A 72,089-nucleotide genomic window follows, 5' to 3' on the forward strand; every position below is an offset into this window, starting at 1 on the left:
TTTTGCACTTAGGAAAAGTTGCAAATTTGTTGCTTCTAGTGCACAGACCTTTTGTGCATCGCGATCACGTACTCGTGATCGCGAAAGGGAACTGGGCTGGGGGTGGCATTTGTTCTACACGAACGCGAAGAGAGGGACGCGAACGCAGAGCACTGGAGGGCTGCTCTACGCGAACGCGACCCATTTCCCGCGAACGCGTATAGTAAATTAGAGGTGGGCTAGGATGTTGTTGTTCTTCTACGCGAACGCGTACGTAGGTCCGCAAACGCGAAGGTCAGGGGGGGCAACCCTTCGTGAAAGCATAGGTGAACTCGCGATCGCGTAAGTTCACTTCTGGCAGCTCTTCGCGATCGCGACAGTGTTCTCGCGAACGCGATGGACACTGTCACCCAGCACTTAAAAACAGTAGCTAAGTCGGGATTTAGCCCATATTTTCATATTTTCAAAACTAGAGAGCATTGAGGCGATTTTCAAGGAACAAGTTCTTCCCCAAAGCATTGGTATATGATTCTAAACCTTTTTCTTACGATTTCCCATTGCATTTCATCAATCTTTATCCAAAAATCTAGAGTTTTTATGGTAGAAATTGGGAATTTGGGTAGAGTTAGGGCTTTTTGATTATTTGGGAATTTGACCTCATTTTGGGGTCGAATTTCAAAACAAATTATATATTCAGGCTCGTGGGTGAATAAATGGGTGATAGGGTTTTGGTCCGAACCTCGTGTTTTGACCAAGCGGACTCGGGGTCAATTTTTGACTTTTTGGGAAGAATGATTAGAAAGCTATAATTAAGCATTGGAATTGGATTGTTTAGCATTTATTGATGTTATGAAGCCGGTTATGTATAGATATAATTGATTTGGAGCCGAATTCGAAAGAAAAGGCGGTGTTTGAGGCTTAAGTTGGCCGTGGAAGTTCGAGGTAAGTGTCCGGTCTAACCTTAGCTTGAGGGATTAGGAGTTGTGTCATATTTGCTATTTGCTTCTTATTGAGTATGACGTATAGGCATGGTGACGAGTATGTATACGTTGGTGTCGAGCATGACCATGAGTCTTAAATTGCAACTTATTGTATTCTTAAATGATATTACGGATGCTTTAATTGATGATTCTCGATATTGAGCAAGGATTTAGTTTGTTTTCGTGGAAATTACTAAGTTTGAATATTGGTGATAGCTGAAATGGTTAGATGTTGGATTAAGATTGGTTATAGATGTTTCTCCTTTACTGGGACGTATTTATTTATGATGTCGATTCCCTTGTCGGGATAGTGTAGTTCGTTATTGATCCCTTGCCAGGACTATTGTTATGATTATTGTTGACTATATATTTGGAACGGGTTGCGCGCCGTAATATTATTATATATGCATCGGGTTGCACGTCGCAACATTATTATATATGGATCGGGTTGCACGCTGCAACATTATTATATAAGGATCGGGTTGCACGCCGCAACAATGTTATATTGGATCGGGTTGCACGCCGCAACAAATATTATATTGGATCGGGTTGCACGCCTCAACAGTGATATAAATGGATTGGGTTGCACGCCACAATAGTGTTAAACGATAAGGGATCGGGTTGCGCGCCGCAACAGTATTATTATTGTTTTGTTGTAGATTTTGAATTGTTCTCTTATATTTCTCTTAAGTTTCTGTTGGATTTGACATTTTCCCCATAGCATGTACCCCCTTCCATTTAAATTGTTTATTCCTATTTATTTTTCGTTGTATATTATATAACTGCACAAGTTTATCTGGAGTCGAGTCGTAGCCTCGTCACTACCTCGCCGGGGTTAGGCCAGACACTTACCAGCACATGGGGTCGGTTATGCTGATGCTATACTTTGCACTCTGTGCAAATACCGGAGCAGCATTGGGACAGTAGCACTTGGGGAGCTAGCCTTCAGTCCATCCAGAGATCCCGAGGTAGTCCTGCAAGCATCCGCAGGCCCTGCGTTCTCTTCTATCCATTTATATGTTATGTTTTCCCTTGTTTCCGACACAGACTGTATTTCCTTTTTCAGACATTTGTATGTAGTACTCATAGATAGTCCGTGAATATTGTAAAACCAGATTCCGGGTAGAGGAGCATATTGGCATTGTAGTACTGATTTTGATCATTTCTAGCTGTTTAAGTCTTCCGCTTATTCTATTATCTTTAATCTTTAAATTATTGATTACCTGTTAATTCAAGTTGTTAAAAGGATTAAAATGAAAGAGTTAAAATTTCTACATTTCGTGGCTTGCCTAGCTTCTACGAGTAGCGCCATCACGACTCCCGAGGTTGGGAAAATCCGGGTCGTGACAATGTTGATGACATTAACCTTATTTGAACTCCTATAGAACTCCAAAAGGAAATTGATTATTTAAAGAAGGAATTCGAGATGAAAGATCTCGGAAAGACAAAATTATATCTTGGTTTGCAAATTGAACATTTGGCAAACGGAATTTTTGTTCATCAATCTACCTACATAGAAAAGGTATTGAAACGGTTTTACATGGATGTAGCACATCCATTAAGTACTCCGATGGTTGTTTGATCACTTGATGTGAATAAGGATCCATTCCGATCTCAAGAAAAGAATGAAGAGCTACTTGGTCCTAAAGTACCATATCTTAGTGCAATTGGTGCACTAATGTATCTTGCAAATACTACAAGGCCTGACATAACTTTTTTAGTTAATGTCTTAGCAAGGTATAGCTCTACTCCTACAAGGAGACATTGGAATGGAATCAAACACATATTGCGGTATCTAAAAGGAACTACCGATATGTGCTTATTTTATGGCAATAATTGCAGTCCTGATCTTGTTGGTTATACCGATGCTGGGTATTTATCCGATCCACACAAGGCTCGATCTCAAACAGGCTATGTGTTTATATATGGAGGCACTGCCATATCTTGGCGATCGACTAAGCAATCAATTGTGGCTACTTCAACTAATCATGCTGAGATAATTGCTATTCATGAAGCAAGTCGAGAATGTGTGTGGTTGAGGTCTATAATACATCTTATTCGAGACAAGTGTGGTTTGAAGTGTGACAAACTACCCACGATTTTGTATGAAGACAATGCAGCATGCATAGCCCAATTGAAGGGAGGATTCATAAAAGGAGATAGGACAAAACACATTTCACCAAAGTTATTTTTCACACATGATCTTCAAAAGAATGGCGATATTAATGTGCAACAAATTTGTTCAAGTGATAATATGGCTGATTGGTTCACCAAGTCTCTACCGATGTCAACCTTCAAGAAGTTAGTGTACAAGATTGGGATGCGAAGGCTCAAGGATGTGAATTGATGCTCTCATCAGGGGGAGTTAATGCGCGTTGCACTCGTTTTCCCTTACAAGGTTTTGTCCCACGGGGTTTTCCTTGCAAGGTTTTTAACGAGACAACCAAAAGGGGTATTATTAGATATGTGTACTCTTTTTCCTTCTCTAAATTTTTTTTTCCCATAGGGTTTTATTTTAGTTAAGGTTTTAACGAGGCACGTTATCTGTTGAATAGACATTCAAGGGGGAGTGTTATAAATAGAATTCTATTTAAGGTGAATGACTATATTGTAGAGAGATTCTAGGGTTTGTTACTTGGTGACTACTACTTTTCCCCTATAAATAGAGGGGTTCTATTCTATTGTAATTGATCCCATATTAATAAGAATTCTCTCTCCCTACTTTTCTATGCAATATTCTTCTTCTTCTTTTATTATTTCGAAAAATATTTTTCAAAATATTTAAGTCAATTAAACATGGAAAAATTGGAAAATATTTTACTTCATACCAAACACACCCCAAATCTCAAAATTTAAAAACTGAATAACGTGTTTGGTCCCTCAATTATTGGTAAAATTTCATTTTGGTCTTTGTGATATATGGCTAAGCACATCTATGTGTTTTTTATTCCTTTACGTAGGAATCAGTTACATTTAGACTCGTGTGATTATATATTTTAAAATATTAGATTTGTGAAGGTTCACAAATAGAGCGATCAAAATCGTACATGTTAATAATTAAGAGTTAGATGCGCTTAGACAAATGTCACAATGCTCAAAATAAGAATTTGTCAAAAGTTGAGGGACTAAAAGTACAAATTTCTCATTATAAAAAAAACCATTAAAAAAATGCAATTCTGAAAAATCTAAAACTTCTAAAAAAATCAACACACACAAATAACATTTTGCAAAAAAAAAAAAATTGTGATATCATGTATTATGTTTGGAGTAATTTTCAGCCTTACATAACCGTCCTAACAGACACTGAAGCAAAAATACTATCGCTCCGCCACAATATGCTAGCACTCCGGCCACAACCGTCACCGTTATTAGCCGGCACTTCATTTTCCGATCGCTCCTTCCGCCGTCTATTCCAGCGGAGGAAGGTGAATTCCACTTCCCGGTGCGCAGCGCTGCCGGTTGCTGCAGTTGCGCGGGAGGTGGACGATTTCACAAAGTACTCCGGCTACGTTTTCGAGCTGAATTCAGCGGATGAGGAGTCTCTCACGGAGTACAATATCGCGAAAATCGCCGCGTTTTATCAGAAGAAACCTTTGATTGTCGTTCGTAGACTTGTCCAAATCGGTTCTACTCTCGGCAAGTGGTTCGCCGTCAGGTACATGGATATTGTTAACGAACGTGCCGATGAGATGTTCAAAGTTAGTATTAATTATATCGGTACATATTTTAGAATAATGCATCTTCGTTATGTGTATTTGAATTAATTTATTTATTTTTTCCTTGTAGATTAGAGCTGCAGAATTGAGGAAGATACTAGTACAGCTTGGTCCAGTATGCCTTATTAATTCAACTTGCAAATTTTACTTCAATAATTCTCCCAATTAGTTTTGTTTTTTAAAAAACAGTATGAGTATTTTTTATATGGTAGTGGCAATATTAAGGTGTCTCCCTATTCATAAGCCTCTTTTTAAAATTTCTTTTGCAGGCATATGTTAAAATTGCGCAGGCTATCTCATCTCGTCCTGTAAGTAACGAGTTGTTCAGCTAGTCAGTTTATCTCCAATTTTTTGCATTCACTTCCACTCAACATCCAGCAATTTTCTGCTGACAGAGAGAATTTACTTCCTTGCTGGACTAAACTGGCATTAGCTCCCCTTTCCATTTACGAATATTTGTCAACAAGTTCGAATTGTATTACATTTAACAACAGAAGGACTCTGAAAATGAGAAATAGTTAGCACGATTGCAGCTAGCATACTGGATTATAGATTTCATATTGAATTTCGTTCCTTTTTGACTGGAGATCTATGTTGTTTTCTGAAACTCAACTTTTTTTTAGACATCTTTTAGATTTCTGGAAAGAAAAAAATGTAGAAAACAAAAGTGCAGTTTTTAGAACTCGCTGTCTGCGAGTAGAAGCTGCTTGAAAATAATGGGATTCCAAAAATTCATTCTTCACTCTCCAAGTTATGCAACTATTAAGGTCCAAAGATATCTTGATTAAAATTCTGGGCATGCATCCAAAACATAAACTGATTCAGTTTGCAGCAATTAATTCTTACTTGCTGTGAAATAATGGGAAATTAAGTGCAAGTAGCTCTCTGCAAGAATTAATTGTTTGAAGGTGCACACTCGTAGTGACAGCACCCCATGTTTCACTGAAGTTAGTGATGTTCATCAAACTTACATTGCTTCTAGGATTTGGTACCACCGTTGTATTTGGATGAGCTATCTCAGTTGCAAGATCGGATAACACCTTTTTCCTCTGAAGTAGCTTTTCAAATTATAGAGAAAGAGCTTGGCATGCCCTTAGATGTGGTGTTCTCTGAGATCTCACCGGAGCCTGTTGCAGCAGCGTCACTTGGACAGGTCTGTGAAGTAGTGGGTTTCTTTTTCTTATATTTTAATTAGGCGGACTCATATTCACACTTCGTATAAAGCCAAATGTGATAGCAACTATATTTAAGTTCCATTTTTTAAGGTCTATCAAGCTAGGCTACGTTCTAGTGGACAAGTTGTTGCTGTAAAGGTGCAGAGACCTGGAGTTCGAAGTTCAATCTCCTTGGACATATTGATTTTACGTTATCTCGCAGGCTTAATAAGGAGGGCGGGAAAGCTTAATACTGATCTTCAGGTATTGTAGTACAAGTAAAATTCCTTGCTGAGAGGAAAAAATGGGATGGGATGTGGAACACATAAATGGTTTAGGCTGCTGTGCGTTCTTAGTGTGCACAAGCATCTATTTTCAACCATGACAAGACATATTCTTTGCAATTACTTGTCCTGAGCAAATTTTCTGTCCAATATACAGGCAGTTATTGATGAGTGGGCCTCAAGTCTTTTTCGGGTACGCAGTTATATCTTAATCTTCCTTATATATGCGCTGTCCACATACTTGCTCTGATACTGTCACATTTAAAACTTAGTCAACTGATCAAAACTTTCAGCTTTTAAGTTCATATTTTTTGTCACGCAAGAGGAATTCCCCTCCCCCCCCCCCTCCCCTTTATTAGCCGGTTAGTAGGTTTTGTGGATTATCATGGATTAAGCTTCTAAATGATACGATTAAACAATGGAAAGAGTTACATAGATAGACTCAGGAACATTCAAAGGGTGATAGTGAACTAGTTTGGGTTTATACATTATAGATTTATTACTAAGTTTAAATTATATTTGAAAAGATTGATGGGACTTAATAGGGAGAAAAAGAAGGATCTCCACATTGATACTCCAACATATGATAGTGTCAAGAAAGATCCTCTTGAGAAGAAAGGAATCATAAATACATAATTACATAGAGGAGAAGAGTTGGAGGAGATACAAAGGACCTTCCTTTACACCAATGATTTCCTTGATCCTATACTTGCTTATCCTAATTGTGGATGAGTAGTTAACTACTCCTACCGTATAAGGGATGAGGTTTTATGGTGCATGATATATTGATGAAAGTAGCAAAGGAGTTTGTCAAAGTTAGAACTATGGAGAATACTTGAGAGTAAGTTTTTTAGGATAGGAAGTAAGATAGAATATATGCACTGCAAATTTAGCTCAAATAAGAAGAATGAAGGTGAAGTGAGATCAAATGAACATTTTTTTTTTGAAGCCATGTAAGATTGGATAATCACATTTGACAAAGGACGCAAGCAGCAGATATGGAAAATAAAATGGAACAAGATTGCTTGAGATGGTTTTGCCATGTTTTGCATAGACGTTCATATGCACAGGTCCATAAGTATGACAATACGATGATTGAAGATTGGGGATATAGAAGCAAAGGATCCATATAGGTTATAATTAAAGTAGTTATAGTTTGAGATTTAGAGTGCCCTAATCTGTCTTCAAAGGTAATCATTTAATATTGAAATAAAATGGACCCAGATAGCAAATGGATATAGAGGATTCATATAGCTGGCTCAAATCCTCATGTACACATATCTATGGACTAGAATCTGTGTTTGCCTACATGTACACACACACACAAAAATCGAACTAACAATAATTACTTTTAATAACATAGAAGGAGGAATATTCTTAGTGCTTTATATTGAATACAGGTGATCAAATTGAATGCAGGAGATGGACTACAAACAAGAAGCACGGAATGGAGTCAAATTTCGGTAAAATAGTTAATCTACCTGAATGCATCCTGTATAAGATATCTGAAATCTGTTGTTCCTTGCATACCTTTAATCTACTTTTAATCCAGTCTCACTTAGATTGTTGTGATGAGTGAGTTTGCATTTTAAAAACCTAAGAGATTCACTGCTTTTTATGGTTAACGACAAGATAAGCAATTGGCTCCAAGGTCTTTTACAGAATTTACCGTTGGTTTTTGAAGTTTATGAATGACTAGCTTTGATCATGAGATAAATATATCAAATGTGTTAAATCTTTTTTGTTCCCTTTTATGACTAATGCTGATTTGGAGCTGTCCATTATATAATAATACCTCTCCTTTTTATTTATTATTGTGTCGTGTTGAAATTTTCTGATATTGCACCAAGCTTCGGGAATTTAAGAGGGTTAACCGGTGAGTAGTGTTTTTGAAGCTCAAATCAGGTACATGAGAATTTTTTTTATAGAATGCTTTAATGGATTATCTATTGCAATCAGCTTCTGTTGGTCGCATACATTCTCGCAAAAGCTTTGTAATTGGTTGATGTTTCTGTTGAAACACTGATCTAATAATTTGCAATTTTAAGCCTTTTCCCTTAAATTAATGTGCAGAACCTGGAAACCTTTCTTAAAACACTATCAACTAAATCTGAAAGTATTTTGTTTAAGCATTTTACTGATTATTATGAAGTATGGTTTTGACCCTTTCCCTTCTGTGAGTTAAGGAAAAAATACAAAATAATAGAAAGATAGCCTCCAATGTTTCTCTGGTTAATGAGGTGGTTAAGCAGCAGCCAGCAGGTAGGGAGAGAAGTATTTCCTCCTATCCTCTTCAATGAGCCAATGAACTGTACGAAATTGCATAAATTTTAAATATATATGTGTATATATATATATATAGAGAGAGAGAGAGGAACTTACGAAACTCCGGTAGACAAATCCTGCTTACTAATTTTCCTTTGTTTGGCTTTCTGATGCATGGAGACCAAGAGGAAATGACCTTGTTCATGCACATGCCACACTAAACTACTTTGAGATGTCATATGAAAACATCAAAAGTACATACGGGGACGGAAATATCATAAAAATGAGGGAGAGAAAACTCGCCTAAAATAGTTGAAAGCATGAAAATAATGAAAAAGCACATCAGACGAATGTGATCTCAATCTGATTTCACCTGAAGTCCTGAACAATTATTTAGGATCAGGTCCATCATGAATGTCTCCTTATTGGATATGGGCATATGGCAATTTGGTATTTCTTATAAAGATACCAGAGGCGGATCCAAAATTTTAAGCTTATGGGTTCCTATAACAATCTCAAGTTAATCTACATAATAATTGGACCAACTAACTGGGTTCCAAGCTAAATATTCTTATACTTTTAATGATTTTTTAGAATAAATACAGGGTTTATGCAAAAGTTACTGGGTTCACGGGAACCCGTACCGTTTGCTCTACATCCGCCCCTCAAAGATACTAGCCAACTTTTATTAGATGTTCACTCTCGCGAAGAAAAGTTCCATGCACCATGTGAAAAATAGTTGATTATCATAGTTTGTGCATCCTATAATCTGGGAGAACTAAAAGACTAACCCATTCGGTGACTTTTGCGGTCGCCCTCACTAAACCAACTTGAATATGAACTATGATTCAGATCATGTCTTACCGAAATAGGATTTCCTTTTCGTGCCATATACCCTTAGACTTTACTTTTTTCCCTTTTTTCTTTTCGGTCCAAATATTTGTTCTCGAAGGTCTTCGTTTTCGTGTAGAAGCAAACTCTCCAAATTCATGACCATCCTTTCCTTCAGTAATCTTACAACGAATAGGAATTTTTCCACTGTAAATTTGTATGGAGCAATCAACGAATTCCGGCGAAATAGAAGATCTACCTGACCAAATTTTCCTCTTAAAAAGAAGATCTCTCTTCTTCTTCATTCTCAAGAGGAATGCATCAACAAAACTTCCCTTCCATATAGATTGTCATGGCATGACTAATTTCTTCGCTTCGATTCCACCTGTAAAGCTAGCTCCTACTCCTACTCCTTCTCCTTTAGGATAGGATCCTCCTTGGTCCTTTTTGCATAACACTCTCGTAAGGAGACCTTTACGAACCGCAGCATGGGGGATGTCCTCTCTCTGGCTAGGCTCTATTGTTCTGAGGATGCCCTTTCTTTACTAGAGGAGGAGGAAAACAGACACATACATAATTCTAGAGGTGAACCAGCTTAGTCGGTAGAATTTTTTTTTATCTAGCAAAACAAAGGAAATAATGCTTTTCTTAAGGCAATCCATAAGTCAGAAATAGAATGAGGAAGAGAGAGGACCCCTCGGAATGGTATGTGGGCCTTCCTCAAGCAATCCCCTATGACTCAACCTTTGTTCTTGTGCAAAAGCGTCCTCCCCTTCCTTCCTCTTTTTCGAGCTCACTAAGGCAATTTCGTACTTGCTTACTAGGTTGATTATGCATACTTCATCTAGAACCAGTGGCATTTGATTGTATGGTACTCTTTAGTTTGTAACTGCAGATTCGTGCATCTACTAAGTTAACAGGGAGAAATCTTCTTTTATTCATCCATGATCTAAACATCTCATATATTGCATGAGCAGGCAATTGTATGGTGTAATACAAGACGTTGTGGTACCAGAAATGTATTTGGCACAAACAACTCGGAAAGTGCTCACCATGCAGTGGATTGAGGTACAACTACATACCAGTAGCTATAAGCATACAGTCACGTGATAATTATGTTCAGTGAGATTTTGTGTTAGCCCGTGACAATTATGTTGGACATTATATTATCTTTCCGAAAGTAGCAGTTGGATTTCTTCCACGCAAATGTCAAAGTCAATAAAGACCTGATTAGTAAAAATGCTGAATTTAAAAAAAATGATTTTGGAGATTTTCTTACAGAAGGGCACTGATCTTGAGAACATTTTGTCTCTTCCTTATACTTGCTGCTCTGATTGAAACATCTCTTTTTGCAATTTCTATGGCTTTCTGACAGTCCCTGACATTCAGGCCCGGAAGGGAAAGGTAAAGAGGATACTTGACTGGGAGTTTCTTTAGATTAACATATTCACTAGTTGATGTGCACTACCTAGTTAGGGGGGAGAGAAGCATCAACACAACATTTAAAGAGTTACATCCAAAGGGGTCTAAGTTAGACTAAGGTTTACATCTCTATTAACTTGGATAAAATGTTTGAGAATCTCGTCGTTTCCTTTGAAGAATTTCCTTTTTTTTTTAATTGGTTTCATTATATTAAGGTATTACAGATAAACACAGTAGCTCCAATAGCACCAACATGATCTCATTTGGTTCTTTGACATATATATGTTCGCAGCAACATGAGAGTGTCAATAATCTTTTTATTTAGGTCACATGAGGTGGCATATCTTATAGCCAACAACTAGTGTCTATTTTCCCCCTCCCCCGGTGTTAAGAAACTTAGACATATTGCTCATGTTACTACACCTTTTTCTTGGCCAGGGGCAAAAGCTGGCTGGGGTCAAGGATCTTTATTTGGTTGAGGTAGGTCATGAAACTCATTTCCTCAATGTTTATCTGTTTTTCAACGTTGAACCGTACTTTAAAGTGAACTTAATGTTCACAGGTAGGGGTTTATTGCTCATTCAATCAACTTCTAGAGTATGGATTCTATCATGCAGATCCACATCCTGGAAATCTATTTCGTACATATGATGGGAAACTAGCTTACTTAGGTACTTCATTTATTTTCATTTCTCAATACGCATGCAGGATGCCATCTTTTAACTAAATATATCATGTTGGAAACCTTTTGTACAAGCTATGTTTCCAAACATATGCTGGTAACCTTTTGTACTTGCTATTTTTCCAAATATATGTCGGTAACCTTTTATACGTGCTACTTTCCTTTTTTCTTTCTTACTCTAGCGTTTGTCATTTTTTTCTTAAGGAGAATGTTGAAATGTCTACTTTGTTTAATCCGATTAGCTTTCATGAATTGGTTTTAGCTATTGTCTTATAGCTCACAAATGAAAATGCTGCTGAGAACTCAAAGTAGCTATCTACATGGAAACTCAAAGTATCATATTTGAATGTCTTATGAAAGTGTATATGAGAACAAACTTCTCTGTGTTTCTGTGGTTCTTTCTGATGTTCATAGTTATTCTATGTTTTAGTGTTAGAATCTCATATCAAAAGTGTTTGGGTTATAGTCTCCTTATATCGACTTGGACAATCCTCACCACTTGAAACTACCTTTTGAGTTTGACTCAGGCCCAAGGTTAACTTGGTATCAAAATCAGATTCATCCGTGATGTCGGGCTACCCAATCAATGTTGGCCACACCCAAGTTAATATTACTTCACACTCCAGATGTCCAGTCGTGGGGGAGAGGAAGTGTTAGAATTCCACATTGATTATGTGTATTGGTTGTAGTCTCCTTTTATGGTCTTGAACAGCCTCACCACTTGAGCTAGCTTTTGGTTTGAGTCAGACCTAAGGTCTATTTTCTTAAAGTTAGTCGATAACAATATGGATATTTTGTCCCAATTAAGTGCCTTAGCTTTAGCTACCTGTCATCAATTGCTTAACTTAAACTTGCTTTCAATCCCAGACTTCGGTATGATGGGTGAATTCAAACAAGAATTTCGTGATGGTTTCATTGAAGCATGTCTCCATTTTGTGAATCGTGATTACAGTTCATTGGCCAAGGATTTTGTCACTCTTGGGTATTATTATTATCTTCACTACTCAAAGCAAGGTCCTTTCTTAATATTAGAAAGTTGCTTAGTTCTGCTACATATATGCTTTGACAGGCTTATTCCACCCACAAGTGACAAGGCTGCAGTTACAGAAGCTTTAACAGGTTTTGTCCTTTATTTTGATATTTATTAGCTCTAAAGTTATATGTCTAGACCTAGAAAGTGATATACTTGTTGGGTTCTTCTTTACTGATATGATTTTCACCATTAGGTGTTTTTCGGGATGCTGTCGCCAAAGGAGTCCGTAATGTAAGCTTTGGGGATCTTCTCGGAGATTTGGGAATCACCATGTAAGCGCTTTTCATGATTACTTCTTTCGATTGAAATTGAACATATCTTTGCTTTCCTGTGATTACCTTTTCTTATGTGATGTAATTTGGTCTTATTTCACTTGTGCTTTAATCATTTCTTACTTTCTAAGTTTGTGAAAGATGTATATCTCATGGAGCATGCTGTGATGAGGATAGGCCCGGAGAAGGGAGCTTCTCTAAATAAACAATTTAAGAAGGAAAAGAAACATTTTTTAAAAGATGTATCCTATTAAAGGCACTAATCCTTGTTTAGTTTATTGAACAATCTTAGTGGTCGATCTTGATCTTGATCTGGATTCTGAGCTGATCTGCTAGATTACTGGATAGAATATTTGTGCTTCTAGCCAGTGGGGGATCTTTGGAGGACATGGATTCATATGCACCTAAGTTCCCCTCCCTAGACTATGTATAGCAATGTTATATCTCTTCAAAAATACTTATATATATATATGTGTGTGTGTGTGTGCTCCCAAGCTCAAAGAACCATATGGTGGTTATTGGGTGCACCTTTATAAATGAGGTCCAGGGTTCAATTCCCATGTCTTTCTTGCTGTTTTTTTCCTTCTTTTCTAGAATTAGGCCCACACATGGTATGTCTGGTGACCCTTCTTCCATTCTAAATTAGTACTTTTTTCTTCTTTCTTTCTTGGTTTGGTTTTTTCTTTCAAAATTCCAAGTCTGAGATATTGACATCCCTATTCTCTTTTTGTCACCATAAAATATATATAATTAAATCAAATATCCATATTAAAACTAGTAGCAGTGGAGGATGTTCAACCCATTGACTATATGCTACCTCTGAACTCATTAACTATATGCTACATCCTCAACTGCTGCTAGTTTTAATGTAGGCATTATACAACTTTAATACTTATGTAGGTGTGTGTGTGTGTGTGTGAAAGTTACTCAAATTTTAAAAAAGTTTAATTTTGAATGCCTAATGGGTTCAATGGTAAGAACCAAGAGGTCAAACCCGACAGATTTAAATCCTGGATCTACCTCTTCGTAATAATGCACCCATCTTCTTGAAATCCTGGATCTGCCCCTTTTCTCAGGACACTGAAGTATTACGATGGGAGTTGCATGCACTGTTGCATGCCGGACTATATGGCTTTTCGAAACGAATGAACTTGCTTGATAGAAAATCTGGAAAACCTTATCATTCATATTGAGATCATTGATGATAATTTTCAGATATGTTCTTTGTTGTCTTGATAATGCCTTAGTAGATATTGGTTTTTCTTATGAGGACACCAAATGCCAGATCTATCATTTACTCTTTGCAGTATTCTTTTGATTTTTTTTATATTTTTTAATAAGTTTTGCCAAACTCTTTGATTACAGGTACAAATTTAAGTTTCAAATACCTTCTTATTTCTCTCTTGTCATCCGAAGGTAATTTGGCGTGTAAAGTTTCACAACAAAAAGAATCATTAGGGATTAGTTTGTTTTCAATTTCCTTTGTCCCGTTTATTCTGTTGGTGGCTGATGTCATGTGCTGATGCTTCTGAGACATCTAGCCTAGCTGTATTGGAGGGCATTGCTATTGGCATCAATCCAGAATACAAAGTTCTGGGCAGCACGTATCCATGGATTGCTCGAAAAGTACTAACTGACAGCTCACCAAAACTGAAAGCTTCTTTACGAGCACTTCTTTATAAGGTATATGCAAATGTGATCTCTTATTCTCTTTCTTAGCACCAATTCCCAGCTGTCCCCTTGCACAAGCAACTTGATTGACCTCGTACCACTTCATGTTTCTGACCTCCAGTCAAATTTTTGGTGCCACAGCTGGATCACTAACAATTAATTTTCCTAGACGAGGAAAAGTCACAAATCTGTACTAGTCACGTTCATGAGTTCAAATTTTTTAATTGGAAATGAATCTCAAGTATCTTATGCTTGTGCTTTTTGCATGAAAGAGGGTTGTTTTTCTTCTCCTTTGATATGGAAGAAAGGGATGATTTTTAAATATTTAATTATCAATTTGATGAAATAATGTGCGATGAGCTAGGTGTCAATCATGTATGGATGCAGCAATGCTAGCAACACCTTTTTCTTTCCTATCCTTTTTCTTTCTCATTATCTTTTTGGGAATTACTAAGCATTGTATTCGACACAAACTTGTCTCCAACTAATTGTGAATTCTTTGAAGGGGCTTTCTTCAAAGAAATCAAAGACTAATTTATTAATATTAGGTAGAGACATATCAAGCTTCAAGCATGAGACAGTATACAGAAGTTTTACTGGTTATGGTGTTATTAACCTAATAAATTTTGTAACTGCAAGTTTTAACTGTTTATGTACTCGTGGCAAATTCTAATTCCATATACTCTTATATTAGGATGGTCAGTTCAGGATTGATCGACTGGAGTCACTCTTATCAGAGGTAAGCTTTGTGATATATATTTTGTCGCATTTATATTTGTCATCATACGTCTGACAATTAACTAGTGTAAGTTAGATGCTGCAGCTGAATTTTGTGTTCTTCTTGATATGCGAGTTACATATGAGAAAATTGGAAATCTTTAAGTATTTCATAGTTTCACCATATTAGTTAGTATTTGTTTCTGATATACAAGTGTAGATTCTGAATCTCTCTTCATAACAGTCTCTCCGTGCCAAGACAGAGAGAACACTGATCAACAAGCAAAATGGTGAGACCGATTCGAAGGTCATTATCAAGCAAATTCTTTCTTTTACACTGGATGATAAGGTATTCTATCTCAGAAAATATTACACTATTAAACAGTCCAGAAGCTGGATTGCACCTGAAAATAAAGAAAGAAATACACAGATGCACTTCTTATTAGTTCATTTGTTTATTTTCAGGGTGCCTTTGTCAGAGAACTTCTACTTGAGGAATTTGCCAAGGTATGGACCATTGTTTGAAATTACAAAAATTCAAGCAAACTTTTCATCAATGCTCAGCACCTTCGTTTGACTTAATTCAAACACGTGATAAATACTGTAGTGGCTGGAAATTCTTTTGCCTTGAATGTAGATGAATAGGAAAAGACCCTATACCAATATATAGAAATAATTGTTTGGTCAAATCTGTATGCAGTTTCAGCTTGATAACGTATCAGTCAAGTTTTCTATTTCAATGGATTCTAGTGACAGACAAACTGATTTGCATCATTAGTACTCGTAGTTGGTTGGTGTTTCTGATTCTGATATTATTGATGATTTGGGAATTCTCTTCTTTGTTCTTATTCCAAAAACAAGTCCCAGTAGGAGTACTAGAGATAACAAAGAGATAAAGGATAGGTGAAGAGAGGTTTCACTATCATACTGGTAGTTTGTGGATGGAAATCTATCTGACAATGCAAGACCCAATACTTTAAAGTAAAGCAAGATACTGCTCAATCACTGAACATGACATGGAAATTTAAAATATCCTGTACAGTCCCAAAACCAGTGCTCTTGATGATGTTAGAGTCTGCATTCCTCATTTTCACGTGGAATCAGTATGCGTGCTAATGTGAATAATCTAAGAAACTCAAATTGGCGAATTTCCACTTCATTTGGTGTGTTGAAAAGTGGTTATAGCTTAACTCCCTTTCCATGTTGGTTGGTTTCTGATATTGTGTCCAAAATTTCCAGAATGCTACTCTTTCACTGTAATTTTCATCATCCGCACTGGTTGTATTAGGAAGTCACTCTTTTCTCCAATTTACAGGGTATGGATGCACTTGGTATTGCAACTCTTGATTCAGTAGCCAATGCAGTTGCAGCTAGGCTACCGTTCTCTCCCTCCCGACCATCGTCATTGACTGATGAAGATATTACTAATCTAAGAAATCTGCAACGTCTGATACTGTTGATATCAGGACTTAGAGAGGCCGAGAACCCCAGCATGGTAAGAGATTCTTGCAAACAAAAATAGACGTGTGTTTTCTTGCAGTTGATATAGAACCACCACGATGCACAATATGGAAAAAGTATCTAAGAACAGTTTTTGTATGGATTACTATTACTTACACATGTTTATCACTGTTAATAATAGAGCGAGAATATCCATGGTTACCTCCCATAACATGCTGTATTCTCGAAGAAAAATGCTCTCAGACATACAAACATTTATTACGATCCATGAACAACTAAGATATTGGAACTTGGAAACACCTGAAAAAGCATCAGTTTAATAATGAGAGTGCAGTATCATTCTTATTTCCATAAGAATGTTCTCCCTATTTTACATGTCTTTGAAATTTCCAAAGTTCCATTATGAATATTGATGTAGTGGCCCCTCAAAGACCAATTGTGAGCCTTCCAGTGTATTGCCACACTATGACAACATAATCACACTGCTTGCTCTTAATTAGCTGCTAAAGATCAGATTTATTTCATGATGCATGCTTGAACATGCATGGAAATCCAAGAAGATGTTTCTCTCCAGCTGAATTCCGCTTCACATTTCACCATCTTGGTCTCCAAGCTCCTAGACTAGTTACTTTTTCTGTAAAAGAAATAATCTTCCCGTTACTGAACTGTTATGTTCTTATGTTATCTGTACATCCCTGTGCATTTATAAAACTTGATTTAACTAGGGATACCACAGTACCAATCATTTCAGTGCCAAGTTGATTTTTATGATTATTGCACAATTACTTCATATGTTAGTAAAACGCGGACTCATAACTCATTATCTATAGAAGGTTAAAGGAGTTAGCACATCCAAAGAGCAGATGATATCTTTGAATGGAGTGCCTGTATCCCTTCAGCAATTTGAAGCTGTGCAAGAACTTCTCCCCCTCCTTTCAGTTCTACCTGAGGTAAAGCTCAAGCGATTTATTATCTCCATGATAAAAACCAACTTTATAACTGGTCGCTTCTTTATGATGGCAGTGATAGTGTATCTCCATAATTCTAATCCAATCTTTTAGCTGTTGTTTATAGAGAAAAACTGATTCAGTAATTTTTGAAAGAAAGAAGGGCTACAGATGTCATGAGAGCTTAACTGCATAAGTAGGCCTGATCGATGATTAGAAAACTGGGCACACCCCTTTAATTACCTCTCTTACACTAGCTTAAGTTGATAGGTTTATATTACGGTGTTTATTACAAATTGATGGCTTATGTTTAAAACTTTATCCTCTCATTTTACCATATAAGCTCCACTTTTTGTCAGTCTCTTTTTTCAGTTTAACTGCCTTCGACAGCAAATGGTAAATACGTGCCAAATTGCTAATAGATGGGTTTTTGAAAACGAGCATGAAACTCACTTTTTTATAACCAAAAACAAAATGCACTTATTTGCGTGAAGACTATTTTGTAGCTTTTGCAGGTTTTACTAATGGATGCATGTATTTTGCAGCTTCCACAAGATATGCAACAACGGTTGCTTCTCTTGCCTGCTGATTTCGCTGGAAAGCTGGCTTCCCGAGTCGCTGCAAGGACGTTACAGAGGGTATTCTTGTGAAATATTTCAGCTTTCACAACTGTAAAAAAAAAAAAAAAAAAAAAAAAAACAAGACATTCAAATTTGGTCCTCGTCGAAGAGCTTTTTGAGGTTTGTGGGACAGTGGGAGTGAGCAATTATCTTATCAAGTTGGCCATTCCAGAGCGAAAAGATCTTGGTTGATTTTAACATAAAATGTGGAGAAGCTCAATTTCCTGAAGCTATGCAGTTGCAACAAACGCAGAAAGATCTAAAATTATATAGGTAGTAAAAATATAGCATGGAGGCAAAATGCAGGCACCATTTTCTAATTCTCCTATTACAATTACACGGCTGATACCTGTCAAAATTTTATTTGCACTGCTGCTTCTTTTTCTTGTACCATTCAAGTCAAGTGTACAAAATTTGCTAGACGAAATGTAAAAACAAATAAGACCTCGTGAATGAGCTTACAAGCTTGGCCATGAGAACTCAATGAAGTCCTTTTAATAGAAAATCTTCTTTTTATTCAAATTTTGCTACATAAAGGTTTTGAAGTAGCTGAAATGCGCCATTTGCCTCACTGGGAAAGGGAAGGTACTGTCTTCCACAAGAAATATAGGGTTTCCTCTGCTGGATTATTTTGTTTGATGATGTACTGAGGCTGATGCCGTTGGCTGCTCCAGAACGTGCATATTTTGGACTTCTGTAAGCCGATAATTGATGCCTAAACTATGCAAAGTGGGTGCTCTATTCAGCAATACAGGATGTCCCTGCATAACTTCTCGAAGGATTTCCCAAGCAATCGGCTCTTTTTCTCGAATTTTACTCTTAGCAACTCCTATGTTCGAAGCAAGATGTTGTCTAATTAGACCACGAATTACCAATGTCTGGAAAAGTTCTATTGCTATTTCACGAGGCAATCCACATCGATGTAATGAAAGTAAAGGACCCACGATAATGACAGAACGCCCTGAATAATTGACTCGTTTGCCAAGCGCAGTCTCACGAAATCTTCCCTCCTTCCTTCAATTACATCAGAAAATGACTTATAAACTTTATTATGACCGTCCCTCATTGGTTGTCCCTGGATTCCATTATCAAGAAGGGTATCCACGGCTTCTTGTACTAATTTCTCTTGACACATTACTAATTCTCCTGACGTAGATCTACTTATTGTTAAAAGATCGGTAAGTGAGAAAATTAGGAGTAGCTTCTTAGTAGCCAGAAATGGCTGTGGCTTGAAAGAGCGAGATGGTAGTTGTCTTCCTTTTCTTCTTTTATTTCCCACGAGTTCCAGGCAATAAACCGAAAAACTAAATGTCGATTGCCTTGCCATTGACAAAGGCAATCGATTATCTCCCTACTGAAACTGGAGCAAGAACCATATAATTGCAGCGTTGAATACATTCAATTTCCTCCATCACCTGGTAAATCTACATAAAGCATACGTGAAGCATGATATTCACAAATGTCCGCCTGGTAGTCCTTAGAATGTATCGTATGCGCTTCAATCAACAAAATAACCATACGAAATTAAACTTCGCAATTCTTTGAGATTTAAAACTGTTAAGGATATGGACACTTTAAAATTGAAACTTAAAAGCGCCGTTTTAGTAATCGATAATTCGATATGCCATTGAGAAACTAGAAATTACATAAAAGAGTAATCTAAATCATAACTTTCAATAGTCCACGCTATGGTCATGCAACTATAACGATAAATGCTTTATAGTCCATCTTGTGGTCATACAACTTAGTGATAAATGCGCACAAGATAGCAATGACCGGAGATTGAGCAATCTGAGGTCGCGGGTATCTCAAGGTTTTGGGGTGCTTCTCCTGCCACGATTGATTACAGTTAATGGGTGCAACTCCTGCTGCGACTAGGTTCAGAATAGGTATACCTCCTAGATCAAAATAGGATACCTTTTCAATTCTTTTCTCTGTTTCTGCTGTTATATTTTGTCTTGAGTTTATCCGTCTTTGGATTATTTCATATTCTTCGACACCCCTAACAAACCTTATTAACTCCAGCTACTCAGATATTCCGACTACAAATAAACACTTTGGGCAATGCAACGTGCAGCTTATTGATCCGATGGAACGTAACGTTTGCCTGCTATAAATCTAAGGGGGAAAAAACAATCTATCCAAGCAAGTTTACAAAATAAAAACGGCAAGTATTTACTAATCAAAAGAAAACATCACCTTCACCCCTTTGTGAGCAGGATGATATTCATGAGCTAAGACCATAAACAAAGAGAAACAGGAGATATAGGTCAACTTTTTTTTTTGGGATAACATATCACACCACCTTTTAATGCATAGTTATCTTTAAATCTCAATTTAGTTTGTCTTTGTTTCAGGGGTTTCTTTGGTCAAGGGCCAGGGTTGGAGGAGAATTGAGACAATCATACATCAAGTACAATTTCCTATCATCTGTAAATTATGTGCTCAGCTTTCCATTGATTCTGGCAAGAAGCCAGATGATAAAATAGCAAAGCAAAACTCTTCACATATTCATGAGGATATATATCTCCCCAGGATTTTATCAGAAATTCCTATTAACACCCACAAGATTGCACAAAGTACTCCAAGTAAAGAAAAACAAAAAAATCCATTTTTGGATTTGCCCGAACTACTTGAAGCTGCAGAGGTATTACCTGCAGCAACATTCATGTTCCTGGCATTTAATTTCATCCTACTAAAGCTAGACATACGCTCAAAGGCCCTGTTAACTAGAGCACTTTCAGCAGCTGAAGCAGGTGTGGTGGGTATAGAATCCACGAAAGCCCACAAATTAGAGGAGATCCACGATTGTGCACCATCATTCTTTTTGGCTATTGGATTTTGATTTGCGCCCACAGGATGATTTGTATTATTATCATATACCACACCTAAACATTGCCAGAACTTGCTAAAGTTAGAATAAAATCTAGCACCAATATATTAACAGCAGAAGAGCTCTTGAAGCTGGCTCAAACTCCCCCATTTCCACTTGGGCAAAAGAGTTCTTGCCATGCTGAAGATGACATGGTTATTCAATACCATCCATCTGTCCATGAGCTCCACTAAGTCAGATAACATAGAGAATGTGTTTTATACAAATCTTGAAAAAGTATGACAATATTAAGGCATTAGCCAAGCAAAACTGGCAGCATCGCTATATGGAATTCTTTGAATACCTGAAGTTGCTTGATGAACAACTGATTGGTCTCCTTCAATGGGGTTAAAGACGTTGAAACTTTCGTCATGCCTCCATAATTGATGGTTTATCTGGTTTTCATGATTCAAGTGCATCTGCCGGTTGTTCATCATGCCATTTTGGAAAGTGCTCATGTATGTAGTGGAATCTGGGTATGCAATCCCATTCACAAAGTTGTTCATATATAGTTCAGCATTTTGCCCCACCGATGTCCCCTCATTATCAAGAAGCAAGTGTGCATCATGATACAGGTCAAACTCTCCTAAGCCATCGAAGTCATCAAACTGCACAGTCCCCAGGTTTCCAGCAGGCTTGTCGAAGATTTGACCATTTGGTGTTTGATTATCAAAGTTTTGAATAGAGAGCGCTGAATCATCGAAGTTTTGAACACTCGGTTCTGGACCAAGAAGATCATCCATCTCCAGAAAGTCTTCCAGGAAATCCTCTTCCACCGCAGGTAGCACCTTTTCAGGATTCACAGGAGCAGATGAGACCTCTGCTGCCTCGTGCAACTGCAATTGTGATGTGCCTGATTGTGTCAGGTCAAAGCTTGTGTTCGCATTATACTGCTGGCAGCTTGGGCCAACAACAGCACAATGATTGTACAAATTAACTTCCATTGAGGACTGATCTAACAAGGTACTTTCAGTATCTTCCTCTTGTACAAGCTGATCCAATGCATAGTCGTTATCTACAAAGAAAGGCTCAAGAAGCACATGCTCATCATCTGCAATACGTTTCAGCAGTTCCTCAAGTGCATCATCAGCAGCAGCTGGAACTTCATTAACGTGCTTTGTGGAATTCTCCTGCTGAACAGAGACTTCGGCTACTGGACACTCATCATCAACCCAGTCCTCCTCTCTAAAATATGCACCATATTGCTCACCATTCTTGGGGCCAGGCCCGCTCTTCTTAAAGACCTTGTAAAGTGCATAGTAGTCCTGTGCATTCTTACATCTTTTCAGCTCTTCTTCATCCATGGTATATTCATGCATCACCCAATCTGTCCGTTCACCTACAGGTGCTCGGCCTTTATAAAAGACAAGTGTCTTCTTGACTCCAACTGCACGAGAGTTGCATGTAATAATACGATCCTTTCCAGTAGCTTTCCAATATCCGTGCTTTGTTGCCCTGTTTGACCGTGCTCCATTGGGATATTTTCTCTCTCTGGGACTAAAGAAGAACCACTGCCTGTCTCCAGTTTTTAACTTGGACAAATCTGCAATTCAAATTTGCAAAAACAGTCAGATAAGAGTTCAGAAGATTCAAAGATGGTCATGAAAGTACATCAACCCAAATATGAGTATCAATCAGCAACAATTAGTTTCAGACAATTGAAGAGAATAAAATATCGTATGAAATTCAAGTTAGGGAGCATGTCAAGAGAGGAAAAGCCATCAAACAAACAAAGAGAAGCATGAGGAATTTAGAATACAATAGTTATACATGGAACATGATTATTTCCATTAATGTCGAAGAATCATAAATATACTTATGTGCGTGTCAAATACTGATAATGATACATCCTTTCTTTTCTCAAAATTAAACTACTGAGAGCTTATATATGCCCTCGATCTCCATTCTTATTCGTCCCTCAGTTCACACAAACTTTGATCACAATATACACAAAAAACACATGACTCAAAATAGAACCTATCTATTAGAATACATCCTTTCTTTTCTCATGGAACATGAGGAATTTAGAATACCATAGCTATACATGGAACATGATTATTTCCATTAATGTCGAAGAATCATAAATATACTTATGTGCGTGTCAAATACTGATAATGATACATCCTTTCTTTTCTCAAAATTAAACTACTTAGAGCTTATATATGCCCTCGATCTCCATTCCTATTCGTCCCTCAGTTCACACAAACTTTGATCACAATATACACAAAAATCACAGGATTCAACATAGACCCCCCCCCCCACCCCCGGGCTAGGCCAAAACCAAAAAAAAAAAAAAAAAAAAAACCACACACACACAGTAAACCTTTAACAGAAACTCAGAGTTACGCAAAAAACCATCTTTATGACAAATCTACTTCACCCCAAATAAATATTTGTCAAGCAAACAAACACAATAGAGCCATGATGACTAATATTTCCTTGCACAATGCATAACACATAAACATTACATATAAACCTTCAACCAGTACACACCTTCATCCACAGAGAGAATTAAGAACGCAAAAAGGGTAAAATCATGCCAAACAATAAAGTCAACGACAAAAATACTCCAGAAAGAAAACAATACAAGTATACAACACGCAGTTAAATCACAATCCTCAAAAACAAAATCACAAACACAACAAAACAACACACTTCACACGCCAAAACCCTACAAAAAACAGTCACTCACATGATCAAATCAAGTCAACTCCTCAAACAACACATACAAATCTAATCTTTCAAATTATAATAACAAAAATATAATATAGTAAGAGAATTGATACATACCAGGCAAATCCTCAGGATCCCACTTGTACACGTCAGTCTCAGCAATAGCATCAAGCAAGATCCGGCGCCGACAGATCTTCCTCTTCAAGTAGTACACAACAAGCTCCTCATCTGTCGGGTGAAACCTAAACCCAGGTGGAAAAATATTACTTTCACCAAAAACCTTAATCTCTTTACAAGCTGATGATGATGACGGGGTTGATGAATCCACCAAAAGCTTCATTTTTTCTTCAAAAAATCAATAGAATTACACTGTATATATGAATATGTGGCTGTGATTGTAGAGGAAAAAGTGAAAAACGGAAACCCTAGAAAGATGAAATTGAGAAGGGTCAATTGAGGAGAATGACCCTAAGAGGTGGGAGTGTAGAGTTGATTGGTCAAATAAGAAATAGCGAAGAAAATAATACCCTCGCGGTTTTGGGGGGTGGGGGAGAGGGGCATATGGGGTGTGAGGAAGGTTCGTGCGAAATAAAGGAGAGTTTTTTTTTGGTAGGGACACCTTGTTTCCATGGTTGTTATGTTCGTTTCATAATGTATTGTATCGTATTGTATTGTATTTCAGTGTATCGTTTGATAAATATAATATTTGGATAGATTATGTCGTTTGACATTATTTCATGATATCGTGCACCAGCAATATGAAGAATAAACTTGCAATATTATAAAGAAAAATTATGATACAAGATAAAATTATTATATAAAAAAGTAAGGTAAATAATAAAATAAAATTATATAATAATAATAATAAAGGGTGAGATTGAGAGAAAAAGACAAGGTAACGACGCGATCACACCAAATCGGTCATTACATAAAGTGACACATTTCGTCGTTATGTAACAACGGATTTAACGATACGATACAATAAAATTTAAGTAACAATCAAAACAAACATCGTATTTAAAGTAACAATACTATATAATACAATGGGTAACAACCATCCAAACAAGCTAGAATTTGGTGTGACTAAGAGCCTGTTTGGACATAAGAATTTTTTCACTTTTTTCTCGAAATTTTTTTTTTTTTTTTTAAATTATTGTTTCGCCATAAATTTTTCATTTTTCACTTAAAAATAAATTGTGAAATTTTTTGAAAATTTGAAAAAATTCAAAAAACTATTTTTCAAAGTTTTCACTCACAAAACTTCAAAAACAACCCAAAATTATATTCATGTCCAAACACAACTTTAATTTTCAAATACCATTTTCACTTGAAAAAAATATTCACCTTTTTTAAAATATTACAATTCTTATGTCCAAACGCCCACTAGGTTTAGTGAGATTTGGGTGGGGTCCTTGTATTATGAATATTATTATTATGAATTAAAATAAGGTTTTGTTATTTTAGAAAATGGAAATTTGCTTTCTTTTTTAAAAATCTGTTTAGTGAAGAGAAAATTCTACAACGAATAGAAGCAAGTGAGCTGACTAATTTGGAAATTTTGGGACTAAATAGTATTTTCCTGAGGTTTGAATTATTGTGTACCTTTGATTCGTTCCAAAGTAACGTTGTCCATTTGGGGCAAATTCATGTATCCCATAAAGGATAGTGTCATGGTTTTTTGCCCAAAAAATTAGTCGCACAATTGGGAACAGTATATTGCCAAAAAAAGTGCAAAATAATATTAGTGAAAGATATTATTACTCCTATATGTTATTGTCTTTATGTCAAAAAGGTGAGATGTTTTGTACTCCTCCAATTCAGTTCAGTTGAATTTTTTCGTTTTTCGAAAGCTAATTTGATTAAATTAGATTGATGTAATATTTAAAGTAGAAATTTAAATATTCAAAAAATTATCCAAAAAATATTATAGCATATAAAAAGAAAAAAATTGTCAATATGATGAAAAAACATATGCCAAAATATAGACCAAAGTTTATATAATTTGAATCTTAAATGCGAAAAGATTCACATAAATTAGAACGGAAGGAATATTATATCTTTTTAGTAATTCAATTTTTGTCACGACCTAGAATTCCCACCGTCAAGATCGTGATGGCGCCTAACATTTCACTTGCTAGACAAGCCAACATTAGAACAATTTACTTCTTTTAGTAGCTTAAACATAACAATATTAACTAACTGAAATAACATATATGTTATAAATACAAATGCGGAAGTTAAACAGCCAATCGTCTATTACAATTCCCTGAACCTGGTGTCGCAAGTGCATGAGCTTCTAAAGTAATATACATAAAGGTTTGAAATAAGTACAAAGTTGTGTGAATGAAGTTGTACGTCTAAAAGAAAAGAGGATGGGGACTCCACGAGCTGCGGGCGCTGAACAGCCGTACCTCAAGTCTCTGCAAGTGATCGATCCGAGCTCGCTAGTAACCGCCACTGGGACCGTCTAAAAAACCTGCACAGTGTGCAGAGTGCAGTATTAGTACAACCGACCCCATGTGCTGGTAAGTGCCGAGCCAAACCTCGACAAAGTAGTGACGAGGCTAAGGTGGGTCACCTACGCTAAAACTTGTACGCAATCAATAATAATGACAGAATAATTAAAATACAGTACAGAATTAAACAACCAACAGGGAATGATAACCACAACCTCGAAAATAAACCAGTGTCGTCCAAAAATTACCAATCTCTACCAACTCAAATAAAAATACCGAAAAACAATGCAGCTCAAGAAATAGAAACATATAGGTTATTGCGGCGCGCAATCCGATCCCACCAGACAACACATAATCCTCCATTATTCCACCATAACAATATCAATAACAGTAAATAATATATATATATATTGCGGTACGCAATCCAATCCCACCATATATCAATATCAATATCATGATTTACCCTTATTTTACCACCCACCCTTATTCCACCTATTGCGGCGTGCAACCCGATCCCACCGTGTACATACATATTCACCTTTATTCCAATATATCAATCCTCCCTTATTACACCTGATGCGGCATGCAGTCCGATCCCACCATATCAGAATCAAACACTCAATGTACACAGACAAATCAATAGGCTAAATCACAAGGCCTTTACGATGAATAAATACCAAACTGAACCAAGAAAAGGAACCTTATTCAATATAGAATATACACAAATAATACTATATAGCGAGACCAAACTAGCAATTTACAATTAGAAGCTAGGAACAAGTCAAATTAAGCAAATAGCAGGGATTAGGGGAACTATGAAAAGAGCTAACATGGTTAACAAAAGAAAATATTGATTAACACGTAGCAATTAAGCATGAAAAGCATTTAGAGCATGTAACAATTAAGATAAGAGGGAAAATAATTAAGGAAAAGCGATAAATTAGGGAAAATAGATAATTCGGTGACGTATAAGCACTCGTCACCTTGCATATACACCACTCACATGGAATTCACATAACACAAAGTCTGGGGGTTCCTAATTCCCTCAAGTCAAGGTTAGACACAACACTTACCTAGCTCCAAAGGCCACACAAAGCTCAATCATAGCTTTTGCCCTTCAAACACGCCTCCGAACCAACAATATCCAGCAAATTACCACCAAACGTTTCAAAATAAACCTTAGGAATCACCCACGATCGATAAAAATTAATTTAGGCCATTATTGAAAAAGTCAACTAAAGTCAACACCCGGGCCCGCTTGGTTCAAACCCGAAATTCGGACCAAAATCTGATTATCCATTCTCCCCCGAGCTCGGATATGCAATTGGTTTTGGAATCCAACATCAATTTTAGGTCTAAATCCCCAAATTTCAAAATTCCTAGTTTCTACCCAAAAATCCCTAATTCCACCATGAAAACCTTAGATTCTAGGTTGAGATCTTGTAAAATGAAGTGAAAGATTGAAAGAAACTAGTTTAGAATCACTTACCTATGATTTGAGGATGAAAAACTCTTTGGAAAATCGCCTCTTGTGTTTTAGGTTTCGAAAATTTGAAGAATGGGAGAAAAATCCCGTATAAGTCCCTTTTCATCAGCTGTAGATGTCGCATTTGTGACCTTAGCTTCGCAAATGCGAAAGGACCATCGCAAATGTGAGGTCCTTCACATCTTTGCTGCTTTCGCAATTGAAAAATCGCATTTGCGATCATTGCCCCTCCCGGCTTTACTTCGCAAATGCGAAGAATTCTTCGGAATTGCGAAGATGTGGCCCAGCTTCTCTTCGCATTTGCGATGAGAAGCTAGCAAATGGGAACCTCTCAGAGGTCGCAATTGCGAGATTAGAGGCCAGCAACAATCTAAGTTACACCAGCAAATTTGTCCAAGTTCAAATAACTCCACAGCCTATCCGAAACTCATTCGAGCCCTCGGGGCTTTAAACCAAACATGCATATAAGTCTAAAAACATCATACGAACTTGCTCGTGCGATCAAATCACCAAAATAACACTTAAAACCACAAATTTAGCACCAAATCAAATGAAATTTTCAAGAACACTTTGAAATTCCTATTTTCACAACCGGACGTCCGAATCATGTCAAACCAATTGCGTTTCTCACCAAATTTCACAGACATATCTTAAATATTATATTGAACCGGTACCGGACTTCAGAACCAAAATACGGACCTGATACCAAAAAAATCAAACATCAACATTTTTCTTAAAAACCAATAATTTTTTAGATTTTAATTTTTAACAAAAATTCATAACTCGGGTTAGGGACCTCCGAATCCGATTCGAGCATACGCCCAAGTCCCATATTTTGATACGGATCCAACGGGACTGTTAAAGCATGAATCCGGGTTCGTTTACCAAAATAATTGACTGAAGTCAACTCAAGTGAAGTTTTTAATCAAAAATCTTATTTTTATCAACTTTCAACATAAAAGCTTTCCGGAAACACGTACGGACTGCGCATGAAAATAAAGGAGAAATAAAATGAGGTTCTAAAGGCCTCGGAACACATAATTTAGTTTTAAATTATAAGATGACCCATCAGGTCATTACATTCTCCACCTCTAAAACAACCGTTCGTCCTCGAACGGACATAGAAAGTACATAAGCTGGGAAAAAAGGTAGGGATATCTACTCCGCATATCGGACTCGGACTCCCAAGTAGCTGCCTCAACATGCTGACCTCTCCACTGCACTCGAACTGAAGGATAACTCTTCGATCTCAACTAACGAACCTGCCAGTTTAGAATAGCTATCGACTCCTCCTCGTAGGTCAAATCCTTGTCCAGTTGGACAGTGCTGAAGTCTAACATGTGGGATGGATCACCATGGTACTTTCTAAGTATGGACACATGGAATACTGGATGAACCACTGATAAACCAGGTGGGAACGCAAGTTTGTAAGCCACATCTCCCACTCGATCAAGAATCTCAAAAGGCTTGATGAATCTAGATCTCAACTTTCCATTCTTTCCAAACCTCATTACACCCTTCATGGGTGACACATGGAGCAACACTCTCTCTCCGACCATGAATGCAACATCACGGACCTTACGTTCGGCATAACTCTTCTACTTGGACTAAGCTGTGCGAAGTCTATCCTGAATGATCTTAACCTTATCCAAGGCATCTTGTATCAAATTTGTACCCAATAACCGAGCCTCCCTCAGCTCAAACCATCCAACTGGCGATAACACCGTCTACCATATAATGCCTCATAGGGAGCTATATGGATACTCAATTGATAGTTGTTGTTGTAGGCGAACTCCACAAACCGCAAGAACCGATCCCAAGAGCCTCCCAAGTCAATAACACACGCATGGAACATATCCTCTAATATCTGAATAATGTGCTCGAACTGTCCATCCGTCTGAGGATGAAATGTTGTGCTCAACTCAACCTGCGTGCCCAACTCACATTGTACTGCCCTCTAAAAATGCGAGGTGAACTGCGTACCTCGATCAAAAATGATAGACAAGGACACACCGTAAAGACAAACGATCTCATGGATATAAGTCTCTGCCAACCGCTCTGAAGAATAGGTAACTGCCACAGGAATGAAATGCACTAACTTGGTCAGTCTATCTGATCGGATCCAACCCTACACCACTATAGAGTGGCAAGAGCGGTCGATGCATCTTTTACCCGAGAAGATCGGGATCAAATTCACAGGGAGCTAATATAATGTTTGGAGTTGGATTCCTATCTAATCTAGCAATGTATAGTGTTCTTGATTGCACTTCCAATCATTCTTTTGTTTGTTTTCTATTTCTAATTTTATACTAATGATGCACGAAATTAATCTAAGTAGATATTTTTGTAGGGTTTTCTGAATGGGTAAAAAGGCACTAGGGAAGTGGCATACTCCTAGGTGAGTATCTAACGGGATCTCAACCTTAGGGCAATAATGTTATTGTTGGGATCGTGATATAGCCAATGCACGAAGCTACTCACTCTATACCTCTCGGTAGTTTGAGTGACTTTGCCCTAATTGGCTTTTTCAAGCCCAATTGGGTGTTCAATTTGTGCAAGCAAAGTTGGCTCAAGTCGGGTATTACTATCTCTAGGTTTAACCATTTAATTGGGGCAATCAATCTCTTGAATGCACCCCAATTCCTTGTTGGCCTGAATTTCCTAGACTCAAGCTCTCTTTCTCAAGAAGAGCTAAGTCAAAAAGGCACAAATTAGTATTTGCAACCATTAATTCAACATAGAAAACATAAATAAAGCCAAATATCAATCACCCATAAACATCTAAGCCCTAAAACAAGAGACCCATTAAATACTCATACTAGGGTTGAGCCACAACCCTAGCTAATGGGTTTAGCTACTCATAACTGAAGAAGAAATCATAGATTGAGATAAAGAATAACCCGTAAAATATAATTACAAGATACGAAACTAAGATTAATTGCTAAACAAACTACAAAATTACTCAAAATAGGTAAAATACGTCGTTCACGTGCTCAACTAAGATAAGATGACCTAAAAATCTGAAAAAGAAGTATTTATACACAGCTAAATTTTTCGAACAAAATGCCCCTGGCGGAGGTACCTTTGACAACGAAAAATGGACCGCTGCAGCGGTGAGGCTACCGCGGCCGCATAAAATCAAGTGCAGACTGCGGTCTTCAACTTTAGCTCAATCTTCAGGCTCTTTGAATCTCTTCTCAGCGGACCGCGAAAAAAGGACCGCTGTCGCGGTAGAGGCACCGCTACTGCATAAAAGCACCGCGGTGACTTGAAATCTCAAAAATTGTATCTCTCTGAACCTTACCACCGCGGACCGTGATAAAAGGACCGCCTCAGTGGTGGATCCTCCGCGTCCGCTGTTGATTTTCTGCTATAACTCTCAGTTGACTTAGCTTTGAACTTAGTGCAGGTTTCACTCCTTTTTGAGTTAGTTATGACATCCTTTTCTCTTTTTGACCAAACACTGCAAACAAGCACAATAAATTAGCTTTTGGGAATACTTGTACATACTTTTAATACAAAACTCAAGCAAAAAGGAGCATAATATAGACTATAATCCCTAGTTATCAACTTCCCCAAACTTAAGCTTTTGCTTGTCCTCAAGCAAACAAAGTAATTCCCAACTCTTCAAGATAAAAGAAAGGAAAATTCAGTCGTCCTAAAGTAACCTAATTAAGAATCAATTGGGACTAACAATTACCCTCAACTCAAATGCATTATCAACATACACAATCTTTTAGCTCCATGGCTATAGTGCGACACAAAAGCATCAAGAGTTGACTCAACTCATCAAGGAAATTCTTTCTGTTATATTGGTCGTTGTGAAACCCAAACTCATACTCCTCGACTCTCCATAAGCAAACCTCACTTTTAGATTATAGCACTCAGAACGAGGATTGTGAAAAACACACTCATCTCTCTCAAAGGAAGATCACAAGTCCGGCTCTAAGTACCATAAGCTTGCCCTTTATGTGAGTCACCACTAATGTAAGCTCACCCAACTCAAGATCATATAGGGCTTTTTAGTGATGTAATGAAGGCTTTTGGTTCAGGATAGGATATATTGGCCTAAGAAGGTTTTATCTTCCCTTAAGCACTTCATTTATTTCATTTTGGCACACATTTTCTTGATTCTTTGAGTCATTTACTTCTTCTTTAGGGGCTAGAGAGGCACACTGTCACTCTTTCTTGTTCATTTCAATCCTTTTTCTACTTTCTAATATTTCCATGCCTTTCATCTTTTGCTTTTATTGACTCCCTTCATTTCTTCTACATTGTTCACTTTCTTTTTGAATTTTTGGCTTTTCTTTCTTTTTCTTTTTGCCTTTCCTTTTCTTCATTTTGTACCTTTTTTCACTATTGCATTCCTCGTCTCCCCCCCAAACTTATGATTTTGCCTTGTGCTAAGGCAAGATAGGGTGCCAAAAGAGGATCATTTTAGAACGGATAAAGGCTTGTATCATGGTTATTGAAAGAATAAGTGATATGGCTCAACGGGGTTGACTAGGGATATCATCATTGGTAGGCTATGGATATTTTCAAGTCTCAATTAGGATCAAAGAGAGCCTATAATAACTTCTCAAGTCGAGCTTCACTTAGGATTTCACCTAGACAAACATTCAGGGCAAGTTCTAGACTCATTGGCACGGGACTTGGACTTGCAAATCAATACCTCACCACACAAGCTATATGATCGCTAAAGAAACAGAGTCGGGGGCCCACAACAACCTTAGCTAAGATTTGAGCAACACAAATGGTTCTGAGAAACCACTCGATGATTGTTTAACCAACACAAGAGTCTTAAGGTCACAACTATCACCATCCTATACACACCAATTTGTTTTTAACCATAAGGATAAAGGTAAATGTGTTAGGCCCAAATGAAGTTTTGCCTGAGGCACTATTGCTCACTAACTACTATTTACACAAAAACAACAAGAAAAACAGACTCAAAACCTTAAGAAGGTTGTCATGCCATCCATCATCGGGAAGAGTCACCCGGTTCACACAAACTCCACCTTTGGAAAAAATTGTGACATTAAGAAAACCAAAGGCTTATTGATCACACAAAATTGTAAAATAAGAAGCTATAAACCGAAAAAGAAGCTATTAAATGAAATAAGAAGCTATACTATTAAGGGAAATTGCAAAGGAAGCTGTGAAGTAAAATGCAGAAAGTAAACTAAATATGTACAATAGGGGGTTTAGATGAATATATACAAGAGGGAAAAAATATATACATGAGAGAGTAACTTTATATACAGACCAAGATTGAAAAATAACGAAAAGTGAAATAAAAGGTAAAGTCATATACATACCAAAAGTGAAAAATAAGCATAAAGAAAGTGTGAGCACCTAATTTTTGACAATATTTAATTTTTTATCACTTCTTCTATGTAAATATTTTAGGGGTTTTAACCTACAATGTTTAGCTTTGTTATACTTTTTATTATAGGGTAAAAATACAAAATTTTAAAAGGTGAATTATTACTATTAATATTATATTACTTTTATTTTTATTTTAAAATAATAAAAAAATTCCGAAAAATATTTTTTTTTAATTTTCAGGAGTGATTTAAAAAATAAGAAAAACGGAAGTATTGAATAAAAAAATAAAAGTAAAAGTAGGTGGAATTCTCTTTAAAATAAGTAAAAGAAAGTAGAAAATTAAAAAAAATAAAAGTAAAGTTTTGTGGAAATTTTAAAAAATAAAAAGTAAAATAAAGTTGAAATTAAAAAATAAATATAAAGGTATCTAAAAATTTAAAAAATTTAAAGTAAAAGAAAGTAGCATTTTTAAAATAAAAGCAAAAGAAAGTGGATTATTTTTTTTTTAAGAAAAGTTAAATAAGTGGAATTCTCTTTTAAAAAGTAAAAAAAGTGGGATTTTTAAATAAGATAAAAGTAATTAAAGTTGGAATTTAAAAAATAAAAGTAAAGAAAGGTGGGATTTTGTTTTATAAAAAATAATAAAAATAATTTGTAAGTGGGATTTCTTTTAATTAAAAAATAATAAAATAATAAAATATTTTAAAAAAAAATCTGAAAAATTTCGAAAATTTTGCTATAAATATGTAACGACCCAGACCGTCGTTTCCTGTATTTTCGTCCCGTATTCCCCGTTAAATGCTTATTCATGTTTCAATATGTGTACTTGGTGAATTTGAGTCAATTCGGATCGAGTTTGGTATGAAATGGGACAATTACTCTCTTTAAGGAAGAATTAGTTTGGAAAAGTCAACCAGACGTTGATTTGTGAGTTATAGCGCTCGGAATTGAATTCCGATGATTCGGTTAGTTTCAGGGGATGATTTAAGGCCTAGGAGCGCAATCGGAATTAATTTTGGAGGTCCGGTGAAGAAATTAGCTCATTTTGGCGAAGTTAGTATTTTGGCGATTTCCGGTTGATAGGTGAAATTTTGATCCGACGGTCGGAAAGGAATTTCGAGAATTTCTGTAGCTTCGTTATGTCATTTTGGACTTGTGTGCAAAATTTAAAGTCAATCGGACGTGATTTGATAGGTTTCGGCATCGGAAATAGAAGTTGGAAATTCTAAAGTTCATAAAACTTGGATTGGAGGTTGATTCATGATTTTAGCGTTGTTTGATGTGATTTAAGGCCTCAAGCAAGTCCGTAATGTATTTTGGGACTGGTTGGTATTATTGGTCGGGGTCCCGGGGGCCTCGGGTGTGTTTCGGATGCCCAACGGGTCATTTTTGGATGATTTTTGCCGTTTTGAGCATAAATGTAATGATCTAAAGGTTCATTTTTAGTTATAGAGATCCAAATTTGATTTCGAGACTTCCAGAATTTAAATCATGAATTATAGGACTGATCTGAAAATTTTGGTTTAATTTCATCAAGTCGCGATTGAGTTTTTGACGTGAAATGTGAGTTAATTGTTTAACGAGCGAAATGGATATTGAACTGGGCAAACGAGCTCCAAATTGAGTTTAAATTGAAGGGTTGTGTTTGTATTATTATTTGTGACTCATAGGAACAAGAATCGTCTAATTCCGAGTTCGTATGATGGAGTTAGAGCCATTTTAGTGAAAAATGGTTGTGCTGCAAATTTCTTAAAAGCTGCTGTATTTTCTGCAGCAGTGAACAGTACCCGCACGTGAACAGTAACCGCGTGGGTGCACAATGAACAGTACTCGCACGTGAACAGTGCCCCGCGTGAACAATACCGAAAATTTCTGGACAGATTTAATGTCCAGCAGTCCGAGTTTGTTCATTGTTTTTGACTTCCAAGCTCGAATTTTGGGCGATTTTTAGCAATAAATCTTGGGAAATCTTGAGGTAAGTCACTTGTGATTATTTATACTCCATAATATTGAATTATCATCGAATAATCCGACTAGATTACATGTTTTTGAGGAGTAAATTGAAGATTTAGGCCTAGGGATTTGAAAATAAGATTTGAAGATTTGAGGGGTCATTTGAACTCCGATTTTGGTAAATTTTATATGTACGGACTCGTGGCGAGACGAGGAATCCGGTGATGTGACTTTCGTAATTTTTTGAGAAGTGGGACCGGGGCTCGGGTTTTGCGAATTTCGTGAATTTCGATATTTTTCGAGTCTTTCGATTGGGTTATATTCCCTCAGCCTATTGTAATGTATTCGTTGTGGTTTTGACCAGATTCGACGCGCGAAGAGGTAAATTCGAGAGGCAAGGGCATATCGGAGTAGACATTGGACCGTCTTGAGGTGAGTAATGATTTTAAATGATGCACTGAGGGTTTGAAACCACGGATTGCACAACATACTGCTATGTTGAGATGAGACACGCGTTGTATGACGAGCGCGGGATCATTTACTATTGGGGATTGTGACTTGGTCCATCCCAGTTGATATTTTTACCGCGTAATTGATAAAGATTTATTGTTTTTCACTATGATTGGGCTTTTTGCCATATTTGGGCTTCGTGCCAATTATCTGAAATCTTTTAGTAATTTACATCACTATTTTCCTCACGAATTGAAATATTATTTGAACTCAGTCCAATTGAATTATATTATTTTGTGAACTCAGCTACATTTATACTCAACTCGAGATTTAATGATATTTATAATGCTGTTGTGCTGAGCACTATTGTTTTACTGATGCCTAAGAGGCTTATGATTATTTTCTGGACTGATTGAGGCCAAGGGCCATACGTGAGGATATGTTGAGTGATGTGAGGAGGCTTTCAGGCCTCGAGTGTTATATGAGGAGGCTTTCAGGCATCGTATGTGATGTGTGAAGGCTTTCAGGCCTATTGATATTGCGCTTGGGCTGTAGGAGCCCCTCCGGAGTCTGTACACACCCCTAGTGAGCGCAGGGTACCCAGGTGAGTTGGGAGTGGGCCCGAGAGGCCGTTGCTTGTGTGTTGGTGAGTTGAGAGTGAGCCCGAGGGGCTGATGTTGTGTGCTGGTGAGTTGGGAGTGAGCCCGAAGGGCTGATACTATACTGAGATTTACATATTGAGCCCGAGGGGCAAGCTTTTGATTTATCCTTACTGTGGAAATTATTTGTCTTTACTGTTTTAAAAGAAGAATTATCTGATACTCACTATTTTACTGTATAACTAATTTTACTGCTTGGGATAGCGCTATATTGTGCCATTATGAGATTTCATATTTTCAGTCGTTATTTATTTTTATTACTCACTGGGTCGGAGTACTCACATTACTCCCTGCACCATGTGTGCAGATACAGGCAGAGCTGAGTTCGCTCCTGAGCGTTGATTCTTTCCAGACCAGGCGGTGACTAGGAGTAACGAGGTAGCTGTTGACGTCCGCAGCCCCGTTTTCTCCCTTATCTTTGTTATTTATGATAATTCCAGACTTTGTAAAATATTAGTAAACTCTGCAGTAGCTTATGACTTGTGACACCCCGATTTCGGGCTGAGTTGGGAGGGTTTTCCTTGTTCTATCACGTTTATTTCGCATTTAAGATTATTTTGCCCATGATTTAGACTTATTCCTACTAAGTAATTATAAAGAGATGTACTGTTTTGTTGATTGGCTGGCCTTGTCCTCACGAGAGGCGCCATCACGACCGGTTTGGGATTTTGGGTTGTGACAAAATAGAAGAGAAAATTTGAGAAAAAAAAGACGAAGGGAGGGGGAGGAGAGAAATTTAGGTTGAAAATTTTCATTAAATTTTATTTCCAACATTTGGGGCCTTGAATCTTGGGTTTGAAGAAGAGTTGATGGAGATTTTGTTGTTGCTGCTGTATTGACTCTAGAACTTTCAGATTTTATTCATTTGAATTCACTCTTTTGTAGGTATGTAATTCAAGCTCTTGAGTTAGAAAATGTCGGAGCATCTTTATTGAAGCAGAAGCAAATTGATTTGTTTTTTTTTGATAAAATTTCTTTCGTATTGAATCTGTTCGCATGAATGATGTTTCTTTGATTGAGTGAATTGAGATTTGCAAATGTTAACATTATTTTAGTATGTTCATGACTGTGTCTCGTTTTTTGTTTTCTTTTTTTAATTTTTTTTATTTTTCTTGGCTCATGACTTGTAACCAGCAAGTATTGTTTTGTTTACATTTAGATTTCAAGCCCATGTAGCACCATATTCATATTTTGAAATTTAAAGAAGTATGTGAAGTTGAACAATTTGTCAACATTAAGATGTAAAAAAAATAGATTGCGTTAGTGGAAGGATCTTATCTTCAATTTATGTTATTGGCTGCATATTTTCTTAAATTAACCATGTGAAGATTCAACTTCCTCTGCTTCAAAATGGTACTGTAGAAGTTATAGTGGTGATACTACAACTTTCTCTTTAGCATAGTGTTAAATAAATTAATTACTTTAAGTGTTCTTCGTTATAATCAAGTTTAAAATGCATTTTTGCATGTCCATGTTCGTTTTGTTATTTCTGGTTCATCCGAATAGTTCTCAGCATGTTTTTTTTGTGCTCATATGGTCATTTAAGATTCATTATTTTGTTATAAAATTTTGTTAGTTTCTTTATAGAATTTGAAAACGAAAGTCGGTCTTTTGAAGATGATATGGAGATGAACCCAAAGCTGGCACCTGTCTTTTGTTATTTTTACATAAATGTCAACTCCACCTTTCTGAATTGTAGTATGCTATAACAAAAGGCTCCAATGATATACATGTAGCTAACCCATTTCTTTAGGCCTTTTGTACTTATCAATTTATACCACTCCATCCACAATAAAACCTCAAAACTCATGGCCCTCATTTAATTAATTTTAAATCCTTAGAATTAGAGGCATGCCATTTAGTGAATTTTCTATGGCCCTCGCAAAGTTGAAAAATGCGTAGTTGCTTTAGGCGCGTAATTTAAAATTACCTTCCTAAACTCGGGTGTGCATATTTTAAATGACGTTGCAATCTTCCTAAAAAATGAATAAGAGCAGTTAATAAGTTAAAATTGAACCATAGGCTAAAACATGTATTAAAATTAGATAATAGGCCAATTATAACAGTTGAGCAACCGTGCTAGAACCACGGAACCCGGGAATGCCTAACACTTTCTCCCGGGTAAACAGAATTCCTTACCCGGATTTTTGTGTTCGCGGACTGTAAAACAGAGTCAATCTTTTCCTCGATTCGGGATTTGAACCGGTGACTTGGGACACCATAAATTATCCCAAGTGGCGACTCTCAATTTTTAATAATAAATGAATCCCGCTTCGATTGTCACTTTAAGTTGGAAAAAACTCCCTTATACTCCCTTCTGGGGTGTAGGAAAAAGGAGGTGTGACAGCCTGGCGACTCTGCTGGGGAAAAGAACCCAAAATCTCTGGTTCAGGGTTCAGAATTCGAGCTTAGAATAATTGTTATTATTTGGCTTTATTTATTATCTGATTTTATTTCATGTTTGGGCCTAATGTGCTAAATGTTGCTTTTACCGCTTTGATATTATCTGAACTGTATATAAACTGCTACGAAACCCTTTTCTTCTCATCTTCGGGGATGTGCTCGCTGGTCGAGACTCCCTATTCTGTTAGTGTCATATCTTGAAATAATAAAGAGGCTCGGATAAGTTACTAAGCCGGATAGCCTTTTGGTTCCCGGTACGTAGCCCCCTCCTCGGCTCGAGTTGTCCGCTCGGGTACACAAGTCTAGAACAAATACCCAGGTTTTGAACCTAGAATAACTCAGCCTCATGTCGGATCCCTAGTAGGAACGTTTGTTTGCATCATGTGCATTTGACTTTAGAGACTCAACACAGGGGTTGGGTCTGTCTAGGACAGGTGTACCTGAAATGAAAAGACCATCTTGATGCATCCTATGTGCTACATGTTGCATTTGTTCAAGGGTAAAAGGGTCATTTGGCGGACCAATGATAGTTGAGGGCAAATAAAAAAAAGAAAAAGAGAGAGTGAAGTGTGAGGATGAAGCGAGTAGGGCCCAATTATATTTTTGTTACATTTTATTAAGAAAAAAAGAGCATGGAAACTTCAAAAAGATTTTGCACTTTTTATCATTTTTTCAAAAATCAAAAATCAAAAAAAAGGGGAAAAAGAAAATAAAAAAAAATAAGAGTTTACATGTTTCATCATTTTTCAAAAAAAAAAAGAAAGAAAGAAAAGAAGAAACAAATATATTCTCTAAATTAGTTGTTATTTTTATTTCTTGCCCATATCCAATTTGTCCGAACTACGCATACCTGATTCTCGTCTTTCGGGGCGTGATACGTAGGCAACCCACATAGGGTCCGGTCTTCCTAGTAAATCTTAGGTTCTTGGCTTTGCAGGGTCATAGCCAAATTTTGCACTTCTAGCCACCTTTTGGTCAAATAAGCCATTTTGCAAAAATAGCCTCAATCATGTCTTGCATGTGTCTTAGGGAATATTATTGTCTCACATAATGCTAGTTTAAGTTTTCTCATACAGGTGTGGATCTACTTACTGGATTTTGAGCATGACAGATATCCCAGGATCATTGCATTCAGGAGTTGCTCGAGGAGCCATTTTATGTTTTTGAGTCAATTGTTTTTGTTTTGTTTTCCCGTCTTGTATAGTAGTATTTAGTCTTTTAGGTGATGTTAAAGTTTGTAATAGTCAGGTTAAGTTTGTCGAGTCTTTTGTTATTGTATTTCTTATTTTGTATGTGGAAATGTGTTACAAGTCGAAAATCCAAAAAAAAAGAAGAAATTTTGCTTTTTTGTTATAAGAAAAAAACAAAATCTCCTTTGAGATTGTTTTTTCTTTAGGCAATTAATATCTAGGACTTAAAATAAATTATTTTTATATTTTCTCTACTATATTAGGACCAAAATTCAAAAAAAAAAAGAATTTTCTTTTAGTACTTCTTTAAAATCCTTCTTTAAGGTATTAATTCCAAAATCCAAAAAGATTTTCTTTTGAGGTGTTTCTTGGGGAAATTAGTGAAAAATGAAAAAAAATTCTTTATATTTCATTAGAATTTTAGGATATTGTACATAAAAAAAATATACTTTATTCTTTGTTTATCATTAGAAATTCTTCTTTAGGAAATCAAAATTGAAATCCAAAAAATATTTTGTTTTATCTTTTTCATTGCTTGTTTCGAAACCTTGCATCAGAATATCAAATGAAAATTCTAAATATTTTTCTGTGGTTCACTCTTTAGATTTTCTTCCTAAAAAAAGGAATCAAAAAATATCTTTCTCTTCTAGAGTTTTTCCTTAATAGAGTATTTGTTTCAAAGAAAAGAGAAAAAATCCGTTAAGCTTGAGTTTAAAATAGGTTATAGAACATTAAGTTTAGAAAATTCAAAAAAAAAAGATTTGCTTCATTTATTTCTCTTTTCTCAGCGGAGTAGTCATTAAGGTAAAAAGAAAAGAAAAAGAAAAAGAAACAGAGAACGTCAGTTTGTTTCCTTTATTCCCGATTTGCCAGAACTACACAAAGATCTGATTCATGCGGGGTCATGATACGTAGGCAACCTACATAGGGTTCGATCGAATTATTTTTTTATTGTTAAAAGAAAAAAAGAAAAAAAAAAGAAATAAAAGAGGTGAAATTGTGGGATGTGAGATATGAGAGAAAGAAAAGAGTGATGATAAAAAAAAGAGAAATGAAGGAAAATGGGCAAGCCAGCAAGTGCTAGAAAAGCAAAGAAAAGAGAGGTTGAAATGAACAAATTGGGATGATGCCAACTGACCGTTGTACCCTCGAAGTCATTTTAGAACCGATAACTGTGGCTAGGTGCATTGCACATAAAGTGAGATTATCTTATGTTAAATGCCCTAACGCTAACGTGATGGCTTCATTTTGTAATATTCATAGCAGAAGGGTGGTTGGTTTGTAGTTTTTAAAGTGATAACTCTTCTCTATAACACAAAGTCAAAAGGCAATGGCAGGCAACAACAGGACTGAGTTGGTTGATACCGGTGCCCAGAAGCAGTCGGTTGAACATGACAATGGGTTGGTTGAAGAGGTAAAGATGTTAAGACAACACATGGCGGACATGTATCAGGCCTGGATGACTGGGAAGGCACCACTCCCGCCATCACCTAGCTTCCTAAATGCTACCCTTTCCCGAACATCGGTCACAGTGCCAGATGATCCCCCATACTCTCCAGATCCACCCGCTTATCATGGCTTTCCCAACCGCCCTAGTAGCTCCATCACTCATCTTCCAATTACCTTTCCCAAAAATTGCCCTCCGGTCTTATCCACTATCCCCAACAATGAACACCCACTCAAAGCTCATGATGCCCAATATTACCCCTCAGAAGTTGCCCACAAGGTTCCCAACTCATACAAGCAGCGCCCGCGGGATGAACCTCATGTTGAAAATGAAAAGCTCACAGGAAGAAAGGGGCGAGATGGGATACCCAGGAGGCCGAAAGGCATAGAACAGTCCTTAAAGAACAAGCAAGGAATGGGAGACCAGGGTAGTAGGTCTTACAAAGAATTGTCTGTGTCCCCTGACGTTCGTCTGCCCGTGAGATTCAAAGTGCGAGGATTTAACTTGTATGATGGGTGTGGAGATCCGGTAGCCCATTTGAGGGATTATTGTAGTAAAATGAGAAGTGTTGGCGAGAAAGATAATTTGTTGATGGCGTACTTCAGTGAGAGCCTGACTGGGGCAACTTTGGAATGGCATAATCGCCAAGATGTTGGTAAGTGGCATACATTGGGTGACATGGCTCAAGATTTTGTTCGATACTTTCAATACAGATCAGGTGTTACCCCAAACCGCTCCTCCCTATCTAAAATGGAAAAGAAGCCAGAGGAAAGCTTTAGAGAATTTGGACTTAGATGGAGGGAGCAGACTGCTCGAGTCAATACCCCGATTAGTGAAGAAGAAATGGTTGAGCTTTTCCTACAAGCCCAGGGGGCCACCTACTTTAGTCATTTGATCCCGACCCTGGGGAAGCCTTTCAATGATGTGTTAAAAATGGGGGAGCTAGTAGAAGAGGGAATCAAGTCAGGCAAAATCACGAGTTGTTCGAAAAACATTCAAAACATCCCAGTAAGCTTGGGTGGAAGAAAGAGAAACAGAAAAGATGATCCAATGGGCTTTCCCGATCAACACTTCCAGCCTCGACATCGTCCTTGTGGATATCCTTATGCACCAGATGATCCTCCCCAGTGCCACTTCTCTCCACAGAACTCCCAAAGTTGTACATCACTCTCCCAGTACCCAGCTCCACAAAATGCTTATCTACCCCCACGAGCCTATCGAAAAACCCCTGGATCAGGTTTCTGGCCCAGTCAAGCCTTTAAGAACGAGAGGTTATAGAAGAAGAAAACATTCACTCTATTGGGAGTGTCATATGCCAGTCTGTTCCAGAGGCTAAGGAAATTGGACATGTTGAAGCCGACCCAGATAAAAATGCCAAACCCTCTTCCAAAGAAGTTTGATTTTTCTCAAAGGTGTGCTTATTGCTCAGATGCCCCGGGGCATGACATAGAGAAGTGTTGGAATCTGAAGAACGCGATTCAGAAGCTTATTGATGCAGGCGACATTGTCGTGCAAAATCCAGATGCAGCAGACTATAGCCAAAGTCCATCGCCTGTGCATAATGAGACGCATATGGTGGGTATGGTTTATTTTGAAAAGGAATGTGAGAATTCTTCTGGGAGCCTCGGAGGTCCACGTGCTACTAAGCTTTCAACGCTATCAGGGGTTGATCTTAAGAACGAGCCGACAAAAGGAACCCAAAAGCAATTTGTTAAGAACAATGTGATGGAAGTTTGTGAAGGTCCTAGTAATGTTGATACCGAGCTTGGCAAGATGCCGAGCTTGGCAATTAGAGAGGCGCTCCTGTCTTGGTTAGTCAGGGAGGAGTTTTGGTGGTTTATTTTGTTGTCATTACTATTGTCCGGGTTATTGCAGGGTTGTAATCCAGATATTGTCTTGTGACTCAAACCCTTCTATCCTCTTATTTTGCCTAGTTTGTTTAGTCTAGTAGCCTACTTAGTGTTTTCTAGGTTTGTTCTAGGTTTGTAACCCCAGTCTAGTTTGTCTGTTTTGTTGTCCAAATCCTTTCACCATCTGTCTAATGCAAGTTTCTGTTTTCTGTTATTTCTAGTCATTTTTGTTTAGTTCTCTTTTCCTTTTATAGTCCTTTTCCTATTGACTATAGTGAAGTGACATGCACGCGTAATTCTCAGCCTGGTTTTAAAAGTCAGTTTAATCACGAAGTAATGAAACAATGTTGAAGATGTAAGGACATTTGAGGGAAATAAGTAAAGGCATTTTGAGATCACTTCAAGCCCGAGTTGTGTGAAACTAGGGCAGGCCTGCCGCATCAATTTGAAGATAAAAACAAGTTTTCCCCAAATTTGTAGGGGGCCATTCGCTGTGATGAGAGTGAGAGTGTTGTCCAATGGTGCTTTGTATATAACAAATGTAGAAGGCGAATGTGTGGGTACGGTCATCAAGTTTGGCGCAACCAAAAGATGTTACGAATGTTTTCCTTGGTTTGTTTAATTGTGTTGTTTGTACTTGGCAGGTTTTGAAGGTTGGAATGATGAAGACATTTTGTTCTGCTATTTAAACACTTTATCCCTCATCACCCCTTTTGAGCCTTATTTATTTTCTTTCATACCCCTCTTTCGGAATCAGTAGCGAATATCAGAAACACAAGCATGAAAGATAAGAAAAGGAAGAAAGAAAAAGAGAAAGAAAAGGAAAGAGAAAGAAAGAAAGAAAAAGAAAAAAAAGAAAAAATAAGAAAAGAGAAAAGAAGAAGAAAAATAATAAAAATAAAAAGAGAAAAAAAAGAGAGAAGAAAGAGAAAAAAACAATAACAACAAAGTAATTTCTATGACATAAACTACGTTCGACCTGATTCCTTTTAAGGATACGTAGGCAGCCTCACGGTCCGGTCCAATCAAAATAAAAATCCAAAAGTCCCCAAGCAAAAACACTGGGGCAGAAGTTGTGTTTGCTGTAAGAAATCTGATTCCAAAAGTTGTAATTTTAAACCCATGTGGAAACTGTTTTGAGCCTTTGATACCCTTTCTTTCTAACCCTATGCAAAAGCCCACATTACGGTCCAAAGAAAGACCTTCCGACCAGTCTTCGAGAGATGCCAAGTCGAGCAAATAGAGGTGATTCATATCAGGGTAACACTCTGGTCCAAGCAGGAAAAGTAATGAAAATGAGAGTCTTATCGGTGAAAACCCTCATAGGCACCGTAAGGCGACGGGAGTTGAGAGAAATAAAAATGAGAGAGTCTTATTGGTGAAAACCTTCACGGGCACCTTGAGGCGACGAAAGTTGAGAGAAAAAAATCAAATGAGAGAGGCTTGATGGTGAAAACCCTTTGGGCACTACAAGTCGAATAAGGATTGTAAATCAGATTGGATAATCGGAGCATTGAAGCCCAGTTTCACGGCTTAGAGGGTACAACAATAGTTGAACATCAGACTTGCTTGACAGAATAAGCCACAGGTGCATGTCATGGTCGTTAGAGTTGGTATCCAATCTGATAGGTTTCTCCTTTGTAGTTTTCTTGTTAGGAATCATCTCTTTCCCTTGTCCTTTACTCTGTTTCTTTTGTCGTGTTTTCTGAGTCTGTTTGGTCAAAACAAGTGAGAAATGACTTCAAAATTTTCCACCAGCTTTCCAAGTGCACAAAATGAGATCTGGCAAGCACATCAAAGTGTCATAAGTCAGGAAAGAACAACAAGTGCACTGAGTTGGTAACAATCAACATGCGTTGGGATCCATGTGAAATACAAGGGACAAAAAGGTGGTAAATCAGTGACAAATAAGATCTTCCATGCATAAATCAAAGCTATCATGGCAAGTGATGGAGCAATAGACCTCAAGACCAAGGCCAGTGATTTAAATTAGGAAAGAACAACGTGCGCATTGAAGTTGGTAATAATCAATATACCGTGGGGATCATGTGAAACACAAAGGTTTGGTAGATGTCGGTTCATGAGCAATGCAACAAATAGCAGGTATTGGGTCTGAACGGATCAGAGGTATTTTCTGTGATAAGGGTGACAGAGAAAGTGGCCAGTCAATAAACATGCAAGGTCTTTCAAGTTGAAACCAAAGTTATCATAGGAAGTGAAGGAGCAATCACCCTCAAAGTCAATGCCACAAACCAACCACCATATTTATAAACTCACAAGTTTTCTTTGTTTGAAACAGGGACGAAAATTGTGTCCAAATCAAAGCTTGGAAGTTTTATGTTTTATAAGTGTCATGCCAAAATTTTGTCAGTCCAAAGGCGGTTTGAGAATGGGAAAGGAAAATTTGTTCAATCTACAGGAAACCTCCATGAGGAAAAGCATGGTTCAGAGGCAAGAAATTTTGTTCGTTCTGCAGAGATCCTCTAGAAAGAAAGCATGGCTCAGGCAAGTTCATTCTCGGCTTTTCAGGACCCTCCTAGACAATGGGATTTAGTTCTAAGACCTTCATAGAAAATAAGATTTAGCATAAGTTTTACCTTTAGGAAATAGGATTTAGCTTTGAAATTGTCACTCTTAAGGTGAGATTTATTTTGAAATTTTCAGGACCCTCCTGGAAAATGGGACCTAGTTTAAAATTCAAAACAATCATGAGTAGCAAGATCTAGTATAAATGTACCCCAAAAGAATATAAGTTGGCTTTAAAGCTTTTATATTTAGGATAGGATTTAATTTGAAGTTTTCAGGACCCTCCTGGAAAATGGGACCTAGTTTAAAAATCGAAACAATCATAAGTTGCAAAATCTAGCATAAATGTACCCAAGGAATATAAGTTGGTTTCAAAGTTTGTATGTTTGAGAATTCAATTAGGAGTTTTCAGGACCCTCCTGAATAATGGGACCTAACTTTAAGATTTCCATTAACAAGGTTTAGCATAAGTTTTGTTGTAGGGTAATATAATTTAGCCGTAAAATTGTCACTCTTAAGATAAGACTTTAGATAAGCTTGGAAATTTGATTTTTTTCAAGTGTCATGCCAAAATTTTGTCAGCCCAAAGGTGGTTTGAGTAGGGGAAAGGAAAATTTGTTCGATCTGTAGGAACCCTCCATGAGGAAAAGCATGGTTTAGAGGCAAGGAATTTTGTTCATTCTACAGAGATCCTCCAGAAAGAAAGCATGGCTCAGGTAAGTTCATTCTCGGCTTTTCAGGACCCTCCTGGACAATGGGATTTAGTTCTAAGACCTTCATAGAAAATAAGATTTAGCATAAGTTTTACCTTTATGAAATAGGATTTAACTTTGAAATTGTCACTTTTAAGGTGAGATTTATTTTGCAATTTTTAGGACCCTCCTGGAAAATGGGACTTAGTTTAAAATTCAAAATAATCATGAGTAGCAAGATCTAGTATAAATATACCCCAAAAGAATATAAGTTGGCTTTAAAGCTTTTATTGTTAGGATAGGATTTAATTTGAAGTTTTCAGGACCCTCCTGGAAAATGAGACCTAATTTAAAAATCAAAACAATCATAAGTAGCAAAATCTAGCATAAATGTACCCTAAGGAATATAAGTTGATTTCAAAGTTTGCATGTTTGAGATATGATTCAATTAGGAGTTTTCAGTACCCTCCTGAATAATGGGACCTAGCTTTAAGATTCCCATTAACAAGGTTTAGCATAAGTTTTGTTGTAGGGTAATATAATTTAGCCGTAAAATTGTCACTCTTAAGATAAGACTTGATTTTTTATTGTCAGGACCCTCCTGGATAATAGAACGTAGTTTAAAACTGGCTTGCATAACAAGATTTAGCAGAAGTTACACCTTTAGAAGATATAACTTAGATTTAAAATTGTCATTTAGTTAAGAGTTGTCAGGACCCTCCTAGATAATGGGGAGTAGTTTAAGACCCTCTTAGATAACAAGATTTAGCGCAAGTCATACCTTTAAAAGATATAGCTTAGACTTAAAATTGTCGTTTAGTTAAGAGTTGTCAGGACCCCCCTGGATAATGGGACCTAGCTTTCAAATTCTTAGTAATATGATTCAGTTTAACACTCACAGATGCGCCCAGCTACCAAACTGGGGCAGAAAATTTTCTTTGTTTTGTCTATTTTTGTTGAAATCAGGTGCCTATCTGAAGAACAGGGAGAGCAACACGGATGTTAAAGATAAGAGCGTGACCAAGTACTAGCAATCAGGCGTCCACCTGGAGAACAAGGAACAACAGTTGAAGTATCAACAATCAGGCGTCCACCTGGAGAACAAGGAAAAGCAGTTGAAGATTCAGTAATTAGGCGTCCACCTGGAGAACAAGGAACAACAATTCAAGTTTCAGCAATCAGGCGCCCACCTGGAGAGCAAGGGAATACAATTCAAGTTTCAGCAATCAGGCGCCCACCTTGAGAGCAAAGGAGTACAGTTCAAGTTTCAGCTTTCAAGTTCTTAGTAATATTTGGTAATATGATTCAGTTTAACATTCACATATGCGCCCAACTACCAAACTGGGGCAGAAAATTTTCTTTGTTTTGTCTATTTTTGTTGAAATCAGGAGCCTACCTGGAGAACAAGGGAATACAATTCAAGTTCAGTAATCAGGCGCCCACCTGGAGAGCAAGGGAATACAGTTCAAGTTCAGCAATCAGGAGCCCACCTGGAGAGCAAAGGAATACAATTCAAGTTTCAGCAATCAGGCGCCCACCTGGAGAGCAAGGGAGTACAGTTCAAGTTTCAGCTTTCAAGTTCTTATTGATATTTGGTAACATGATTCAGTTTACACTCACATATGTGCCCAGCTACCAAACTGGAGCCGAAATTTTTCTTTGTTTTTGTCTATTTTGTTGAAATCAGGTGCCCACCTGAAGAACAAGGGAATACAATTCCAGTTTTGGCAATCAGGCGCCCACCTGGAGAGCAAGGGAATATAATTCAAGTTTTGGCAATCAGACGCCCACCTGGAGAGCAAGGGAATACAATTCAAGTTTTAGCAATCAGGCGCCCACCTGGAGAGCAAGGGAATACAATTCAAGTATTGGTAATTAGGAGCCCACTTGAAGAACGAAGGGAAGCAGTTCAAGTTTCGAGAAAAAGCAGTGCAAGTATTGGCAATCAGGAGCCCACCTGGAGAACGAAGGGAAGCAGCAAGGTTCAAAGAAGTTCAGCAATCAGGAACCCACCTGAAAGACGAAGGGAAGCAGTTCAAGTTTCGAGGAAAAGCAGCGAAAGTGTTGGTAATCAGGAGCCCACCTGGAGAACAAAGGGAAGCATCAAGGTTCAAAAGAAGACAACAATCAGGAGCCCACTTGAAGAACAAAGGGAAAGCATCTCAGAATGCAATTCAAGTCAGCAACAAAGGAATTTCACTCAGAGAGTACAAGTCAATAGGGCAACAGAAACTGCAAGTTCAAGTTTGAAGATATAGATAAGATTCTTGTAATTCGTATATCATAGTTTAGTCTGGTTTTTTTTATTTTGTCACGGTGTAAAAATGAGTTCAGTAAGCAGAAATAGCAGCAAAATCACAGCTCTTCGGTAGTACCAGCTACCAAAACTTCTTGAACTACACGCGACCTGATTCTCCTATAACCCGGGATATGTAGGCTGTCCAAAACCAAGACTCGGTTGCACCCTTTCTCTTTTTCTTATCCTTATTTCTTCCCTTTGAATAAAAATATGTTCAAAAATTAGTCACATGGCTCACCTTATCTTTGTTTGAAAACTCTTCATGTTTCCAAGCAAAGAGGGGCAGCTGTGAACACCTAATTTTTGACAATATTTAATTTTTTATCACTTCTTCTATGTAAATATTTTAGGGGTTTTAACCTACAATTTTTAGCTTTGTTATACTTTTTATTATAGGGTAAAAATACAAAATTTTAAAAGGTGAATTATTACTATTACTATTATATTATTTTTATTTTTATTTTAAAATAATAATAAAAATTCCGAAAAATATTTTTTTTTAATTTCAGGAGTGATTTAAAAAATAAAAGTAAAAGTAGGTTGAATTCTCTTTAAAAAAAAGTAAAAGAAAGTAGAAAATTAAAAAAATAAAAGTAAAGTTTTGTGGAAATTTTAAAAAAATAAAAAGTAAAAGAAAGTTGGAATTAAAAAATAAATATAAAGGTATCTGAAAATTAAAAAAATTTAAAGTAAAAGAAAGTAGCATTTTTAAAATAAAAGCAAAAGAAAGTGGATTGTTTTTTAAAAAAATCTGAAAAATTTCGAAAATTTTGCTATAACTAGAAGAGAAAATTTGAGAAAAAAAAAGACGAAGGGAGGGGGAGGAGAGAAATTTAGGTTGAAAATTTTCATTAAATTTTTCTTTCAACATTTCGGACCTTGAATCTTGGGTTTGAAGAAGAGTTGATAGAGATTTTGTTGTTGCTTCTATATTGACTCTACAACTTTCAGATTTTATTCATTTGAATTCACTCTCTTGTAGGTATGTAATTCAAGCTCTTGAGTTAGAAAATGTCGGAGCATCTTTATTGACAAATTGATTTGGTTCTTTTGATAAAATTTCTTTCGTATTGGATCTGTTCGCATGAATGATGTTTCTTTGATTGAGTGAATTGAGATTTGAAAATGTTAACATTATTTTAGTATGTTCATGACCGTGTTTCTTTATTTTTTTTTTTTACTTTTTTTTTATTTTTCTTGGCTCATGACTTGTAACCAGCAAGTATTGTTTTGTTTACATTTAGATTTCAAGCCCATGTAGCACCATGTTCATATTTTGAAATTTAAAGAAGTATGTGAAGTTGAACAATTTGTCAACATTAAGATGTAAAAAAAAATAGATTGCGTTAGTGGAAGGATCTTATCTTCAATTTATGTTATTGGCTGCATATTTTCTTAAATTAACCATGTGAAGATTCAACTTCCTCTGCTTCAAAATGGTACTGTAGAAGTTATAGTGGTGATACTACAACTTTCTCTTTAGCATAGTGTTAAATAAATTAATTACTTTAAGTGTTCTTCGTTATAATCAAGTTTAAAATGCATTTTTGCATGTCCATGTTCGTTTTGTTCCTTCTGATTCATCCGAATAGTTCTCAGCATGTTTTTTTGTGCTCATATGGTCATTTAAGATTCATTATTTTGTTAGTTTCTTTATAGAATTTGAAAACGAAAGTCGGTCTTTTGAAAATGATATGAAGATGAACCCAAAGCTGGCACCTGTCTTTTGTTATTTTTACATAAATGCCAACTCCACCTTTCTGAATTGTAGTATGCTATAACAAAAGGCTCCAATGATATACATGTAGCTAACCCATTTCTTTATGCCTTTTGTACTTATCAATTTATACCACTCCATCCACAATAAAACCTCAAAACTCATGGCCCTCATTTAATTAATTTTAAATCCTTAGAATTCGAGGCATGCCAATTAGCGAATTTTCTATGGCCCTCGCAAAGTTGAAAAATGCGTAGTTGCTTTAGGCGCGTAATTTAAAATTACCTTCCTAAACTCGGGTGTGCATATTTTAAATGACGTTGCAATCTTCCTAAAAAATGAATAAGAACGGTTAATAAGTTAAAATTGAACCATAGGCTAAAACATGTATTACAATCAGATAATAGGCCAATTATAACAGTTGAGCGACCGTGCTAGAACCACGGAACCCGGGAATGCCTAACACCTTCTCCCGGGTTAACAGAATTCCTTACCCAGATTTCTGTGTTCGCAGACTGTAAAACAGAGTCAATCTTTTCCTCGATTCGGGATTTGAACCAGTGACTTGGGACACCATAAATTATCCCAAGTGGCGTCTCTCAATTTTTAATAATAAATGAATCCCGCTTCGATTGTCACTTTAAGTTGGAAAAAACTCCCTTATACTCCCTTCCGGGGTGTAGGAAAAAAGGAGGTGTGACAGAAAGAAAATAGTATCATAATTACAATCCAACTATCAATTCATCAAAGTAGGTCCACCCCTCAAATGAAAGCTAGCATTGTCCTCAAATCTAACTAACCAAAAATAAGCTCAAAAAGAAGGGTAGAGTGTAAAGGAAACTCCCTATGGGTCCTCTGTCTGTATTGAGTCCTATGGTAGCATAGGGTCTTGTGACTGGATGGGGTCCTGTGGCTGGGCACCTGGATCATCTGTCTCGAGGGCCTGTGGCTGGCCAGAAGCAACACCCTTCGTCTCTTCCAACTCAATCTCTACATCATCGACCTGGGGCATCACTCTCCTCCTCTTGGGTGCTCTCTCAATTCCCTGCTCCTGAACCTGCTCTGTCTAAGCCGTTGGAGGCTGATCATGTAGTAGTAGCTCCAAGGGTAAATGGTCAGCTGCCTTCATCTTCTCCACTTCTCCACTCAATTCTTTTATAGACTCCTTTGAGGCCCTAGTCTTCTTCAGCTTCTTTGTGTACTTGCTCAACTCCTAAAGTGTGTTTCCTTGATCTGCAAGAGCATCCATTATCAGCTTTTGGTTCTCTAGGAGCTTTTTCTGGTTTTCAGAGGCTCTTTGAGAGACTCATCTACTGAAGTTGTCACCTGTGGTTGTGGGGGCACTGATTGGGCTGCCACTGAACTAGATAGCACAAACAGCTTAGAAGTTGTTGTCTACATCCAGTTGTTGATACTGGAAAGTGTTTAGCTCAATTGGTGGGCAATCAATGGGTATGCTGAGGAGGATGGAATGTCTGGAGGTAAGGAGGTAGATGGTCGGGAGGCAGGATCTGGTATGGCAGTGGAAGGCTGAGAAGTAGTGACTACCACTACTGGCTCTTTAGACTGGCCAGTAGAAGTAGTAGCTTTGCCCTTGGATCCCTTGGATTTGGGGTTGTCTGGACCCTTGAGGCTGTACCATGAAAAGAGCATTTTGGGTTTTACCTTCACATTAAAGTTTCTTTTCTCCACCTCCTGGTCTTTCAAGTACATGGTAAGGAAGTTCGGGAATGGGTGTGATCTATCACCCTTATTGACCACCCTGGTGATCACCCTAGACATGACATTCCCGACATTGATCAGGAACCCCACCATAATAGCTACCACTAATATCACCCGGGAGACCGGCAAGGTGTTTTCATGGGTAGTGGGATCTAGCCTGCTGCATACAAAAGTCTCTCAACCCTTCGCCTCAAAGTTTAGGGTGTTCCTCAAGATAGGAACCCATGTTGTCAACCATGCTGGGGTGGTATCCGGGAGAGCCAGGTATGATGCCAACCACGGGCGAGAATCCTCATCCATCGCCACCTTTTCCAAGTATAATGTCTCATCTCCGTCGTTGAAGCCCAGGTATTCATTGATTGTTTTCCCGTCAAACTTCACTTTCAAGTTCCGCACCTTAGTCACTTTGGTATCCTTCTTGACGTGGGAGGCATTGGCGTAGAACTCCTTGACTAAGCGCTCATTTGCATCTGACACCCTACTAGTGAAATAATCCCATCCCACTCGGTCATTGAAATGCTACTTCACGTTGGGGTTGTGAGGTAGAAGATCCCACTCTATGAAATGGCACTCATGAATAAGTGACCTTAGAGGCCACCACTCCCAGAACTTGTGATAAGCTAGCTCTCTGACAAACTTCCTTTGCCACACCTCAGGGTTTCTAGTCCTTTCCACACCCCCGGTTTGGGTCACACCCCCTACCTCTTCATCCGGTACCCTAACATCTACATCCTGTCCAGGTGACGAAGGTGTAGGTGAGGTTGAAGCTGAACTATCACTGCTCTCTACTGAGACTTCAAACGACTCAGAAGAAATATGAATAGAAGCACAAGCAGTAGGAGAGGCTGGAGGTGTGGGCTCATCTCTTAATCTATGTCTCTTCGGGAAGTTGGATACATATGCTGGCACTGAATCAGACTCAGAGGCCTCCCGGGAGGGCAAATACTCACTCCCCTCAGAATGGGAAGCAGCTCTATCTGCAGCTCTCATGCTCTTCCTCATCTCCCCAATTGATTTTCGAACTGCTGGGGTCAATTTAATCTGTCCTCGTCCCCTACCCTGGGAGGACTCCGTTTTCCCTTTTTGTTTGTCACTGCCTTATCTAGATTTAACAATTGTATGCAAGTATAATCAGTTGAACATTGTTAGTTGCTAGAAGAAGCAATAAAGAAAATAGCAGAACAATTTACATTGCATGGGAAAAAAATTGCAGACTGCGGACCACGAAAAAAGGAGCGCGGCCGCGAAGGCTGCACCGCGGATCACGAAAAATGCATCACAACGGTGGAGATATGGGACTCAGACTACCCACTCTCTGATTCAATAGCACCGCGGATCGCGAAAAAAGGAGCGCAACCACGGTAGTTGCACTGCTGTCCACAAAAAATCAACCGCGGCCGCAAACCCTCAAATGTACCTCTCTAAACCTGATCATCACGGACCACAAAAAATCCATCGCGACCGCGGAGAGGTACCGATATCAGCGGAAAATTCCACCGCTGACCGCGATTATCATGAGTTAAAATCTCACATAACACATGACCGCAAACCGCAAAAAATCAATCGCGACCGCGCAAGTCAAATTCGGGCTCAGCAAACCTAGGGTTTCTAATTTTTCATGCATTCTAGCAATAAATAAACATTATAAATTCCACTAGGTGTTCAGTAATCAATTCTAACTATTTTAAACCTAATCTAGTTACTACTACGGGACCCTAAGTCAACATTAAAAGAAAAAGGAAGAAGAAGAAAGAACTATCAATTAAAAGTAAATAATTACAAAATTAAAGACTAAAGAATGAGTGGAATTACCAGATGTGAGATGAGTGGTGAATAATACAATCTAATTCTTGTGTTAGTGCAACTTAGGGCGTGAATGAACAGTGAAATTGAGTTTGAGAGTGAAATGGGCGAAAAGGGTAAAAGGCCTTATGACCGCCTATTTATAGAAATTACCCAGGGGACCAGATGATCTTACCTACCACAGTCCGTGGTTGTGAAGTTCAGAAGGGCTGCAGTTTTAAGACCACCGCTGACCACGAAAAATGCTCCGCGACAGCGGTAAGCTACCGATGACTACGGAAAATGCACCGCGGCAGCGGTTGAAACTTCAGATAACCCCCATTTTGGACCGTTTAGCACCATTGACCGCCATCTAATTTCACCTATGCGATAAGGCCACCGTGAACCGCAAAAAATGGAGCGCAACCGCGGTCCAAACTTCAGAGAGTGACAAATTCTTTCAGCTTAGCCCTGCACTGCATCAAACATCCCTACACACTTCTCACAACCATTTAGTCCAAAAACATATCCTACACTAAGAAAAAAATCAAAAAAAAGAAAGAAGAAAAACACATGGGTTGCCTCCCAAGAAGCGCATGATTTAACGTTACGACACGGCGCGGATTACCATTAATAACTTTAGATGGATCATTGCCACCGCCAGAGTTGTCACACCTCCTTTTTACTACCCCCGGAAGGGTATAAGAGAGTTTTTTCCAACTTAAAGTGACAATCAAAACGAGATTATTTATTTAAGATCAGAGTCGCCACTTGGGATAATTTATGGTGTCCCAAGTCACCGATTTTAAATCCTGAATCGAGGAAAGATTAACTCTGTTTTACAGTTCGCAAACACACAAATCCGGGTAAGGAATTCTGTTAACCCGGGAGAAGGTGTTAGGCATTCCCGAGTTCCGTGATTTTAGCACGGTCGCTACACTGTTATTGTTGGCCTATTTATTTGCTTTTAAAATATCTTTGAAACCTATGTGCATTTTATTCCTTTTAAACCGCTTTTAATAATCCAATTGTTATACAACTAATTACTTAGATTACAGGTCGCGAATCGTGTCACGGGAACCGTACTCACAATCCACAACATGTTTATTCTATTAACAAGGTTAAATTGTGGCCAGGTCACATAAATGTACCCCCGTATTTTAAAAATTAAACATCACAACTACGTCACGGGAACCGTACCCGTAATTATGATAATTATTTAATTAACGGGCCTAAAACAAATTACGAAAGTTTAAGGCATTTTCTATACTAATTTTGTATTTATGTGAGGGCCATATGAGATTTATGAAAATCAATCTCTAAAGAAACTTGAGTAGGCTTAGATAATAGGCGATCCATAAACCAATCCATAAAAGTAGAACTTGACCAGTTACACAAGTTGCAATTATATTGTCGTAGTATTCTATTTAGTAATGCCACATTTAACTGTATTGCTGAGAAAATTATACAGATAGAAAGCTTTATAAGCTTATATGATCAAGTTTGAGCTCAAATAAAGAAGTATAAGCTCATTTTGTATTTTTAGTAAACAAAACTCAAATCAACTCTAAAATTTGATATATACTAAATCCAAATTGATTTGTTTCACAATTTAAATGTAGTGTATAAGTTCAAATCTCAATGTCCTTATGGCTACTACTGTACATTTGGATCTCTCTTACTCCTTATGACTCTGCAAAAGAGAAAATCGTATACTAATTTTTGTTGAGCTGTTTTCTACTTTTCTCCCTATGGAATCCACACAATAATTCTCCTCCCTTAAGTATTCATGAAATCCCAAAGTGCCATTATTACGTAAGCAGTAAAACGAAAACAAGCAAAATCAAACAAAAATTCAAAGAGCCATGACACAAGATCTAGCAATTAGAAAGATAAGTAAAGTTAGAGTGTGAGCAAAAATTCCTTTCTAAATATTGAATTAGTACAGAACCTCGGCACAAGCTCATCTAACAACAGCAAAATACGGACTGAACCTTGACCGGACCTCGATGATGAATTTGATCAGAAAAACAGCTACCCAAATTAGGGACAATAAACGCGAGCTCCGACCTCGACTCACAACCCTACTCGAACAGCAACTTCAACATTTTGAGAAACCAAAACCAAAAGAATAGACACGACACAGGCGACTTGAAGAGGAAGTGGGACGATGGGTGTTGTGCAGCTGGTCTCCGGCGAGTTTTGGGAATTAGACCTGCCACCGCTCCTTCATCTCTCGTGTCTGTGTGCTATGGTGTTCAACGGCTGTTGTTGAAGAGGAAGAGAACGGGTGGGGGAGTCTCTCGTGTATCAGCGGCCAAAAAAGCTTCAAGTCTCTAGAGGTGTTCGTTTAAATGAAGAAGAAGAAGAACGACTGACTTCTTTCTTAGAGTGTATAGGTATGTTTTTATGGATTCTCGCTGCTTCTTCTAGCTGAAGAAGATGGAATCGATGGGGGGTTATTTGGGTGTTACAGCGGCGCTTTCTGTACTGTGTCTAGCGTATTTTTGTGTCCCTTAAAGAATCGGCCATGAAAATGGCTCTTGAAGAAGAAAGAGAACAGGGGGTCGGGTGAAAGAGACGAGATCAGGGGTATCCTTAGTCTCTACAGCTGTCAGCCTTTTTTCAAACGCCTCTTTTCTTCTTCTCGATCTTTTAGGCATTTTTTCACTCTCTTTAGCTGATAAGCGTTAGCTTATATCTAGGAAATTAGGTCTAAGGTCATTTTTTGTGTATTTTCTCCTAGGTCTTTAGAGTCTTTTTATTTATTTTTTGTTCCAAAGAAGATTTTAGAAGGGTCTATAGGATTAACTTAATAGGTATTGGGTATTGGGCTTAAGGAATGGGATAGAAACTTGGGCCTTTATGACTAGCTATGCTTAAAATTAACTTAATTAACTAAAAATCTATCCATATAGAAATATTATCAAAAATATTAATTAGCCCTACTTAAGTAAAAATAATTATTAAAATAAGACTGACTGTTAAAACTATACTATTTTTAGTATTTTCAAGATTAAAAATGACTACAAAACATTAATGAACGTATTTTTTGTAATTTTTTTTTTCTTGTAATAAAATAGAGTAAAAGAGTGAAAATGAGTTGAAATAGCTATATCAGGCTTAAATTAAATATTTACGTGCTAAACTATGAAAAATCTTGGGGAGGGTCAAAAATCCCATGTTTACAGTTGTCATCAAACCCGCCAAGATAGTGCTCGACTCTGTGCCCATTGACTCTGAAGATCTCACCATTTTTGTTTTTCAAATCAAGAGCACCAAACGGAGTTACAAGCACCACCTCAAAAGGGTCCACTCCATTTTGGTTTAAGATTTTCCGGAAATAGTCGTTACCGAGAGTTGAACAAGAGAACGAAATCACCCACTTTGATCTCCTTGCCACGAGCATACTTGTCATGTAAGTACTTCATCTTGTCCTTATACAAGGACGGGCTGGAATATGCATGAAACCGGAACTCATCAAGCTCATCCAGTTTCTTTGACCAGTCCGTCCTATTTGTATTAACCATCTTTGACAATATACTCTTGATCTCCCTGTTGGAGACCTCAACTTGCCCACTTACCTGAGGATGGTAAGGTGTTGAAACCTTATGATTGACATCATACTTTGCAAACAAAGTGTCAAATTCCTTATTGTAGAAATGAGACCCTCCATCACTGATGATTGCTCTAGAAGTGCCAAACCGAGTAAAGATACTCTTCATGAGAAAAGCCACAACACTCTCGGCCTCATTGTTGGGTAAAGCCACGGCCTCAACCCACTTTGAAACATAGTCAACTGCCACCAGAATGTACGTATTGCCATATGAACTCACGAAAGGGCCCATGAAGTCAATGCCCCACACATCAAATATGTCAACCTCAAGAATAGTAGTGAGAGGCATCTCATCTTTCTTTGAAATTCCACCCGCTCTTTGACACTACTCACATCTCTTCATAAGCTCACCCGCATCCTTGTACAATGTAGGCCAATAAAAATCAGCACCTTTGAAGCTCTCCTCGCCCCACCATGATGACCATCGTAGGGAGAGGAATGACAAGCATCCAGAATACTCATTTGCTCTTCCTCCGGAACACATCTCCGGATCATACCATCATTACAGATTTTGAACAAGTAAGGCTTATCTCAGTAGTAGTCCAAGCTATCCCGTTTAAGCTTTTTCCTTTGGTCAGAAGAGAGCTCACACGGAACAATACCGGTCACAAAAAAGTTAGCAACATCCGCAAACCAAGGCATGCTATTCACAGATACGGAGAGGAGTCACTCATCAGGCAATGAATCATTAATTCTGAGGCCATCACAAGGCCTCCCCTCCTCCTCCAAGCGGAAAAAGTGGTCCACCACTTGGTTTTCACTCCCCTTCCGATCCATAATCTCGAAATCAAACTCTTGAAGCAATAGAACCTATCTCATCAACCGAGCCTTAGAATCCTTCTTTGTCATCAAGTAGCGGAGTGCTGCATGGTCGGTATGAACTATCACCTTGATACCCATGAGATAAGGCCTAAACTTCTCCATTGCAAACACAATTGCTAACAACTCTTTTTCCGTCACCGTGTAATTCACTTGAGCATCATTCATTATTTTGCTTGCATAATACACCGGGTGAAACATCGTATTCACTCTTTCACCAGAAACTGCTCCTACCGCAACATCGCTTGCGTCAAACATGAGCTCAAAAGGTAAGCTCCAATTGAGTGCGGTACTAATGAGAGTGGTTGTCAATTTGTATTTGATAAGTTCGAAAGCTTTCATACATTCCTCATTGAACACGAACTTGGCATCCTTTTCTAATAACTTGCACAAAGGATTTACTACCTTAGAAAAGTCTTTGATGAATCTTTGGTAGAACTCAGCATGCCTAAGAAAACTCCTAACCCTCTTGACTGAAGTAGGAGGAGAAAGCTTTGAGATCACTTCAATTTTAGCCTTGTCTACCTCTATGGCATGCTTTGAGATCTTATGGCTGAGGACAATGCCTTCATCGACCATAAAGTGGCATTTTTCCCAGCTAAGCACAAGATTGGTCTCTTCACACCGGGCCAACACCTTGTCAAGATTCTTCAAACATTCATCAAAAGAGTCAACCACAACACTGAAGTCATCCATGAACACGTCCAAAATGTTCTCCACCCTGTCGGTAAATATGGCTATCATACACCGCTGGAATGTAGTCGGTGCATTACACAAACCAAATGGTATCCTAGAAAAGGCAAAGGTGTCATATGAACATGTGAAGGTGGTTTTCTCCTGATCTTACAGAGCAATCAAAATTTGGTTGTAACCTGAGTACCCATCCAGAAAATAGTAGAAGGCACGCCCAGCAAGTCTATCTAGTATCTGGTCAAGAAAGGGTAATGGAAACCGATCATTGCGGGTCACTTTATTCAGTTTGCGGTAGTCCATGCACACCCTCCATCCGGTGATAGTCCTGGTTGGAACTCATTTCGCTCATTGGTAACCACAGTCATGCCACCCTTCTTCGGTACACATTGCATCGGCAAAGTCCAAAAACTATCCGGGATATGGTACACAACCCCTGCATCTAGACACTTGATCACCTCCTTTTTGACAACCTCTTCCATAGCCTCATTCAACCTCCTTTGATGTTCCATGGAGGGTTTGGCATCATCTTCAAGTATAATCTTGTGTATGCAAAAGGCGGGGCTTATTCCCTGAATATCAGCTAAGGTCCATCCAATTGCCTTCTTCCATCTTTGGAGCACCTCCAGTGTTGCATCTACCTGCACGTTAGTAAGACAAGAGTTGAACTAGGGCCTAAGAATTCATACCTAAGGTGTGAGGGAAAAGGATTCAACTCCAAAATGAGAGATTCCTCAATAGAGGGCTTTGTTGGGGGAGTTTTTCTGTTCTCAAGATCCAAAGAGAGCTTTCGAGGCTCATAAGAGTAAGAGCCTATTCCATGCAAAGCATTGACACACTCCACCCGACATTCATCCTCATTGACATCAAGGTTCAACAATACCACTTATATAGGGTCCTCCACATTGATCATTGCACTAGTATCATCAATTATCACTTCCGTGACAAGATCCACAAAGAGCACACTTCAGTACTGTTGGGCTGCTTCATTGATTTGCACATATGAAAGACCGTTTTTCATCACCCATCCAGAAGGTGAGCTCTCTTGCTTCAACATCAACCAAGGCCTTCCCAGTTGCAAGGAAAGGTCTTCCCAATATGGTCGGAACCTCATAGTCAACCTAACAGTCCAAGATCACAAAATCAGCAGGCAAAATGAACTTGTCCACCCGAACAAGAACATCATCAATAATGCCAAGCGGCCTCTTCATAGTTCTATATGCCATTTGAAACCTCATTGAACAGCGGCGGATCCAGGATTCGAAGGTTACGGGTGCCAACATGTTATGCATACAGTATACATGTCACTAGCTACAAAGACATATTAGGAATAATAGATCGGCTGTTAGTTTTTTGTTAATTCAAATAGACCTTTCATTCACAAAGCAAATAAGTTTGATTTTAGTTTAATTTTTTAAAATAAAAATGCAAAAGAAAAATAACATTTCATGAAAGAGTGCCTCCAATATAAAAACTTGCTTAAAGAGTAACTTAACTACTATATATTCTTTGTTTGACTAGATTAATTTACTTGTGTTGTTCTTGAATTGATTTTAATTGTTGATTTATATGACAATTATTTTCAAAGAAAAACCTTCAACATTCAACCTATGATATTTGACTCAAAATGACTATTAATTTTCAAAACCAAATAGAAGATATTGTTCAAATTGTACTCTAATATATACATTAATATCTTTTTACTAAAAAGAAAGAAATTATACGCTAATTAAAATCAATTCAAATTACCTATTGAAAATAATGCTCATAAAGTAAGGTATAATGATAGAAACAAAATGAGGACTTAAAGTTAAAAAAATGAAGAAGAGAGATTTAGCAAATGAAAGGAAGAAAAGGAGGGCAAGAACCGATAAAGAAGGAATTTTCAGTCCAACTGAAAATGAAGGAAACCTTAATAAGTAGAAAAACAGGAAAAAGAACTGAGATGGTCCAGCAAGGAATCGACCTTGCATTCATGAGGCCGACGACATCCTTCAGAATGGACATTGAACCAATGGCACCCGCGTCCACTTTGTGACTTTTGGGTGCCACTCTATCAATATATACGTTTATTCACAGAGATACTATGTACATAGCAAGAATTTTAGTGAAGCGAGCGGGTGGCGTGGCACCCCTACCTCATAAGGTAAATCCGCCCCTGTCATTGAAGTATCCCTCGGTTGACCAATACCCAAAGTTTTGAACACGGAGTAAGGCATCAAATTGATACTTGCACCCAAATCGCATAATGCCTTAGCAAAATCCACACTCCCAATGGTACATGGAATGGTGAAAGCGTCGGGATCTTCAAGTTTTGGAGCCATCGAGTGCACAATTGCACTTACTTGGTGAGTCATTTTGATGGTCTCACAGTTCATGGATCTCTTTTTAGTCTCCAAGTCTTTTATGAACTTGGCGTAACCTGGCATTTGCTCAAAAGCTTCCACCGAAGGAACATTGATTGATAAGATCTTCATCATGTCAATAATTTTTCTAAATTAGTTCTCATTCTTCTGCTTCGCAAGCCTTTGAGGGTAAGGTGGAGGAGGCCTTGGCAAGGGAGCCTTAGCCTTGGGCACTATCATTTCCGGTATGTCTATTACGTGTTCCCTAGACGGGTTTACATCATCTTGAGTCTCCACCTCATTATCATTAATGTCAATTCTCACTTTCGCATTCAAATTCTCTTCACTCACTTGCTCATCAACTATAGGGACATCATCATCTTGTACTTCAACCTCATCACTCACAATTTCCTTTTGCTTGGAGGTATTCACATCACCACCTCGGCCGCTTCTAATAATCATCGCCATTGCATGCCCGTGTTGTTCCCACCCTTTGGGTTTACTACCGTATCACTAGGTAGAGCCCCTTTAGTGTGAGTATTCAAAGATTGTGAAATCTAGCCAAGTTGAACCTCCAAATTCTAGATTGAAGTATTGTGGGATGCCAATTGGGCATCGAAGTCGGTGTTCTTCTTCATCATTTGTTCAAACAACATCTCGATCCCTCCCATCTCATTATTTGACAAGCTAAGACCTTGATAAGGAAATGGGAGTGGGTTGTTTGGTTGTTGAAACATCGGAGGTCTTTGAAAGCCTTGCCCCCGGTTCCCTTGGTTGCCATTATTCTAACCCCCTTGGTTGTTGTTTCCTCCTCAATTGTTGTTGTTGCCACTCCAGTTTCCCTGGTTGTTCTGGTTGCCCCAATTCTGATTGTTGTTCTCCTAGTTGCTATTGCCTTGTTGGTTTTGATTCCCCCAATTGCTATTGCCTTGTTGGTTTTGATTCCCCCAATTTCCTTGGGATTTCCACTGTTGTTGTTGGTTAGGAGCATTGCCACTTTGTCCTTGGTAATTGTTCATGTACTGCACTTCTTCACTTTGCTCATCATATCCCTCATCTTGATTGAAACCACCACTACCTTGTTCATATTGATCCGGACTACCTTGACCTTGTTAGCCTCTTTGTCGCCTCTTATTGACCAATATATTGACACCTTCTATAGCATTTACTTGTCTAGGAGCTTGAACTTGTTGCAATTGAGCTTTTGCCAACTGGTTCATTGTTGTAGTAAACTCTGCTATTGTCTGGCCATGATCATGGAGCTCTTTGTGCAAGTGGATGATAGTGGGGTCACCCTGTGGCACATTGGCTCGACTTTGCCAAGCTGAGGAAGTATCTGCCATCTCATCCAATATCTCACACGCCTTATTGTAAGGTGTGTTCATAAAATTTTCCTCTGCTAGCTGTTTCACTACACACTGATTGGTCGTGTTAATGCCATGGTAGAATGTCTGCTGAATCATTGCTTCGGTCATATCATTATTCGGACATTCTTTCACCATTGTCTGATATCTCTCCCAAATCTCATGAAGTGGTTCATTAGGTTCCTGTTTGAAGGCCAAAATCTCATCTCTCAAAGTCGCCATATGCCCTGGCGAGAAAAACTGGGCTATAAACTTGTCCGTCAACTTATCCCATATAGTGATGGAATGGATGAGAAGTCTTTCATGCCAGTCCAAAGCTTTTCCTCTAAGTGAGAAAGGGAATAATCTCCACCGCAAAGCATCTTCTGACACATTTGTTTGCTTGCTTCCCCAACAGGTATCCACAAAGCCCTTAAGATGTTTATATGCATTCTGATGGGGAGAATCTGTAAAATACCCTCGCTGCTCCAATAATGTCAACATCACATTTGTAATTTGAAAATTCCCCGCCCGAATTCGGGGTGGGACAATTGCACTAGTATATCCTTCGTTTGGAAGCACCCGAGGAGCTACTCTTGGAAGAGGCGGGGGAGGGTCTCGAACATTATCATTGGCCCGGCGGCCTCTCCTTAGAGCTTAAGGCACTATAGGTACCTCATCATCTATATTATCATCTACCTCCTCCCCCGGAATAGCATTTCCAAGATTATCGTTGTTCGCCATTTTGTACCTGAATTGATGACACACAAGTTAGTAACACAGAAGGAAAGAAAAATAAAACACAAAACTAGTCAGATAGATAGCCAAAACTGTTTAGCTCCCCGACAACGGCACCAAAAAGTGATCGGGTCCAACCCTACACCACTATAGAGTGGCAAGAGCGGTCGATGCAGCTTTTACCCGAGAAGGTCGGGATCGAATCCACAAGGAGCTAATGTTTGGAGTTGGATTCCTATATAATCTAGCAATGTGTAGTGTTCTTGATTTCACTTCCAATTATTCTTTTGTTTGTTTTCTATTTCTAATTTTATACTAGTGATGCACGAAATTAAGATAAGTAGATATTTTTGCAGGGTTTTCTAAATGGGTAAAAGGCACTAGGGAAGTGACTTACTCCTAGGTGAGTATCTAATGGGATCTAAAACTTACGGCAATAATATTATAGTTGGGATCGTGATATAGCCAATGCACGAAGCTACTCACTCTATACCTCTCGGTAGTTTAAGTGACTTTGCACTAATTGACTTTCTCAAGCCCAATTGGGTGTTAAATTTGTGAAAGCAAAGTTGGCTCAAGCCAGGTATTACTATCTCTAGGCTTAACCCTTTAATTGGGGATATCAATCTCTTGAATGCACCCCAATTCCTTGTTGGCCTGAATTTCCTAGACTCAAGCTCTCTTTCTCAAGAGGATCCTAAGTCAAAAAGGCACATATTAGTGTTTGCAACCAACAATTCAACATAGAAAGCATAAATCAAGCCAAATATCAATCACCCATAAACATCTAAGCCCTAAAATAAGAGACCCATTAAATACCCACACTAGGGTTGAGCCACAACCCTAGCTAATGAGTTTAGCTACTCATAACTAAAGATGAAGTCATAGATTGAGATGAAGAATAACCCATAAAATGTAATTACAAGATAAGAAACTAAGATCAATTGCTAAACAAGCTACAAAATTACTCAAAATAGGTAAAATATGGCGTTCACGTGCTCAGCTAAGGTAAAATGACCTAAAAATCTGAAAAAGAAGTATTTATACTCAGCTAAAGTTTTTGAATAAAAATGCTCCTGACGGAGGTACCGCTGACAGCAAAAAATGGACCACTGCAGCAGTGAGGCTATCGTTGCTGCATAAAATCAAGCGCGAACCGCGGTCTTCAACTTTAGATCAATCTTGAGGCTCTCTGGATCTCTTCTCTACGGACCGCAAAAAAAGGACCGCTGTCGTGGCGGAGGCACCGCTGCTGCATAAAAGCACCGCGGTCAGCGGTGACTTGAAATCCCAAAAATTGCATCTCTCTAAACCTTGCCACCGCAAACCGCGATAAAAGGACCGCCTCAGTGGTGGATCCTCCGCGTCCGCGGTTGGTTTTTCATTGTAGCTCTCAATTGACTTGGCTTTGAACTTGTGCAGGTTTCACTCCTTTTTGAGCTGGTTATGACATCCTTGTCTCTTTTTGACCAAACACTGCAAACAACACAACAAGTTAGCTTTCTGGAATACTTGTACACACCTTTAATACAGAACTCAAGCAAAAAAGGAGCATAAATAGACTAGAATCCCTAGTTATCACTATCCACAATGACCCAAACTGCATCAAACTTCCTTTGAGTCCATGGGAGTCCAATAACAAAATCCATAGTGATATGCTCCCACTTCCACTCAGGAATCTCTATCTTCTGAAGCAAACCACCATGTCTCTGATGCTCGTACTTTAATTGCTGGCAATTTAGACACCGAGACACATATGTCACTATGTCTTTCTTCATTCTCCTCCACCAATAATGCTTTCGCAGGTCCTGATTCATCTTGGCGGCGCCCGGATTATTAGAATACTGGGAACTGTGGGCCTCATCTATAATCAAGTCACGAAGTCCATCCACATTAGGCACACAAACACGACCCTGCATCCTCAAAATCCCATCATTTTCAACAGTAACCTGCTTGGCATCTCTGTGCCGCACTGTGTCCCTAAGGACAAGCAAATAAGGGTCATCATACTGCCACTCCCTGATGTGCTCAAACAATGAAGATCTAGTGACCGTACAAGCTAAAATACAACTAGGCTCAGAAACATCCAACCACACGAACTTATTAGCCAAATCCTGAACATCTAACGCAAGCGGTCTCTCACCGACTGAAATGTACGCAAGGCTGCCCATACTAGTTGACTTCCTACTCAAAGCATCGACCATCACATTGGCCTTCCCAGATGATACAATATGGTGATATCATAGTCTTTCAATAACTCTAACCACCTCCTCTACCTCAAATTGAGTTCCTTTTTCTTGAATAAATACCTAAATATTGATGATCCGTGAACACCACACACGACATGGCATAACGATAGTGCCTCCAAATCTTCAGCGCATGAACAATGGCTTCCAACTCTAAGTAGTGAAAACGGTAATTCTTCTCGTGAACCTTCAGCTGCCGCGAAATCCTGCCACCTTGCATCAATACCGCACCAAGTCCAATACGAGATGCATCACAATATACCATATAAGGCACTGATCCTGAGGCCAACACCAACATTGGCGCGTAGTCAAAGCAGTCTTGAGCTTCTAAAAGCTTGCCTCACACTCGTCCGACCATCTGAACGGGGCACCCTTTTGGGTCAACCTAGTCAACGAGGTTGTTATAGATAAGAACCCTTCACAAACCGACGGTAATAGCCTGCCAATCCCAAGAAACTCCGAATCTTCGTAGCTAATGTGGGTATATGCCAGTTATTAACTACCTCAATCTTCTTAGGATCCACCTGAATACCCTATGCTGATACAACGTGACCCAAGAAAGCAACTGAACTTAAGCAAAACTCGCATTTTGAAAATTTAGCATATAACTAGCTGTCTCTCAGAGTCTGAAGAACGACCCGAAGATGCTGCTCATGCTCCTCTAGACTACGGGAGTAGATCAAGATATTATCAATAAAAACAATCACAAAGGAATCCAGATAGGGCTTGAACATCCGGTTCATCAAATCCATGAATGCTACTAGTCAGCCCAAATGACATCACTAGAAACTCATGCCCATAACGAGTCCGAAAAGCTATCTTAGGGATATCAGATTCCCTAATCCTCAACTGATGGTAGCCATACCTAAAATCAATTTTCGAAAACACTTTGGCACCATAAAGCTGATCAAATAAGCCGTCAATCCTCGACAATGGATACTTGTTCTTGATAGTGACTTTGTTTAACTGTTAATAATCTATGCACATCCTCATCGATTGATCCTTCTTCTTCACAAATAACACAGGTGCACCCTAGAGCGAGACACTAGGTCTAATAAAGCCATTATCAAGCAAATCTTGCAACTTCTCCTTCAATTCTTTAAACTCTAGCGGGGCTATAAGGTATGGCAGAATAGAAATGGGCTGAGTGTCCGGAGCCAAATCAATACAGAAGTAAATATCTCTATCGGGTAGCATCCCTGGCAGGTCTGCAGGAAATACCTGTGGGAACTCTCGAACAACTAGCACAGAATCCATAGGAGGAACCTCCGCACTAAAATCATGGACATAAGCCAAATAAGCTAGACACCCCTTCTCGATCTTGTATCGAGCCTTTATATAGGACATCATCCTGCTGGTAGAATGGTCAGGGATTCCCCTCAACTCTAATCGAGGTATTCCCTGCAAGGCTAAGGTCACTGTCTTGGCATGACAATCCAATATAGCATGATAAAGTGACAACCAATCCATACCCAAAATGACATCAGAATCAACCATATCGAGAAACAAAAGATCTACGCTAGTCTCAAACCTCCAATAGTAACCACACATGAATGATAGACACGATCTACAACAATAAAATCTCCTATAGGGTTGGACACATATATAGGAGCACTCACAGAATCACGAGCCATAATCAAATATGAAGAAACGTAGGACGATACGTATGAATATGTAGAACCCGGATCAAATAGAACTGAGGCATCACTACTGCAAACTAAAATTGTCCCTGTGATAACTGCGTCAGAAGACTCGGCCTTAGGCTTGGTTGGAATAGTATAACATCGGGGCTGGGCCCCACCACTCTGAATCATATCTCTAGGATGGCCTTTTGTTGGTTGGCCTCCACCTCTAGCGGCCTAGCCTCCACCTCTAGCGGCAAGACCTCTACCTCTGGCTCCCTGATCATTACCGCAGGCTAGCTGAGCGGGCGGTGATGCAACCTGTGCCAAAATCATGGCACGAGAACCTTGTTGTGGCTTGCCGCCCAATAATCTCGGACAAGTCCTCCTAATATGCCCATAAAAACCACACTCAAAACATCCATCCTAGTACTGTGGCTGTTGAAAGTGAGACTGACCCAAAAGGGCTGGCTGACCACGGTAATAACTCTAAATAGGAGGTGCATGAGCTGGCGGTGCACTGTAGGCTGGTGCCCAGAATGAGGCACATAAGGACCGCGACTCCCTGAAGCACTATGGTATGTCTGAAGCGCTGAATGATATGGCCTGGGAGGATGGCCCCTACCAAGAGTACCCCTGCCTCCAGACGAGGCACCACTAAAACCACCTGAATGACGAGGTCTCTTGTCAGATCCCTGACCTCTCCTTGGGATAGAACTATCTCGACTCGCCTGACGACATTGGCAGTCGCCTGGAAAGAAATCTCACTCCTAGTCTCCTTATCCATTTGCAATTTGATAGGTTGAACAAGTCCATAAATCTCCTTCTCACTCTCTCTCTCTCTCTCTCTCTCTTTCTCTCTCTCGGTAGGAAGCAAAAGAATAGCATGACAGGCTAAATCTACAAATCGAGTCTCGTACTGAGTGACAGCCATAGAACCCTGCTGCAGACGCTCGAACTGCCTCCGATAGCCCCCCCTCTAAGTGATAGGAAGGAACTTCTCAAGAAATAACTGAGAGAACTGGTCCCTAGTAAGAGCAGGAGAACCAGCTGGTCTGGTCAACATATAATCCCTCCACTATCTCTTGGCGGAATGATCCCCATGTTCCGTAACACCTAATGACAACTGTCTAGATAGTCCTGGGGATCCTCTGAAGATGCCCCGCTGAAGTGAACTGGGAAAATCTTGGTAAACCTATCCAATCTCCACAAAGCCTCTGAAGACATAGCCGATCCATCATCGGTCAGTGCCGCAACACCCGGCTGAACTACCCCAACGGGGTGAGCTGCTGGAGTCTGAAACTAAGGAACCATCTACTCTGGAGTGTGAGTAGCAGGAGTCTGTACTCCTCTCCCAACCTGAGAGATGGTTGGTGCTACAGGAAATATGCTGGTATGAGCACACTCTCCGTAAGGCCCACTAGACCAACCAAAGCATCATGAAGCATTGGGGTGGCGATGAACCCCTCCGGGACCTGAGCTGTTTTGGAAGGAACAGTCTGGGCTGGAACCTCATCATAAAATTCCATCTGAGGCTCCTCTACTGGTGCTGCTGCTCGAGCTCTATGCTGAGCCCTGCCCTTTTTTCGGCTTCTGGCACGACCTCAACCTCTACCTCTGCCCATCATTGGAGCTGCCACTTGGGGCTCTCGCTACTGCTCAACTGAAGATGTGATGCATGTTCTCGCCATCTGTGAGAGAACAAAATAGAAGAGTTCAATCAACACTGATAGAATAAAATTGCACGACAGAGAAGAATAGAAGGGAAACTGTTCCTAACTCCATAGCCTCCGGAAGATAAGTATAGACGTCTCTGTACCGATCCTCTAGATTCTACTAAGTTTGCTCATAACTCGTGAGACCTATGTAACTTAGTATTCTAATACAAACTTGTCACGACCCAGAATTTTCACCGTCAGAATCGTGATGGCACCTAACATTTCACTGCGAAGATAAGTTCGCAATTGCGAACTTGAATCTCTGCAAATGAGACAAAATGATCGCATTTGCCATCACTGCCTCTCCCAGCTTTACTCCGCAATGCGAAGAATTCTTCGCAATTACGAAGACTGTATGGCCCAGCTTCTCTTCGTATTTGCGATAAGAAGCTCGCAAATACGAACCCCTCAGAGGTTGCAATTGCGATTCCTGATCTCGCAATTGCGAGATCAGAGGCCTACAACAACCTCAGTTACACCTGCAAATTTTTCCAAGTTCAAATCACTCTATAGCCTATCTGAAACTCACCCGAGCCCTTGGGGCTCCAAATCAAACATGCACACAAGTCTAAAAACATCATACGAACTTGCTCGTGCGATCAAATCGCCAAAATAATACTTAAAACCACGAATTTAGCATCAAATCAAATGAAATTCTCAAGAACACTTTGAAATTCCTATTTTCTCAACCGAACGTCCGAATCACGCCAAACCAACTGCATTTCTCACCAAATTTCACAGACATGTCTTAAATACTATATTGAACCTGTACCGGGCTTACGTACCCGATACCAATAAGATCAAACATCAATATTTTTCTTAAAAACCAATAATTTTTCAGATTTTAATTTTTAGCAAAAATTCATGACTCGGGCTAGGGACATCCGAATCCAATTCCGGGCATATGTCCAGGTCTCATATTTCGATATGGACCTACCGGGACTGCCAAAGTACAAATCCGGGTCCGTTTACCAAAAATGTTGACCGAAGTCAACTCAAGTGAAGTTTTTAATAAAAAATCCTTATTTTTATCAACTTTCAATACAAAAGTTTTCCGAAAATATGTCGGACTGCGCATTCAAATCAAGGAGGAATAAAATGAGGTTCTAAAGGCCTCGGAACACAGAATTTAATTTTAAATCATAATATGACTTATCAGGTCATCACAATTTCGATCTTAATTTAAAGTTTTGAACCATTCTTTGCTCAGCATTCTAACAAAAGAAAAAATGTAATGTTAAATTTTTATTCTCCTTAAAAAGTACACAAGAGACAAAAAATATTCAAATTATATAAAAGGCAAAATTTGTAGACAATCCCTTAAACTTGTCACTAACTGATAAAAAGATGTTTCAACTTTGCAAGCTAGTATTGAGTCACCTCTACTTGATAGAGCTATGAACCTATGTCACGTGTGCCTTTTTTTTCTTTCAACATAAATTTTTAGCATTTTTTGGCTTAAAATACTTCTCTTTTCTCTCCCTCCCCTATTTTCTATGGTCAACCCTCACCTCCTTCATTTGTATCATTTCGGGCCAGTTTGGTCATATTTCTTTTAATTTTTTTTTGAAAAATTTTAATTTTTTTTCGGAATCAATGTTTAGCCATGAAAATTTTAAATTTCATTTGAAGTTGAATTTCAGAATTTTTCGAAAATTTAAAAAAATTCCAAAAAGCTATTTTTTTAAATTTTTTACTTCAAATCACTCACAAAAATTTAAAAATAACTCCAAATTATATTCATATCCAAACGCAACTTTAATTTTCAAATATTATTTTTACTTAAAAAAATATTTTACTTTTTTCGGAATTTCACAAGTTTTATGTCCAAACGCCCACTTTATACAAATTTTTCTTACCCCAGCATCAATCAGCCAAATACTATATTTAACGCCATCAAAAAATATTATTTAATCTCTAAAAGCAGGATAAATTCAGTATAAAAATTATATGTATGCACTTTGACAAAAATTTTGTAACGACCCGGCCAGTCGTCTCATGAGTTACCGCCCCGTTTCCCCCATCTCTACTTTTTATGCTTCGTTATCCGCGTTTTATGTGGTCAAGTTGATTGGTTTGCATTCAGAGTGGATTTGGTAAGAAATGAGACACTTAGTCTCTTTAAAGAAGGTTTAAGTTGGGAAAGTCAACCAGATGTTGACTTATGTGTTAGATGACTCGGATGTGAGTTCCGATAGTTTGATTAGCTTCGGGAAGTGATTTATGACTTAGGAGTGTGATCGGAATTGGTTTTGGAGGCCAGATGTAGAATTAGGCTTGAATTGGCGGAGCTAGTATTTTGGCGATTTCCGGCTGATAGGTGAGATTTTGATCTGGGGGTCGGAATGGAATTCCAAGAGTTGTTGTAGCTTCGCTATACGATTTGGGATGAGTGTGCAAAATTTCAAGTCATTCGGACGTGGTTTGGTTGGGTTTTTGATCAAAAGCGTATTTTGGAAATTTTTAGGAAACTTAGGATTGAATTCGATGTGAATTGATGGTTTCGGTGTTGTTTGAGGCGTTTTGATGATTGGAACAAGTTTGAATGAGGTTTTAGGATGTGTTGGTAATTTTGGTTGAGGTCCCGGGGGCCTCGGGTGAGTTTCGGGTGGTCAATCGGACCACTTTCTATGTTGAGAAGTTGCAGAAATTGCAACAGCAGTTGCAGATGATTTTGGCCTTCGCGATCGCGTAGGACTAGTTGCGATCGCATAGAAGGATTTTGGCCTGAGTTTAGCCTTCACGTTCGCGTCTGAGGTCTCGCATTCGCGGAGGGCTTTGATCTTGTGCGTCGCGTTCACATGTAGTGTTTCGTGTCCGCGTATAAGTATTTGGGGGTCCAGTTGTTCTGTTCTTCGCGTTCACATCAGTTGGGTCGCGTTCGCATAGGTCTGGGAAATCAAGCATCACGTTCGCAGTTAAGGCATCACGTTCGCATAGTGAATTTTTGGAGTCTTGGAATTTTTCTCTTCGCGATCGCGAGGCTTGGGCCGCGATCGCGATGAAGGAATATTAGAACTGGGAAATGAGTTTATAAAATATTTCATCCGCGATTTTGAGCCATTTTTCCACCATAGATAAGTATTTTGAGAGCTCTTTGAGGGAAATTGAAGAGGGATTCAAGGAGAATTGATTGGAGGTAAGATTTATGAACCTAAAACGTGATTCTATTGTGAAATTTACCTAGAAATTCATGGAACCTAAGTTAAAAATGGAAGAACTAGGACTTGGGATTTTGAACTTTTAAATAGAGATTTGAAGGAGCATTTGAGGTTAGATTTGAGAACTTTTGATATGTATGAACTCATGGAAGGATAAGGAACCCGTTGATGTAAAAATTTCCGAGTTTCAAGTAGTGGGCCCGGGACTCGAGTTTTGCTAATTTCGGGATTTTTGATATTTTTTGATTGTTT

At 38.3% G+C, this 72,089-nt stretch overlaps 2 protein-coding genes and 1 pseudogene across 6 annotated transcripts; 1 reads left to right on the forward strand and 2 right to left on the reverse strand.

Moving 5' to 3' along the window:
• The first annotated feature begins 4,174 nt into the window (after positions 1-4,174).
• LOC107821070 (putative aarF domain-containing protein kinase At1g71810, chloroplastic) lies at positions 4,175-18,556 on the forward strand. Of its 4 annotated transcripts, none has more exons than XM_075232808.1 (22): positions 4,175-4,657; positions 4,746-4,790; positions 4,945-4,983; positions 5,658-5,828; positions 5,941-6,093; positions 6,271-6,306; positions 7,514-7,576; positions 7,964-7,989; positions 10,187-10,277; positions 11,070-11,111; positions 11,194-11,302; positions 12,181-12,295; positions 12,383-12,432; positions 12,540-12,618; positions 13,984-14,034; positions 14,160-14,301; positions 14,984-15,028; positions 15,251-15,355; positions 15,472-15,513; positions 16,322-16,501; positions 17,301-17,417; positions 17,960-18,556. In XM_075232808.1, exons 1-22 carry the CDS (start codon positions 4,211-4,213, stop codon positions 18,062-18,064), a joined length of 2,253 nt encoding a protein of 750 aa, XP_075088909.1. In that variant the 5' UTR covers positions 4,175-4,210; the 3' UTR covers positions 18,065-18,556. The 4 variants fall into 4 exon arrangements, with proteins under 4 accessions (XP_075088909.1, XP_075088908.1, XP_075088911.1 ...); XM_075232807.1 differs by having other exon boundaries at positions 4,177-4,657; positions 17,298-17,417; XM_075232810.1 differs by lacking the exon at positions 7,964-7,989 and having other exon boundaries at positions 4,177-4,657; positions 7,533-7,576.
• LOC107764173 (DNA-directed RNA polymerase subunit beta'-like) lies at positions 18,078-19,442 on the reverse strand (annotated as a pseudogene).
• Positions 19,443-20,463: 1,021 nt separating this feature from the next.
• Positions 20,464-24,112, reverse strand: LOC107764171 (NAC domain-containing protein 17-like). Of its 2 annotated transcripts, none has more exons than XM_016582710.2 (3): positions 23,697-24,112; positions 21,211-22,449; positions 20,464-20,922 (listed from the first exon to the last, which is right to left on the reverse strand). In XM_016582710.2, the coding sequence occupies exons 1-3, from the start codon at positions 23,917-23,919 to the stop codon at positions 20,546-20,548; spliced, it is 1,839 nt and encodes a 612-aa protein (XP_016438196.1). In that variant the 5' UTR covers positions 23,920-24,112; the 3' UTR covers positions 20,464-20,545. The 2 variants fall into 2 exon arrangements, with proteins under 2 accessions (XP_016438196.1, XP_016438197.1); XM_016582711.2 differs by having other exon boundaries at positions 20,464-21,080.
• Between the last annotated feature and the right edge of the window lie 47,977 nt (positions 24,113-72,089).

This window comes from Nicotiana tabacum, chromosome 16 (assembly GCF_000715075.1).
Source record: "Nicotiana tabacum cultivar K326 chromosome 16, ASM71507v2, whole genome shotgun sequence".
Classification (NCBI taxonomy): domain Eukaryota; kingdom Viridiplantae; phylum Streptophyta; class Magnoliopsida; order Solanales; family Solanaceae; genus Nicotiana; species Nicotiana tabacum.

Coding starts and splice junctions, on each gene's coding strand:
- LOC107764171 (XM_016582710.2), bottom strand. CDS start 23,919: ATGAAGCTTTTGGTGGATTCATCAACCCCGTCATCATCATCAGCTTGT. Junction 22,450..23,696: donor GGATCCTGAGGATTTGCCTG/GTATGTATCAAT, acceptor TTTGAATTGCAG/ATTTGTCCAAGTTAAAAACT. Junction 20,923..21,210: donor TGTTCATCAAGCAACTTCAG/GTATTCAAAGAA, acceptor GGCAATGTTTAG/GTGTGGTATATGATAATAAT.
- LOC107821070 (XM_075232807.1), top strand. CDS start 4,211: ATGTATTATGTTTGGAGTAATTTTCAGCCTTACATAACCGTCCTAACA. Junction 6,094..6,270: donor AGCTTAATACTGATCTTCAG/GTATTGTAGTAC, acceptor TCCAATATACAG/GCAGTTATTGATGAGTGGGC. Junction 7,990..10,186: donor GAATTTAAGAGGGTTAACCG/GTGAGTAGTGTT, acceptor TTGCATGAGCAG/GCAATTGTATGGTGTAATAC.